The 72,089-nt window shown below is 33.9% G+C and overlaps 1 protein-coding gene across 1 annotated transcript; it reads left to right on the top strand.

Moving 5' to 3' along the window:
- Positions 1-22,396: 22,396 nt before the first annotated feature.
- PCDH10 (protocadherin 10) lies at positions 22,397-61,771 on the top strand. Its single transcript, XM_045552279.1, has 5 exons — positions 22,397-25,211; positions 26,777-26,835; positions 27,390-27,496; positions 35,117-35,422; positions 61,151-61,771. The coding sequence occupies exons 1-5, from the start codon at positions 22,584-22,586 to the stop codon at positions 61,168-61,170; spliced, it is 3,120 nt and encodes a 1,039-aa protein (XP_045408235.1). The 5' UTR covers positions 22,397-22,583; the 3' UTR covers positions 61,171-61,771.
- The last annotated feature ends 10,318 nt before the right edge of the window (positions 61,772-72,089 follow it).

Raw genomic sequence — 72,089 nt, 5'->3', positions numbered from 1 at the left:
CTAGATGCTTCATCTCTCATTTGTAATATAAAATAGCCAAAAATATTAACACCACATACATTTTGAATTCATTTCCTCCTTGAGTTTTAGCACCGTTGCAATAGTATGTTCTTATCTGTACTTCAATTATAGCAATTTAATGGGACATAACAATATGCTTACTGAATTTTATACATCTGAGTAGGACATTTTATGATACTGGTCAATTATATAAATATTTTGATAGACAATAGCGATGTCTAAAATTCATGGACAATAACAGTGGCAATTATTCTAGCAGCAGGCTAAACATAGATTGCAATACTACTGATAGGCTATCTCATCCATGAACATTTTTTAATATTTGGAATTGAGTACTACAGAAAATCAATTAAATGCTCTGATATGTTTAGTCATATTTCTTTACTGACTAAGAAATTCAATCAGTATATAAATATATTCATTTTCAATCAATTTTATCCCAGTGGCAGAAAGACCAGATTTGAATTACAGAGCTAGCCAGTAATCATTTCCTCACAAGAACATTTTGCTATCTCTGCTAATGCAAAGTGTCACTAATGTGATGTCACTAAAATAAAATAATAAAATTTTTGAATTACAGAATAGTTTTACAAAATGGAAGCTGCATTATTTGAATTCTGGTTGAACATAGTTTTTCTCTGCTCCCTCTCCAAACCGCATTCAAGTGACAAGTGAATGAGGGCAAAACACACACACACACGCACACCCACAAATACAAGAGAAGAAGAAAAAAATACAGTAGATAAGATATGTCAGGAAACTTTTTGGTAAAAGGAAAAGTAGATGGATACATGGTAACTGACACAGTATAATGAAGAAAGCCAATGCCAAAGTGCCCTCAAGGTAAAAACAGTAGAAAGCAAGCCAAGACCCTCCTTGCAGATCGCTGAATTACTCAGAAATCGGAGGTACTGAGAAATTGTAAAGAACTACCAAAGCATGTTGAATAAGACTGAAAATTGGGAGATTTGTGGAAAGACAGAATAGATGATTTCTTTGATCTTTTTTAACTTTCCTACCAATCCTAAAAGTGCCTCTCTCTCACCACATTGACTTTATGGAGATGTTAAACAAAAGAGGCTTTTAAACTTGGGTCACCAGCCACAGCTGATAGGAGTGGAGGGAAATAAAGGAGGCAAATAAAAACAAGGGGATTCACATGAAAGTCTGCATAGTCAAAAATGGAATTCCCCAACCCATTTTCTATGCACACCTGCAGGGGGAATCAGAAGATTCTGCTCTGTGAAAATTAGATGAGGATAAATTATTGCTAGACAGTGATATTTAAGAGCTCTCAACTGAGTGACTCCCCCTACTGTGAGTTACACCCACCATTTGCAAGCTTATCCATGCACACTGAGCATCCAATCCACTCTTTTACTCTGAGCAGTAAATCAACATTTTAGTTCAGCATTTAAAAATGAATGGATGGTGAATGAGCACCACATATAAAGCAATCCTCTAAATGAAAAACAGTGGAAAAAATCTATAAACGGAAAATAGGATCTTGGAAGAAAGAGGAGAAATATAAAAGGGTAATAACTCAAAACAAAATATTATTTTTTTCAGAGACACGAAAGAAGATAATGCATCCATAAAGTCACAATGAGATTATTAAAAAAGTAAATCCAGAGTAAAAGAAAGAACTCTTAGGAATTAAATACTGTGTATGATAACAGACATAAAAATATCCAATAAAAGGGTTAGAAGATCAAATTGAGAATAAATTTTAGAAACCACAAAAATCACTAAGAGATGGAAAATAGACAAGAAAAGGTAATAAAATTAGCGCACTGATTTAATTTTAAATTTTTTCAAGGAAAAAATCAAAGTAAATTTAAAAAAGTAAATTATCAAAGAATATCAAAATATTTCCAAAGACTGAAAGATCTTTATTTTTCAGAATGCAAAAAGGCCTGCTGAGTACTCAGCCTAGTGAAATGCCTTTTTCATTTTCTGTTTTCTGGGGGAGTGCCACACAGATTGTATCATCTTGAAATTTTAGAAGACCAAAGATAAAGAGATGATCCTAAAATCTTTCGGAGAGATAAACAAGCACCACAGTTCACATTATACAGATCTGAATTTAGAATCAGAATACCATAAGATTTTTTAAGAGAAACACTGGAATCCTGAAGAAATGGGATAACTGCAATATTTGGAAGAATATTAATTTCTAAACTAGAATTCTATTTTCAGCCAAATAGATTGATCAATAATATTTTTCAGAATTGTAGAATTTCACAAGGGTAATTCACATGATCCCTTTCTCATACATTTCTGGAGGACATGTTTATTTATAATTAAGGAATAATCTAAAAGGAGGATAAGTGAAAGACTGAACACACGAGAAAGGCAAAAGGAATGTCTGGGAGGATGGTGCAAAGAAGTTCAGGATTGGCAGCTGTGTAGCTGACCTAGAAATCAGCTGTTGCAGAATGGGATAAGAAGTTGGCAGGGAAAAAGCAAAAAAAAAGAACCCAGAGGATTACCTGATGTATTTGTATTGAGAGGATTTTATAGTGTTTCTGGAGTGTTGGAGTGACAGATATATACAAATTAAACATATGATAAAACAAGTTATTAACTCCAGATAAAAACAATTGCACAATTTTATTAATCCACTCATGTTTGATGGGCACTTGGGCTGTTTCCACATCTTTGCAATTGTGAATTGTGCTGCCATAAACATTCAAGTGCAGATGTCTTTATTATAGAATGTCTTTTTTTTCCTTTGGGTAGATGCCTAGTAGTGGGATTGCTGGATCAAATGGTATTTCTATTTTTAGCTCTTTGCGATATCTCTAAATTACTTTCTACAGGGGTTGTACTAATTTGCAGTCCCACCGCCAGCATTTGTTGTTTTGGGACTTTTTGAAAAAGGCCATTCTCACTGGAGTGAGGTGATATCTCCTTGTGGTTTTGATTTGCATTTCCCTAATGATGGGAAATGTTGAGCACTTTTTTATATGCTTGCTGGCCATTATTCCGTCTTCTTTTGAAAAGTTTCTGTTCATGTATACCACAAACTGAAAAAGACATTCTATAAAAAAGACATCTGCACTAGAATGTTTATAGCAGCACAATTCACAATTGCAAAGATGTGGAAACAACCCAAGTGCCCATCAATACATGAGTGGATTAATAAAATGTGGTATATGTATACTATGGAGTTCTACTCAGCCACAAAAAACAATGGTGAACTAGCACTTCTTATATTATCCTGGAGAGAGCTTGAGCCCATCCTTCAAAGTGAGGTATCACAAGAATGAAAAACAAGCACCCCATGTACTCACCATCAAATTGGTACTAATTGATCAACACCAAGGTGCTCACATGGTATTAATATTCACTGGGTGCTGGTCAGGTCAGGGGGTGGGGGGGTGGGGGAGGAGTAAACTCACAACTAATGGATGTGGAGTGTACTGTATGGGGGAAGGGCGTACCTATAGCTCTGGCTTGGGAGAGGCAAAGGCATTATATGTAACCAAAATGTTTGTACCCCCATAATATTCTGAAATTAAAAAAAAGAGAAAAAAACAGCTGCACAAGAAAGCAACTATATTCAACATATACTATATAACTCAGATAAAAGTAAATTTACATACTCATAATCATGTAAACACTGAATAATATTTTAACCAAAAATCACAATAAAACTCTATTAGGATAATGCAGGTTAAAGTAGCATGTTTTTATATGTATGAATAGATAGTTAAAAGAGCTCCCACTCTGGGATATTAACAGATTCATTCTAAAATGGTAAAATCAAGAAATAGAAATATCAATATATACTATTTAGATATGTAGATACAAATACCAGAAGAAACAGCTTACACAGTTGAAAGTACTTGCCTCTAGAGACTGGGCATCTTAGATAGGGAGAGTGGGAGAAATAGATCTCTGTTTTTGTACATTGTGCTATTCGATTAAAAATGTAAATTTAAAAGCATTTTTAAAAAACTGTAATAATCTGAAATATGTTAAGATCTAAAACAACCAAATATTTCTTAGGAGGATAAATGATATAATTAGTAAGTTGTAACTGTCAAAGTGACTGAAAAATAATGTTCTGAATATTCTCAGCCGTTTTTAAAACTTTGAAACCTGTTGATCTTCAAGTGTGTATACTTTTCCTACTTAATTTTCACGCTATTTATTTGTTTAGCATATCCTCTTTTTCACTGTCAAAAAAAGTTCAATACTAGACTCAAATTTTCAGAAATTCTAAATTAATTAAGTGTGAATTAATGTATGATACATGCTAGACAGCAAAACAGCAAACACTGGCATACATTCTGCCTTTGAATCAACCTCAGCTGAAATGTATTAAAACAGATAATAATCTCTGCAAAAGTCCAATATTTTACAACTCAACAAATTCAATAGTAAGATGAAAAGAAGTCTCCATTATCTATCTGAAGTTGATGAAACATAAACAAAAATGTTCTCTATTCTATTGCTTCTGCATTATCAGACTTCAATTCTGCAATTTATATTCCCACTGTCGTGTTAATTTTAAGAAGAGGTACTCTTTGCTTTTTTACTAAAGTGAGAGGGAAATGAAAACATTATGGAATTGGACTGGTATAATGCATTTGTAAAGGGGAAACCTTAAAGTGAAATCAAATGGGACATAGGAAATCAAATGAGCTAAAGGATTTAACTATAACCATGGAATAAAAGGTTATTCAGTTGTGCAAATTCAAAGCAGTCTCTGACGAGTTTAATTAATGAATAAAATTCTTGTTTCTTTTACAATAGACCTTTAAAGTATTTCTACTCAGCAGTCTCAAAATGATTTCACTAGGAGGTACTGGAGTTATTGAGCTGAAATGGCAGCTGCTGTTTTTCTTAGTTTTCTTCCTTTTATCAAAGGATTGGTAACTTACCTTTGACTTCAACACATTTCTCCATTGGCAACTCCCCTCTGCTTTGTTTTTCCCCAGAAAGTTTAATCTAATTTAAAGTATTCAAAGGGGAAAGATTAGGTTCTTTTAAAAAGTAATTAAAAGTATGATGCCTTTTATTCACTGGCTTCTAAATTAGGACATGTCTTTCAAAGAAATATTAAGCTGAAATAGGTAAAGTTCATCTTAATAAATACAATTATCTGGGGGAAGGAAGCATCCATATGTAAACCAATCTCTCCAGAGTGTGGTTTAGCAATATTCACAGGAAAGAAGGATTAAGCAGTTCTCAACCTGAATTTTGAACTGTTCACTGGATGTCAACATATTAAATCCCTTACTCTAAAAGATCAGTGGGATATATTTTTATATTTGAATACTTCTTTATAGTAAAAATATATTCAGTGCCTTTCTGGTAACAAAATTGGGTTGATATTGACCCTAGATTTGACCACAGATTTATAGTTTTCAATAAAATATTACTTAGAAAAAAGTTTATAGTCTGGAATTTTTTGGTGAGTCACTTTTAAGTGAATACAACTAAACCAAATAAGTAGGAAGAAATGTAAATGAGTAAAAAAATCCTCTGATTCAATTAACTAAGGGGCGAGCTCCCTCACACTTTTCACAACTAAGGATTCTTCTGAGGATACAAATAGGCTAATTAAATAGGTAACTCTGTGCTTCTTAATTACTCTCATTTCTCCCAGAAAGGTATTATATGAAATTTAACAATATTTCCACAGAAATTAAGACACACAATTCCAACTTTATGTGATGAAATTTGGTTAAAAATATAACATTTACATGTAAGTGTGTATAAGATAATCCCATATATCTTCTGCTAAAGTAGAACTTGTATAAAGAGAGAAGAATGATTTAAATGTGATTTGGAAGGATTGTAATATAATTATAAATACATTCATTCATTGCATTTTAAATCTATAAATAGGAGCTTTTTTATTAAAAACAAGATTTGTAGCAAATCAGGCATGGCAAATCAGTAAGTAAAATATATATGGAGCAATTTAAAAAAAACAGATTAAACATAATCTGTAATGGTGCAATTTGCCCATCTAAGTCTAAAAATAAAATAATACATACAAAATAATTTTCTTTACAAAAGAACTTTAAAAATAATCAAAGACTTCACATACTATTGAAATCATTATCATTAATATAATTTGTTACTAACTTTCTATAAATGTGGACCATTGTGTTGAAATTATTCTGAAATGAATTTAAAATGTCTTTGCCTTATTAAAAGATATATAAGCAATAGTATTCAACTTTTTCTCATTGACTGCCATTATTACAAACATCACTTATGTAGAACTCAACTGAATCCACCCAGATTTCTGTTTCCCTGATGTCACACTTAGTGATACTTGTACCTTTATCCTGACTGTCATCCATTTCTCCTTTTTTAATCTATATACAGCTGTAACCTAGAAAGAACTAAACGGTGCTTCAGAGACTGGGTATTCAGATTATCCTTGTCACCTTACCACTTTTACTATGAGAATGTTTTTACCCAGGAAAGTATTTGTATGCACCCAGCACAATGCCTAACATATAGGTGTTTATTTCATGTTTTTTTTTTCAATAAATGAGTAAGTTAGTTCATGAAGACAGTAAGTAAATAAATAAGCTTGGAGGATGGGCATGATGGTAGAAAAAAACTATGAAATTTAAGGAGGACAAAGTCTTCCAGAGCACTACAACAAGAAGTGAGCGTTTTGAAATTACAGGTTTTGTATGCACAGAGAACATGATTTGTTGTATGCCTACTGCTCATATAACTATATAACTGAATGAGTTGAGAGAAACCTTATAAAGTGTATCTGGAAGCACACCTGTACACATAGCACTATTCCAGAAGCACCCATCTTATTGACATTCAACATCTTTAAGCATTTTTATTACCACCTGACCACAAATCAGATTTCTGCAAAGGCCAATCAAGGGAGGAATGTTCTTAGAGAAGTCAAGTTTGACATAGTTCACTGTCATCAGTTTCTATGTGAAATTTACTTGTTCAAGTAACAGTAACTAGAATTTTCTTTGCTTTTACTTTCTTTAGTTTTATTTTATTATTTAGCTACTCCTCCGTGGATGACAGTGTTTTGTTAAGGTAAACAAGAAATTCCTCAAAAATCTCCTGCTGAGGACTCACTTGACATCCTGAACCAATGTTTTGCCTCCACTGACACTTTCTTAAATACTTCCTTATATTTTTATTAAAAAAAAGGCAACTATCAAAAATGGAAACCTATTCTACATCCAGACATCCCTTTACTTTAAAAGCTTTCTTGCCTTTAGAATGGCAGTGTTCTTTCAGTGGTTTTCCCACTAATTTAGCGTTTGGGGCAAATTGCCTAGTGGGAAAACATTCAATTTAGTGGTTAATGAGAAATCAGCTTTAAAGTGACTCCTGAAGGAAAGCTTAAAAGGAATTAGCCAAATTTGGGGGTTTTTTCCCTCCCCATGTCCTAACAACCATATTTCAATTATTAATATCCCATTCAATGTCATATCTGTGTACCATAGCCCCCACAAATTTCAGAGGGAAAAATTACTCAATTTTAAATTAAGAGATCCCCTTAACTGGCAGTTCTACTTTTTCTATTCTCCATAGTACTTTTCACTGCCTAATATACTAAATAATTCAGTTAATACACTTATTTGATATTGTCTGTCTACACACACACACACACACACACACATAAATGAACATTGTTCACTAAAGTATCTAAATAGCTTGCCATGTTGTAGGTGCTCAATATGTACCTATTTAATGAATAAATTAATCAAACTATCAAAATTTCTTGCCATTTTTCAAATCAAACTGAAATTACATGGGGAATTACAAGTTATTAGTTTCTAGAAGGCCCTATATCATTTAAATGTGAATTCATAAAAGTAAAGGGTCTGATATCTAGTTTATCAGATAGGTTCATGCAGGCACATAAATGGTTTTTTTTTCCCCTAGGCTCTAGCCAAATACACTGGAGCCCATTCTACTAAGTGAAGTATCACAAGAATGAAAAAACAAGCACCACGTGTACTCACCATCAAATTGGTATTAACTGATCAACACTTATGTCCACATATAGGAGTAACATTCTTTGGCTGTCGGGCAGATGGGAGGTGGGAGGAAGGGATGGGTAAATTCACACCTAATGGGTGTGGTGCGCACTGTCTGGGGAACAGTGGACACACTTGAAGCTCTGACTTGGGCAGGGCAAAGGCAATATATGTAACCTAAACATCTGTACCCCTGTAATATGCTGAAATAAAAAAAAGAAAAGAAAAATCAGTCAGCTGTACTTACATAGAAATATCCACATCTCAAAGATTTTATTTTATTTTTTTTATTAAACCTAGGTAACAGTACTGGGAAGGATTGAAATCTCGACTGGTATATTTAAAAATACTTTTTAGGGAAATATATCCTATGGGAATGTAGTAGCTTTAGGTATAATATTTGTTTCAGATGAAAAGATGCTAATTCTCCACATACCATTATTTGACTCAGGAGCTATCCAGGAGAGTAAATTATTCAAAAAGTGAGGATGAAACCTGGGGCCCATTGCATACCTACAGCCCAAAGACACTCTGGGTTGATCTCCTATTTTAACAGATTTTCATGGCTTCACTTTATTTTTAAAATAAACTCAATACATTTAACTAAAATCTCCTTGGGTTTCTATAGGTCCATGCCTATTTTAAAGTCCAAATGCCAAAGGCTGTTTAGACTTCCAAATGCTGAAGAACTCTATCTTATCAGAAAACAATAAAATTCATTGAAAAGTACTTACCAAACATACAAGTTTTGAGAGTCTATCTTTAATAACCTTGAAAAAGAGCAGGAAAAAATCGGAGAAATAGTTTCAATCTGGATATCTCTCAAGTCTGTTTATTTCACTTTAGAATCAACAAATTTTACATACTTGCTTGTGTTAACCGAATGATACAAAACAACTGGCCAGCCTGAATGTGAGCATGTGCAAACAAGAATGTCTATTTCAACCTTATAAGCTGCATGTGAGCTAAGAATCACAAATTAATTGAGTATATTGAAATGAATAAACAAATTATGGTGGGGGAACGAACAAACAAAGCTAATAACAACAACAACAAAAGCCACACTCAAGAAAACACAAATAAAAACAAAGTATTGCTTACTTTATCAGGGGTAGTATCTACACGGACAATATCTAGTTCTCAATTTCCTGCTTCATACATGAAGAATTTCAATTAGATAAAAGGATGTCAGTTTAAAAGGAAAAGGGGGTGTGGCACTTCACAAGATTCAGTAAATAGAACATAACAAAGTGATCAGGGCACAAGAGTTTCACCTGTTTGCCTCTTTGGTTCTCACTTCCACCACCCCAAACGTCTCTGAATAACTGTCATGAAACATTTGGATGCACTTTGTGAATGTCTCTGGAAGGACTGCTGTAAAGCCTAACATTCTTATTCTCCATGAGATGCCACAGTATAGCTATCGATCATCAATTTGAGGTTTATTCTCTTTCTTTACACCATATGTAATTTTCTTATCATTTCCATAAATATAATGCTTTCAGGGTGTATACTAGGCATAAAGAATAGCGATTTTATACTTAACTTTCTCAAAGATAGATACCGTACTTCAGGGTAATAAATCAGAAAAATACTGCATTTTATAACTTAGTAATCAAAGCACATTTGCTTGTAACTTTTAAAATAGAAAGCGAAAGAGACAGAATAAAAAATTATCTGTCACTGCCTTGATGAGTAATTCTGAGTCCCTTTAGCTTTAAATTCTCATTTTAATATGAAATCAACTGGTCAACAAATATTATACTCTTTCTAATGTATCTTTATTTAGTAAAATTTTGAAAAATGCTTCCTAACTGTCAGAATAAACTTGTGATTTAAAATCACTCAGAATCACTCTCAAAATCACTCTCTTATCCGAGGAAGGTTATTTGGTGTTCTTATATTAATAACAAAAAAAGGGGAGGTAGTTAAGAAAGCGAGAATCACAGTAAGCTTAAATACATGATTGTTAGCCAATTGAAAAACCTTCCATCTACCTGCAGTAACACCAGGAATTTAGCTGTGTATACTGCCACCTATAATTCACTGAAATATAACACATTCTTCTTAGATAAAGGGAAGAAACTCACAAATGTTCCTGAACACAATAAAATTCTGCAGGCACAGTGTGAACATCAGCACTTTAAGACAACAGCACCATATTAAACAGATAGCTTTAAATATCATGGCATTTATTTTTTGTGTGTCCATTTTATTCACAATCATTAAAATTGAAATAAAACTCTAAGATTCATTACATTTCTGCTTTTACATGTAAAATTCTTCTGTGTATACGTAGATCTGATTTAAAAACAAAGAAATAAATAGAGGTATTCTTGATACAGTCCTCAATCTAAGAATCAGATCTCTTGCTCCCTAGCATGCCCTTAGAATCTTTTTTTAAGAGAAGCATTTGTTTTAAAATTATAAATGAATATTCCCATTCAACATAATTTAATTCTGAATTCTATTAAAAAGAATAATAAAGATCAATAGATTTTAAAATAAACAAGTCATGCTCAGAATTGAATATCTACTCATTCTTTGCCTTTATGAAACATCTTATATACTTTAATTCTAGAAAAAAATAGGTAATCAGATAAAGAACATTAATATAATACTAAAACAAATGAATAAAACTTTAGAAAAATTCCATTGTGAATTTCAGTAAGAAATAAATAACCATTAAAAAATCACAATTTAGTTTTCCAATCAGAAGAGAATTTGTCAAAGCTATCTGTGCATGTCAGAAGTAACAGATCTCAGAATTCAGAAAAAAATTCTTTACTTAGAATGTGAAAACTAGCATACTATTTAATATCTCTCCATCTGAAATGAGCCTCTTTCTAGAGTTTCTCAGGTCTCAAAAACAAAAATTGGGATTTTTAAAAATATTTTTAATGAGGAATGTATTGAAAGGCTAATAATCTTAATTCTCCCTCTTCCCACACCAGTCAGAAGGAACTTACATTTGATAACAGACATGTCCACAACATTCGATTCTCAGTTTCTTCTTCCAGAATCTCCATCAGTGGTTTCAGGTGACAAGGGAAACCTAGGTGTATCTCCCAAGAAGAGCTTACTTTCCATTTGGTGTCTCTCATCATGGGAAGAGCTTCCCATTTCTGCTGTCCATCAGATTTGTTTTGTTATGGTTTTTTTCCTACCTTTAGGAGTAGACCTGAAAGGTGCAATGTTAAGCCCTGTTTCAAGAAAACACATCTGGACTGATAAAAATATTCAATACTGTATAGATTTAGTTATCTCAGGGTTTTAATTTTTAATTAATGCTCAAATCCATCTGAAATTCATATTTGTATATTTGTATTAATATAAGATAAAAACTAAACCTTCCTTTTTTCAACAATGTGCAAGTTATCTATCAGAAACAAAGTAAACTTCACATATAGTATCATCTGACTGTGTGTGATCTATTCTGCTTTGCAGAGCTGTTTATATATTTTCTTATGCCAAAAACATAGTTTTAACTACAGTGCCTTTTTTTCGTGTGTGTATATGCGTGTGTGCATATGCGTGTGTGCATGTGTTTTACATTTCCACTTAAAACCTCTTCATTTTAGCCACTTGACCTAGGCTTTATTAGCCTATGAAAAGCTTCACAGGATTACTCTTAATGCTGCATGTATTAAACGATCGCTTGCTGAATTACAGAGTCTAGTATTTCCAAACTCCGAAATATCTAAACCACAAACAATATTGTTTTGTCAGTTACGGAATAAAGAAGCTGGGGTTATCCATCAATGCAAAAGAAGAAAAAAGAAAATACAATAGTGAGCAATAGCCCCTATTTGAACTGAAATACGTCCATTTCAGGAGGTTGAAAAACAGAGAAACTAGAAGCTAGACAGCATCCCCTCTGGCTTGAAATTCAAGATATTGCTTTGAATCTACCAAGTCAATCAATCTTTCTTTTTAACTTATCCCTACAACATGCTTCAAAATTATAATACCTCCTGATTCCACCTAAGGCAGCAAATGTCTTTTTATCTCAGCCATATTTACTCTCAACATCTAATATTCTAATCTTAGGGGACTCCTTCTTAGCATGTCATCATGACCTTATAAAAGGAATAAAACAATTCAGAATATTGGCCGTTGTACCTCTGTATATATGTTTATACATTCAATGTAGTATATATGAAATGAGAAAAAATTAGGAAACAAAAAATTATAAGAAGATATATCACTTTTTAGTAGTAGTAGTTTGGAGAAATGCATTTAATTAGTTGTGAGAGATAAGTGTTTTTAACACACTTGTTATTATGCATGGTGAATTTTCCATCTTTAGGTAAGGTTTCTTTGAAATAACTAACTTAAAAAAGAACTTTACCAAATACAAATTATTATTATTATTTTTTTTTTTTGAGACAGAGTCTCGCTTTGTTGCCCGGGCTAGAGTGAGTGCCGTGGCGTCAGCCTAGCTCACAGCAACCTCAAACTCCTGGGCTTAAGCGATCCTACTGCCTCAGCCTCCCAAGTAGCTGGGACTACAGGCATGCGCCACCATGCCCGGCTAATTTTTTCTATATAGATTTTTAGTTGGCCAGATAATTTCTTTCTATTTTTAGTAGAGACAGGGTCTCACTCTTGCTCAGGCTGGTCTCGAACTCCTGACCTCAAGCGATCCACCCGCCTCGGCCTCCCAGAGTGCTAGGATTACAGGCGTGAGCCACCGAACCCGGCCTCCAAATACAAATTATTAAAAAAACATAGATTGTGAAATTTAGTACAGTATCTTAGAAATATTTTTTAAGATTAGCAATAGTAGAAAGTTAAAAAGTCAAGTATTCCTCATTTAGTCAGCACAACTTTATTAAGTACTAGTCATGCAGCCAATAAATCCATAAAAAAATGTGACCATTCAACTGTATGCTTATTAAGTTCCTTGAGTTAAACAATACTTCTACCTCTTGTCCTGTCCAGCAGAATGTAAATATCTTCTTTATTTATTATTAAATTAGATACTTGGTTAGATAGTCTGACTAGATAAGGTTAAAAAATGTTTTGAGAAAATCAGCAATAAGCACTTTACCATTAAATTAACAGCAGCAGCCAAGGTTCTCAAATATATATGCTAATGAATATGCAATAATATTAGGTTTTGTCATAATTCTAAGACTGAACATTGGCTATTAGCCCAAGACATACAAAAAGCATTACTCAGGTGTGAATGCTGAATAAGGATCTCACCATCTCCACTGACCTTCAATTTGGCCATGTTTCAGTGGGGATAGTAGGGAGGAAATAAATCAAACGAAAGAAAATTGAGGCCTACTAGAATTACAGATTTAAGGAAGTAGGTCCAAAGTCAGGATATCGGCCCATAATTGAAAAGATTCATTTGCTGTTTTTATGACCTCTACAGAAAAGCCTTTCCCTGTCCCTGCCTTCACTTCTTTACTGTGCAAGTCGCTCTAACCTGCTTCAGATATTTCTCTCTACTAATCTGTCACTGTTGCCTTTAGCATCATAACAAAAGCTGCTTTCCCTAGAAATCTTTGCTTAATTTATTTAATTTATGAATTTTATTCCCCATGCATTCAGCATTCATGGTCAGTATATGTTTTTACATGTTTTTTTCAAACTGCTAATGGAGTTATTTAAACCTTTGTATGTATATTCTTTATCAAATTATGAAATCCTTGAGAACTATATCCATGATTTACATTTACTTTCCACTCTCTCAGTATTCCTACAGCTGGGCTCCTGTCATACCAGCAGCCATGCAAGTTTCTGAGAGTCTTTGCTTCTCAAGTTGTAATAAGTTGCTAAAGAGAATGCTAATCACAGCAATACCAGGCAAGGTAGGAAAATGCTGAAGAGAAAGTCAAATACAATTGAGGCTTGAGGCTCAGAATTGGACATTCTAATGAATTCATTCTATTTTAGGTGACTGATTCTTCACCAATTTGTTATTAATTTTGAGAATTTTAGTGCTCATTGGTGTGAATAGAGTATTACATATTAAGATGTTACATCAAAGAATTGGAAGAAAAATAAATCACTCTATCAAGTAAGAGTCCCTTAATCCCAAAATTTTGACAAATATAGAAATAAGAAAATATTATTTTAAAATGAAAAAGCCATCTTCTTATCAAAATGATTTTTAAAATCTATCTGCCTATCAGTTTTATCATATAAATTTAAAGTTACAAAAAATGGAAATTTATCTGATAGAAAGCAAATAAAAGTGCTAAAATGAACATGATTATGGAAAAATATCATAATTGATTTGTATGCTTTTAAAGCTTAACTAAATTCAGTTTAATCTTCTTCATTATTTGCATCTAGTCTTCAAAGTCATATTAAAATTTCCTGCAAAATAGGGAAAATGAAAAATTGTTTATGTACCTGCTGGGCAAATAGTTTTTATTTGAGAAAGGAAATAAAATCCTCAGGAATATTAAGTCCAATTATTCTCAATAAATATCTATTTAAGGACTACCCCATTCAAAACATCTTACTATCTTAATAGTTAACATTTATTGAGAATCCACTATGGGCTAAGAATTTTACATGAATCATTTCAGTTTCAGACTCAAAATTACTCAACAAGGTCAATATATCATCACAGTTTCATAGATGTTTAGAACATCTGACACACTTTAAAAGGATTTCAAAGTAATTTGGTCAAGTTCGAATATTTGGAGAAACAAGGATTTTAGCCCAATTTGGTTTAATTCTCAAGTTTATGTTCTTTTTAAATTTACCATATTATCTCCTGCCACAGTTGCGTTCCTTCAGAAAAAGTAAGAAAGCTGTATAAACTATCCTAAAGAGCCCACATTATATATATTCTAAATTACTGAGTAAACTTCTAAAAGAAATAGGATATTTTTTTTGTCAGTTCCTACTACCAAAATATTAATACAAAATTTACTTACAGTGAATAAATATGATGCTACAATTATCTTCTTTTGATTATTTTTGAAATTTAAAATTATTTTATGTGTTTCCTTCCATTTTTCTCCTGTCACAAATGCAAAATCTTCTAATTAAAACCATTTGTTCTAAACAACACTGAAGAAGAAATTAGTACAAAGTGATACTTGACATTCACTTAACAAAATACATTTCCCCTTTTAAAGACCAGTTCAGAAAGGTATGCAAAATAAACACTAATATTTACATTGTGTAAAGTGGATGTATTTCTTGTTTTTCCTTTGCTTTGGAACTCCGATGAACTAAGAGAACAAGGTAATACTTCTGGGACCATTGATCAATGTGGTGTTTTTAGGAATGGATGAAGCAGAGGTGCTTTCCTTTTTGGATATGTTCCTCTTACCACTTTCCATGTTCCTTCATTAAAGTCAGGTACTTCTGCAGGAGAAAGAAATGACTCTTTATAATCTCACTCTCTTGTAAGAAAACATATTCAAGCTTTGTTTTCTTGATAAAGTACCTAAAAAAAAAAAAGAAAAGAAAATCCTCAAATTTATGAATTTCTCCATGACTCACTAGCTAGTTTTGACTACAATAAAATCAGCATTCCTTTCAGTCCAAAATCTGGATGAACCACATTTCTAAACTGATTCTTTTTTTTTTTTACTCCTAATTAAATCCAACTCAGATAGACTGAAGAAACCCCATGGTGTAATAAAATGAGCATGGACATAAGCAGCCAAAGATCTAGATTTGAATTCTGTCTTAATCTGGTGAGTTACTTAAATTCTGAACATCAGTAGTAGCCTTATTTATAACGTTGGGATAATAATACTGATAGAGATGGGGAAGATTAGGTAATATAATTTATGTAAGAATTCTTGATACACCATAGTTGTTTAAAAACCACTAGTCACTTTCACCTAAAAAAAGTACAAGAAATTGCAATAAAATAAAGCATTTTGGAATATAGCATTGCTAAGCCCATTTAAATAAGATATTATGGAAATCAAGTTTCTTATACAAATACTTATATTAACCAGGCAGTGAAACTTAGAGAAATATTTTTTTAAATAAAAATAACTGTTTTACTGTTTGTTCTGATTTACTATTATAATCCTAATATAATTCTGATTACTAATGAAATTCTCAAGATATATCTGATATTCTTTCCATAATGTTTGTCTCCAATGTTTTAAAACTCCTCTGAATATAGCTCTATGACTTGTAACTTTAATCACAATTTGGTTAATCTCATTCTGCAAGGGGGTATCCCCTTAAGAAAACAATTTATACTTCTCAAACACTAAGACTGTGCTGGCTTGTACCATTGTCAAATAAGAAGTACAACCACTGGGGAAGAAAAAAAAAAAAGCTCTTCGTAGACAACTTCTCTCTTACTCACATAAACTTAATCAGGACTCTCAATTAATTTTTGAAATTGTTCAATATCGACCTCAATGTTTGAAGCTTCATTTTCTGCCTCTGGGCCACATCAGTAAAACCTACACATCTCCCTGTTAGCAAAGCAGCTGGCTTTTTAAATGTGATGCCTTGTAGTTCTTATTTACAATCCTAATCACATCATTGATTTCAGTAATCTTTCAGTAAAAGTGGTTATTAATGCTGTCAAAAGCAGAAACTGGGATTTAATTTTTTTTCTTTTTCTTTTTTTATAAACCTGGATAATTAAGATTAAGCCTAATAATATGACCCTAGAGGGCTCTGGGTGATTAGCAGTTTCCTGTGGCTGAGGATGCAACACAGCAAAGATATTAACTCCACTTAAAATTCTACACACCTCCCTCAAAATATCCGCTTATTTAAGCCACAAATGGTTAAATAAAAATGCTAGGATTAGTCACTCATCATAATACAGAGGTAACTAGATTTTTGTATTTTTAAGACTCCAAATACTAGCATCACATGAAATTTATTTGACTGATTTTTTTTCTGTAATTTAAGATAGCCCACAGGTTCTACTTTGTCTACTAAAGCCAAAAAAACTAAAACACATAACCTATTTACTAACCTAGGTGTGTCTCTAATACTCTAAAGATTAAAACAGTATTCTGAAAAAGATAGGAAAAAACAAATATGAACAGGTTAAGAGACATTTTGAAGAAATAAGATTTTTTAAATATCCAAACCAAGGGAAGGAAAGGTAAGATGAGGTAATGCATTTTGATTTTCAGAAAAAGTGGTCATGAGGCAATAAAGATTGTCATCCTAAATAGAGTCTATGTATTTACATGACAAAAGATGGTATGGAACAAACATAAGTTTGCAAGGGACTATTTGCTACCACAAAACACAATATGAGAAACATCTCACAAGAATGTATATCCAATGTTCATCATCAACCCACCTCCCTCAATACACAGAGAATATATACACACACATATATATTTGGAATCAGTATTAAAAACCGGCACCTAATTTAAAAATATTCCTGGACTTCTTATTGATCAATTTCTCTTATAGAAAGGAAGAGAGTATAGTATCTGAACTGAAACAGTATTATTAGAAAATGATATTGTAAGCATTAGGATGTATAATTCATGTTGCTTTCTTTCATTTGCTCAGGCCATTGTAAAAATCCATAAATCATTTTCTTGTTCATGTACTGCTTAAGTGCAGTTTGTCATTTTGCATTAAAGGACTGCTTCAGCTCATTCGGTGCTTTTAATTCACTGTTTAGAGTTTAACAAAATGCTGGCTCTGTTTGATAACTGAAAACAAACTCAAATGTGAACCCATACCAATATTGGCTAGGTTGAACAAAATGGAAAAGCATATTTCATCTTTGAATTTCAAGATAATGGTGCTTAATGGAATATCTAGTGTTCTCAGTCCCAAGAACAAGGATGGGTTTGTTCTCTGTTGGGTTCAAAGCATTAGAATACAGTAATTAAAGAGTTACCTGAATACTTAAGATAGCATATGGTATAAATCTTTTCCAGAAATTCTAGTCAACATTCACTCTTTAGCACAGATGAACAATAACTAACAGCGTCTGGGGCATTAGTTTTAAAGCTTTGCCCTCCCACCTCTTAAGTTAGGTTACACTACCACAAACAAACCTATTTCATGGTTACCTATAAAAGATACAAGGCACTCTGGGTCTTTTGCATTTGCTCTCTGTGCAGTGCTTGCTGGGAATGACAAGTGCCGGGGACTATCTAGCCAAACCCTGGTCGAGCCTGGTGTTTTTTGAAACACTCCTTATTGATAAATTAAATTTTTTTCTTCCAATTCTTGCAAAAAAAAAAAAAAAAAACTTCTCTCAAAGCTCTGGGCACACTGCAATAATAAGAGGATTTAGAAACAAATTGCTTTCGAGTCATGTTAAATCACTGCAAACATTCATTTATCCAAACGCTGGTTAACAAACGTGTTTCCCTCCCGCTCTTTCCGGCATAAAGGTAGGCAAGAAAGCAACCCATTTACTTAGTTTCAAAGTTTGTAAAACACACTTGTGGGTTCCTTAGCGCCCTTCTTTTTGCTGCACTTAGAGCCCAATGAAATAAAAGAATATGCATTACCACTCTCATATATAAACCAGGACTTTTATGAAAATTGATTTTGATACCCCCACCAATGATTAAAAACTGCTTTATCCCCTCTGTCTTAGAGTGCAGTTTGTTTGGGCCCAGAGAGTTGGCCCTCCTGGGGGTGTAAGGGAGAGGGTGAAGAACGAAGGCTTATGTATGCTAGATATCCTTTTCCCTTCCCACTCCAGGAATGGGAGGTCAAGGAACACACAACATGCATGATACTGTATACTTCAAAGAGTTAAGTCAATCTCACCACCGACGCTGTCGTATATGTAATCATGACCTTACTAAACTCTGGTGCACAAGAGGGAGAATGAAAATGAAAAAGCAAAGACAGGTCTGCTTGATTGCCACAGCAAGGGAGAAGGTAAACCTGTTACATTTAAGATGCATTTTAAAAGGCAAACTTAAAGTGCTGTCTGCTGTGGGTGATGGGGTGGGGTTGTTTTAATGGCTTTAGGGTAAGGAGGTGGAGAAGGCTATTAATGCCATATCTGATCTTGGCTCCAAACAAAATGCTCTTGCAATTGTCCTTGGCTGGAGCTAGCCAGCAGGACCAGGCTCGGGTCTGTTCTTCCAGGAAGAAGACCCCGTCTTTACCCTGCTGGTCCCAGGCTGGCGCCGCCTAGACTGGAAGTCCCAGAGAAGAGACCTAGAGGACCTGGGCCCGGCGTCGCTGGCGCGGACACAGCTCAGCCCTTTGTGACCCAAGAAATCCCGTAAAGCCCCCAAAAGGCGAGGTCTGCTTAACAGGGCTCCAAAGCAAAATTCTCTGGCTTGCCCTGTGCTGCTTTCGCCGCTAGGAGACGCCTGTGACCCACGTTTGCAGAGAGAGTTCCCATTCAAACACATCTGCTACCAAAAAAAAAAAAAAAAAAAAATTGCAGCTCAAGTGTTCCAGTGGATGTAGTGATTATTTACAGGCAAATCTGGCCATCTCTCCGCGTTCTCATCTCCACCTCTGGAAGCTCCCTGGCTTTCAGCATACGCCCCAAGTCTCCTCAAACTTCATCTACATTTCGGGAACAGCGACCCTTTTCCCCCAAACAATTTCTGGATCTGCATTGTCATTCAACCGCATGTCACGCGCAAACACGCGCGCACACGCGCACACACACACAAGTGTTTCCATACGTACAAATGAACACATTAGAAAATTACCGTCATTTTTTAAAGGCTCCAGGATTCTGATGAGTCAGCTTGAAGAGCTCAAGACATTTGGTTTCAATTCCGCGGATCTGAAGGAAAAAGGGGGGAGGGGTGGGAAGTACATATGCAATTCCGTATTAATATTCAGATACACTATACTCCTTCTCATTGATCCACAGGTCCTTTTATACACTGCCGCTCCATTCTCAGCCGCAGACGTGATACTAAAATCATTTCAACTGCAGCGGTTTTCGCTTGGCTTTGGCCAGTCTTCAATTTACTGCAGCTGGAAAAGGATTAGCCATTTTTGTTGGCATCCTTTCCTTCTAACCGCTCAAAGGCAGGACCCACCTCCATGAAAGAGCCCAGTGCGGGAGCACGGAGCGGTGCAGGGCAGCAGACACGCGCTCGCGGTGCTCCCCGGGGCATGCCTCAGTTTGCAATCACGCCCTGGACGCTCGCCCTCCTTCACTGCCTACCAGAAGGGAATGGCAACGTACCTCGGCATCGGGGAAACGACTCTCCTTTTCCAGTACGTTGCGGTGGTGTTATTCTCGGGACATTCATTAACAGAAAGCAGCAAGGGACTTTTCTATTTTGTGGCATGAGGAGACTGAACAGGGGCTGCTTCAGTTAATAAACAACCTATTCCTTGCTAACAGCCCATTAGTTTATATATATATGAAATCTTTCTTATATACAAAAATAATCTTTCCCTGGAGAATTGCCCTTCAAGCCACTCTCCAGCATTAAAGAGCTCGCGCTGCATTGTAACTTCACAAGAACCGGCTGTGCGGACGCGCCGCGTCGCCCCTGCGCCTCAGGAGTGGGCACTCAGCCGATCAAGCGCGTCCTTCAAACTCAGGGCGGCTCCGTTGGGGCTTACCCAAGCTCAGCACCGGGACGGGGAGGATGCATGCGAGCGCCGTGCGTGTGCAAATGTGTTCACAAACACCCGCAGCGGCACCCACTCGGGCCCCGCGTGTGCACGGCGCCTCACCATCACCCAGCCCGCGTTCGCATCCGCCCCACAGTGTTCATCGAGCGGGCTGACACCAGGCCGGGCAGAAACCGGTGCCCCAGTCTACTATGCGGGAGTGGGGGTGGGGGTGTCTGTTTCCAGTACTCAAAAAAAAAAAAAAAAAAAAAAAAAAAATCAGAAAATAGCCAGAGCTCCCAGCTGCTGTGAGGCTCTCGGCCGCAGGAGGCGCAGGGATATCAGAGGCGCTTTGCGGCACCTGCTGGTGCTCAGCGCCGAGCGCCCGGGCCGGCCGCGAGGATGGCGGGCTCCACTGAAGCAGCTCCAGGGAAACTCCTCAGTCATTGATCCGCGCAGTCACAGCTAAAACCCAGGTCCCCAAGCGAGTTAATCTACTTGGAGAATTCTGTAGATAAATATTTAGAGAGGGAAGATGATCTGACGGTCTAACGCGTTTCCACGTCTACAGAAGACGCCAGCCCACATCCTTTAGCATGAATCCCTCCGCTTTTTAGGACCCACCTCCACCCCCCACGCCGGCCAGCCGCTGCGCTCCTTTCCACATTGCCCCTCCAGACCCTCACGCGTAGCGTGACACATGCCCTATCACATAGACTTTTTAAATGTCCTACCGATCTCTGCTAGGGTCCCTTAATTAGATAACGTCTGCCAATTAGTGGCCCCTGTACAACTTTTTCCCCTTCTCCGTGGTTTATTTCCATGATCCGTAGCAGGGAAAATACCTTAAAGGAAAAAGAATGTTAGCATCACTGGAAACCCCGCTCCTAGGAGAGGATACCGCAGCTGTTGCTATTATGTTTTCGCATCTGCTGATGCAAACAGGGGAACCTCTCTATTCCCTGCTCATTACCTGCGGCTGGGGACTGGGAACTTTCCGCGGCAGAGTCCCCAGCCAGCGCCTCGGGACCTGCAGGGCTGTTCTCGCTCTCACACTCACACTCACCCCAGCAGCCCGGGCGAGGGTTCTGTTCCACCTCGCCCGGCTGCCTCGTGACGTCTCTGTTTGACAGCCAGCTTGGCCAATCAGCGGCAGGTAGGTGGGTGGTGCTCCTGGGTGATTGGTTGGCAGAATGAGGGCGCTGCGCAAAAACAGAGAAGCCGAGCGCTCGGAGCTCAGAAACTGCCAGCCGAGATCACAGGCTTTGAGGCTGAAGCAGAAGGAAGGAAAGACTGGAAGGAAAAAAGACAGGCTAGAGGGAAAGAGGCTTGGGAAGGAAACAGCAGAAAAGAAACTGCTCATTAAACTTACAGAGTGACAACTGACGGCGGAGATGAGGACAGAGGGAGACAAGACGGTGAAAGACAAAAAATACAAATAGAGGGGAAAAAAAATGTCAAGAAGAACATCCATCTGGAGAAATGAAGAGAATGAAAGTTTTATGCTGCAGAGCCGTCCTGTGCTTTTCCGGCACAAAATTCTCTCGCTGTTTTTAAGCCCTTTTGCATTTGCCAGCGGTTGATATTAAGAGGCATGTTTAGCGGTGCCAGGAGCATCTTCTCTTCCTTCTCCTCTTCCTCTTCATCTTCCTCCTCCTCCTCCTCCTTTTCCTCCTCCTCATTCTCCTCCCATCAGCAAGAAGACAAACCGAGGACAGTCTTGAAATATCGAAATTTCCTCTTTGGGATTTGCCAGCGCCGCGTTGCGCCAAGACTGTCGGAATAAAGGACGCTGACTATTGTATTATCATTATTTTATTAATTGGTCAGTGGGAAGATTACAGATGAGGAGAGGGGACGCCTGTCACCCTTCTTGCGCTAAGATTAAAAAATGAGGCTGGATTGGGGGAAGCTCTAACATGAAGCAGAAGGAATAAGATTTTTAAAGACAAAAAGCCACAGGAGCCCCCCGCGTAGCGCACTTTTATTTGTATTTTTTGAGATTATTTTTTCGTGGTGGTGGGGGAGGTGATTGGGTGGCTGACTGGCTGCGGGAAGCTACTTCCTTTCCTTTTGGAGATGATTGTGCTATTATTCTTTGCCTTGCTCTGGATGGTGGAAGGAGTCTTTTCCCAGCTTCACTACACAGTACAGGAGGAGCAGGAACATGGCACTTTCGTGGGGAATATCGCTGAAGATCTGGGCTTGGACATTACAAAACTTTCGGCTCGCAGATTCCAAACGGCGTCCAACTCAAGGACCCCTTACTTAGACCTCAACCTGGAGACCGGGGTGCTGTACGTGAACGAGAAGATCGACCGCGAGCAAATCTGCAAACAGAGCCCCTCCTGTGTCCTGCACCTGGAGGTCTTCCTGGACAACCCCCTGGAGCTGTTCCGGGTGGAGATCGAGGTGCTGGACATTAATGACAACCCCCCTTCTTTCCCGGAGCCGGACCTGACCGTGGAAATCTCTGAGAGCGCCACGCCAGGCACCCGCTTCCCCTTGGAGAGCGCATTCGACCCAGACGTGGGCACCAACTCCTTGCGCGACTATGAGATCACCCCCAACAGCTACTTCTCCCTGGACGTGCAGACCCAGGGGGATGGCAACCGATTTGCCGAGCTGGTGCTGGAGAAACCACTGGACCGAGAGCAGCAAGCGGTGCACCGCTACGTGCTGACCGCGGTGGACGGGGGAGGAGGGGGAGGAGGAGACGGAGGGGGAGGTGGCGGGGGAGCGGGCCTGCCCCCCCAGCAGCAGCGCACCGGCACGGCTCTACTCACCATCCGAGTGCTGGACTCCAACGACAACGTGCCCGCTTTCGACCAACCCGTCTACACTGTGTCCCTACCAGAGAACTCGCCCCCAGGCACGCTCGTAATCCAGCTTAACGCTACCGACCCAGACGAGGGCCAGAACGGTGAGGTCGTATACTCCTTCAGCAGCCACATTTCGCCCCGGGCGCGGGAGCTCTTCGGACTCTCACCGCGCACTGGCCGGCTGGAGGTGAGCGGCGAACTGGACTATGAAGAGAGCCCAGTGTACCAAGTATATGTGCAAGCCAAGGACCTGGGCCCCAACGCCGTGCCTGCGCACTGCAAGGTGCTGGTGCGAGTGCTGGATGCTAACGACAACGCGCCAGAAATCAGCTTCAGCACTGTGAAGGAGGCGGTGAGCGAGGGCGCGGCGCCCGGCACAGTGGTGGCCCTGTTCAGCGTGACCGATCGCGACTCAGAGGAGAATGGGCAGGTGCAGTGCGAGCTGCTGGGGGACGTGCCGTTCCGCCTCAAGTCTTCCTTTAAGAATTATTACACCATCGTGACCGAAGCCCCCCTGGACCGAGAGGCGGGGGACTCCTACACCCTGACTGTGGTGGCCCGGGACCGGGGCGAGCCGGCGCTCTCCACCAGTAAGTCGATCCAGGTACAGGTGTCTGATGTGAACGACAACGCGCCGCGCTTCAGCCAGCCGGTCTACGACGTGTATGTGACCGAAAACAACGTGCCGGGCGCCTACATCTACGCGGTGAGCGCCACCGACCGCGATGAGGGCGCCAACGCCCAGCTTGCCTACTCTATCCTCGAGTGCCAGATCCAGGGTATGAGCGTCTTCACCTACGTGTCCATCAACTCTGAGAACGGCTACTTGTACGCCCTGCGCTCCTTCGACTACGAGCAGCTTAAGGACTTCAGCTTTCAGGTGGAAGCCCGGGACGCCGGCAGCCCCCAGGCGCTGGCGGGCAACGCCACTGTCAACATCCTTATAGTGGATCAAAACGACAACGCCCCTGCCATCGTGGCGCCCCTGCCAGGGCGCAACGGGACTCCGGCGCGCGAGGTGCTGCCCCGCTCGGCAGAGCCGGGCTACCTGCTCACCCGTGTGGCCGCGGTGGACGCGGACGACGGCGAGAACGCCCGGCTCACCTATAGCATCGTGCGGGGCAACGAAATGAACCTCTTCCGCATGGACTGGCGCACCGGGGAGCTCCGCACAGCGCGCCGCGTTCCGGCCAAGCGCGACCCCCAGCGGCCTTATGAGCTGGTGATCGAAGTGCGCGACCACGGGCAGCCGCCCCTGTCCTCCACCGCCACCCTGGTGGTTCAGCTAGTGGATGGGGCAGTGGAGCCCCAGGGCGGGGGCGGGGGCGGAGGCGGAGGGTCGGGGGAGCATCAGCGACCCAGCCGCTCCGGCGGCGGGGAAACCTCGCTAGACCTCACCCTCATCCTTATCATCGCCCTGGGCTCAGTGTCCTTCATCTTCCTGCTGGCCATGATCGTGCTGGCCGTCCGCTGCCAAAAAGAGAAGAAGCTCAACATCTATACGTGTCTGACCAGCGATTGCTGCCTCTGTTGCTGCTGCTGCGGCGGTGGAGGTTCGACCTGCTGTGGCCGCCAAGCCCGGGCGCGCAAGAAGAAACTCAGCAAGTCGGACATTATGCTGGTGCAGAGCTCCAACGTACCCAGTAACCCGGCCCAGGTGCCCGTGGAGGAGTCCGGGGGCTTTGGCTCCCACCACCACAACCAGAATTACTGCTACCAGGTCTGCCTGACCCCAGAGTCCGCCAAGACCGATCTGATGTTCCTTAAGCCCTGCAGCCCTTCCCGGAGTACGGACACTGAGCACAACCCCTGCGGGGCCATCGTCACCGGTTACACCGACCAGCAGCCCGACATCATCTCCAACGGAAGCATTTTGTCCAACGAGGTAAGGCTGAAGCGAAAGGACCACCATCTCTCATCTCCTCCATCAGAAAGCCTCCTCTAGCACGGCCCTTGTACCTCTGGTGCACTGTGTATTTATTTTTAGGATATTAGCCTATTTGTATCGTTGTGTGGGCGGGGATGGGGGGGTCACCCTCTCCCACCTCTTCGTGTGTAACCTAACTTTCGCGTTGTTCCTAATTCTCTGCGTTCCAACCTTCTACATTTATTTTCATTCCCTCCTCTTGGTACTTTGCCACCTTGGAGCTCTCTCCTTCGCTCTCCCATCTTCCCTTTAAAATCGTAACCCCGGGTCAGTCCTTTCCCTTCTCAGAAACCTGGGGGTAAAGAAAAAAGTGCGCGAAGGGAGAGGGGAATGTGGGGGAGGGATTTTCTAGCACTGGCAAAGGTCTTTTCCTCTTTGCGTCTGTCCCAGGCGTTAATAAAGTTGATTTTATTTTGTTTTGTTTATCGATGCTTTCAGTCGCGTGTACAAGTAAGCTATAGATTGTTTAACTTTACACAGTTGTCTAAACTCAAATGCATGTTTTAGTGAACAAGTTATCAGATCCTTGTCCTCTGAACTCGGGTTGCAAAAAAAGCGTTCAGTTCTGCTCTGGACAGCATTGCAGACGCTCTTGAAGCCAAGCGCCCACACAGTGTGAATTTGAATGAAGTTGCTTTGGCACAAACCCCTGTAAGAGTAAACTAATGAAAGGCTTAAACAATTGTTGTCTTAAATATATCTTTTAGCTAATAATCACTTTCTTGCCACTGTTTTGGATAAATCACTGCTGTTGGCTTTCTTTCATAAAAGAATTTGGCTTGTCAATTCCAATTTCTTTTTACAAGATGGAGAAGTGGCAAAGGTGGAGGGTGGGGGTGGGGCTGGGGGCGAGAACGGAGTTGGTTTCTGTGAAAGAAAGTTTGGACCGGAAAAGGTGTGTGGGTGGCGGAGGTGGGGAGGAGTATGCAGAGGGCCTTTGGAGTGGGGAAAAATTGGGGAGGAGGGGAGAATTATAAACTCCTTTCTTGGCAGGTTATTTTATTTGAGTCTTAGATATTATTTGACTTTCATGAATATTTGTACAGTTCATTTGTATCTTAAGCACATTTTGAAAATAAACGACAACATAATTCCATAAAATATCCAAACTTTTTGCTTATTGAGCGTGCTGTTTTTCTTGTGTCAACCAGTATGCACCTAAACACTTTTTTAGGCAACTGAAAGATTGCAGAGTATAACTAGGTTGACTCTGTTAGAGACAATATATTGTTTATTAGCCCTTACTACGAGGTCATTTGCATTCTCTCTTTAAAAAAAACAACACACATTTAAAGTTGTCCTTTTTTTTTTTTTTACCTTTACAAGTGACTGAAATATGGATTCAAGTGTCTCTGCATATCTACCCCACCCTTACCCAGCAATCACTACAATGAAGTCTTAGGAAAGCTTGGAAATTCATAACAGTGTATACAATTAAGCTAAATATAGTCCCTAACCTCAAAAACAGACTAGTAAGCCCTTAGCATTCAAATGCTCTTGATTTATTTATTTTTTTTTCCTAGACTAAACACCAGCGAGCAGAGCTCAGCTATCTAGTTGACAGACCTCGCCGAGTTAACAGGTATGGACTCTTTTTCCCTAGCTTAGTGTATGGACAATTTACAACCTAGTAAAAATGAGAAGTAGGTATATTATCCAATATTAAAATATAAAATGTATAAAGTATTTTCAATTAGGGCAGGACATAAATACTGACTATAATTGCATTTCCTAGACAATACATTAAAAAGGGTGTATTTCATTTATATACAGCTTACAAAATATATTTGAATATTTTGTCAATTTATACTCCTACATGGCTTCTAATAGTCTTCCTAAATGTGGCAGATGTATATTTATATCTGCTTTATGAAACTGATGTGCATATATACTTAGCTCCAATCATAGAATAATGCCTAAACTTTACATGACTTAAGTATTCAAACTGACTGTTAATTCTCCATTTTTAAAGAGTTAGATAGGCTTAGGTTATAAAATTTAGCTTGATGCAGAAATAAAGCCAACTAACCAGGTCTATGAGTCTGCAGCACCATCTGTGACCATGTGGTGGCAGAAGAATATTTTCTGTGTTTCTTCACCTTTTTTATTCTAATATTCACATTTTTGTACTTCTAGTTCTGCGTTCCAGGAAGCTGACATAGTAAGCTCTAAGGACAGTGGTCATGGAGACAGTGAACAGGGAGACAGTGATCATGATGCCACTAACCGTGCCCAGTCAGCTGGTAAGTGTGATTTAAATGCTGACTTTTATAGTTTTATTTTTCTTTAAATAACTCTAGGAAAGGTGATGTGCTCGGTAATTTTCTGTAAGTTTAATTATAGTGTCACCCTATTTTGATGCTGGTATCAAAGAGAATTGTAAAAATGTACTGTTCCTTTGGAGGGTTAAAGTTAGAAACTCACTAAGGAGTTATGTTAGAATATGAAATACATCTTTTATATAATGTTCTTTAATGTAATTATATTCCATACAAAAAAACCATAGATCTCTCATTTGGTCCAATCCCCAGTCTTCAGCCAATTAAGGTATGACTAGCCTTGTTTATGGATAAAGTGACTAAAAATGAATGAAATTCATTGACCTGCATGAGGTCATAAGAGGATAAATGAATTACTGGGGACTAGAATCCAAATCTCTTGGCTTTCAGAGCGATGCATTTTGCACACCACCAAGTATTGAAAGAGAGAAGAAATAGTGATTAATAGTCATTGATAAGTTGAAAGCAGGGTTTCCAATCTTGGGTCCTTGGGCTTCAGGGCATTAGGAAATGTGATAAGGTGTATTTACTGAAGTGTCCTAGGGGTCCTCATATTTTTGCAGTCTATGGACCCATCAAAGTTGAAGTCTGAGCTTCAGTGAGCTTAATGGTAGTCATTGATGGGGGTTGTAATGTGATTTATATTTTTTACTTTATTTTACTTCACCTTTTCTATATACATTTAACCTTTACATTTCCTAAGATCCTGATAACTTGTAACTAATATTAAAAGGAAACCCTTACCTGAAATAAAATATGTATGTTAAAATGAAAATGATTTCATAAACTTCTAGTTGTCTTTCTACTTCATTTGGATTTTGTGTATGAAGGGTATTTGTTGAATTTTTTACTTTTTCTATCTAGTTTTATATTTACTTGACACATGAGGAAATGGAAAGGCTAGTCAACTTTCTATAACTTCTTTCCATCTTTGCACTGTCTCTGGCTTCAACTCAGCTCACTTGAGATTAGATCTTTATTTTGGTTAGCAATATAAAAATCGACTGATAAGAGTTCTTATTTTCAAGGTAATAGTGGTCCTCGAGAGGGCCTTTTCCTTAACACACTTGATGGACCTCTGAACGGTGCCGAGGCATTGTGTCAAAGGGCAGTGTACACCCCATGGTGGCCTGGCACCAGTGGTTGCTACAAGCCTCTCAATTGGCTAATGTGTGCTGTGCCTGTGGCTGCCTTAGCCTTGGGAAACCCAAGCAGGAGGAAGGGAAAAAAGGCTGCTCAAGGGTTTCTTTATATTGCTGCGAGTCATTAATATGCAGACCTAATGAGACTTGAGAACTGCCAAGAATCCCCGGAGGTCCCTGCCCCTTGCGGGCCTTCACGCTAAGTGAACAGAGCATCTATTTAGTGTCTGGGAACCTGACAACAAACCAGATCTTGCCAGAAGTTTATATGTGAGTACAAAGTCTCTTTCATTTTTGCCCTATATATGGCATATGATTTATTGTTATCTTTAAAAAACTATACATTTAGAATTGCTCATGCTTCTTCTTTTTCCAGACTTTTTAATTTAATCTTCAGCCTTTTAAAGCTTTTAAAACAAAATATTTAATGTAAAAAAGAGAGACTATCTGCTGCATGCTTCTTTGGATACATTTTATTCCTTTCCCACCCACCCCCCTTTGTTTTTTCTGTGGTACTCCAATCTCAATGAACGTTTCAATTAGTTTAGTCCCTCAGACATAATGATCCATAATAACCTAACTGAAGAAAGAGAAACGAATAAACATCTGCAAAAAGGCCTAAATTTGGGAGATAGATGGGAATATTTTCTTATCAGTGGGTTTTCCCAGTAGCTGTTTTATTTCACAGGCACTCTGTTGCCATTTAGTAATGTTTCTTTCAAACTATTTGAGAGGTCAAAGCATTTAAAAGAAAATTAAAATGCTAAAATGTGTTCTGAAAAACAAAAGTGAGGTGATTTTTATTTTTCTCTATCAAAATGGTTATTTTTTTTTCATATCTTTAAGTTCGGAAACATGTAAAAGTATTACAGAATTACCAATCCATTTATGCATTTCATTAGTATTTACAGGGCAGCCACGACATACTGAGCACAATAATAGCTATTTTAGGATTGTACTAAAGCACTTACATTAAGAAGTAATTGCACCTTTGTAGGCTGAATTGCAGTGAGATTTAATGTGTCTAATTTTGTTGTAAGAATGATTTTGAAATGTTTTCTTTTTTCAAGTGTAAAACTCTAAATGCGGACAATTAAAATGCATTTACTTAATGGATTGTTTTTCAGTCCATACTGATGTTGTGTACTATAAACCTCACACCATGCGGCTAGAATATGTCGAAAAATTTAAGCCCATTTCAGATAAATCTGTTTTATTTCTTTGTAAAGCCAGGTGTTGGTGATCTTCCAATTTTACAAAATTAGGTAATATTATTCATAGCACATCTATTTCTAGGTTTTGGATATGAAAAAATTCATACAATAAGCAAATTCAGCTTAATTAAGTTTTAGGGGGAAAAGTTAGATTATCAAGGAAAAACAATATTGGAAAGGTAGAAATTCTGAATTCTCTCTTTCAGTTTGTACCTCATTCCATATTATATTATGTACACTATTTAGCATAGTGCTTCACCTGTTTAAACTTCCTTTTTCTTTATTTCATTTCTTTTTCTATGTTAACATTACTTTGTATTTATTTATTTAGATATGTCTTCTATTTATTTTTTTATGAACAGTTTTCTTTTTTGTTCTTTCTTTCCCCCTCCCTTCTTGCTTTTATCCTTTATAAGCCATTTGCAGTCACCAATCTTGTTCACTGAAGGGCTTTACACACGGAGGCAGCTGCACAGAGAATCACATAAGCTTTTTCAGTTTTCCACTGCACCTGGCTCTATGTGTGAAATTCTTCGCCTTGACCACTGCTCTGTGGCACTTTCTTTCTATAGCCTTGTCAAGGTGCTTTCCGTTTTTTTCAGTGCTCTATTGATGTATTGGTTAGATATGGCAGAAGTCCAAGAAGATGTGGTAAATGCATACATAAACCATCACAAGAGGAAAAACTGATTGATCACTGCTTAAATAGCAGAAAAAGCAGACTTTAAAGAAACGTGTTTTCAATTATATTTACCATGTCATTTGACTAAAAGATAAAATTTTTTTGTATTTTAGAAGAGGATACATTTACAAATTTTTAATATTAGTTGAGGTACGTCTAATGAAATCTGTTTAGTAGTAAGATGTTATTTTTTTCCAATTATGGAATACCTACACAGTGAATAATACTAAGATTAATTATGAATTTATTTTAATACCTTTTGCCTGTTTTAAAAATATGTTAGAGAGAACCCTAATAAGTGATTAAGTTACTTATTACTTTACCTGAAATTGTCAAATTTCTCTTCTTATAAATTTTTCTTTCACTTATAAGGGAATTTATCTTCTAAATGTGTTTAGTTATTAACTAATTATTATGAGATTTATGCATCCTACATGGTCAAAATTTGGCTATAAATTTTAAAAATAAAGTGATTTGACTGGCAGTATTTTCAAATTAGTAGATAAGTATATCATGAAATACATTAAACCATTGTTCCACTATAATAGCAGCGAGAAAAAAAATACATATGTTTTTCACAACTTCAGTAAAAATTTAGATATTGGCAAATTATCTTTTGGCTTTATAAATCAAGTGAATTTACACCAGTGTTTACAAAAGCTTGTTCAGTTTTCTGGTGAATCTCTGTGCTACAACGTGAAAATGTGGAGAGATTTGTAATTCTAAACAATATATAATCAAATATTGAGAGACATGGAGAAAATACAAACATTTTGAATGATGATAGGTAGAAAAAATTTTGATGTCCATATTTTGATTTCTTCATTAGTGAATTATATTGATAAATATCTGCTCCTAAACCATATTTTCTTAAAACCTGTCACAGTTTTTGTGGTTACAATTAATATCTCTTAGTTTTTCATTGTTAAGTAGTTAAAGGAAGACTGGAAATTTTCTAAAAAATTAAGAGTGTTGATTTTCTTGAAAATTAATTTATCGTGTTTGGAAAAAATAAAGTTTTTTTATGAAGGCTTGTTGCATGAGAAAGAAATGTGGACATAATTTTATATTATTGCATTCATCAAAAACAGCACAAATTGAATACACTTGTAATAATTTTAAAATCATGATTGTTCTCAATGGAAATATCCATTACCTCTGACTATAAGGGACAAGTTACTTGCCAGTTGAAAACTATATATTTTAAAATTTGTCTAAATATATCTTTGCATAATAAGCAGTCTATCACATCAGCTGTCATGCCTTGCAGAATAGATTATTTCCGAGTAGTAGAAAAATAAATAACTAGAAAAAGAGATTGCAAGTAAAAAATATACATTGAAACATTTCTTAGAAATTAGCAAAATTTTAAAAATGAGGTATGGCCTGTAATTTTCTGTTGTGCAAATCCCATAGATTCTATAGTAAGGACATTTGAACAAGAAAAAAAAATTAAGTTAAACTTACTAACTCTTGAAAGAGCTTTGAATTTAAGCTATTCAAAAATTGTAAGAGCAATGGGAAAGGTATGCATTTTAATATGTCCCAAGTAGTGTAAGGTGTGGCATCCCTGTGCATCATGTAGTCACTTATCATAAAAAAAATTAAATATGCTATGCTTATTTGGTAATTAAGGCGATATATTTAATGGAACTAGTGATAAATGATAGAAAGTAAAATCATGTTAGTTATACAATGGGTCCCTAAGGTGAGAACTGGTAATGGAATGAATTTATGTGGCTCACAAACTATATCTGAAGGACAAATGAAAATCCATTTTCAATTAATTTTTGTGTTACTTATTTAAAGTTTATTGATTTAGTATTTATGTTATGTTTTTAGTTTTTTTATATGTCTGATTTTTCCTCCTAAGAAATAGGTACACTTACCTTTTTGATAAAACTGGTGAAACATTCCTTCTCAATTTGAACCTTACCTTTCATTTTAGTTTTATGAAGCTATATATTATTACTAAGGGATTTCTACTTTAAAAAGATTATTCTATAAATTTATTAAGAACATTATTTACAAGTTTCTGCCCTCCTGTCAAGTGATACTGCTCTTTCAACAAAACACTTCTTTATATTATTCACTTTTTTTGTTATATACATGCTATATTTTTTAAATACACATTCCCAATTCATGCACACTTTATTATATCATCGAAGGGAATTTTAACCAGACTTAAATAATTAAAAGAGTCAGAAAGAAAGACCACAAACTTTCAAGAGAAGAAAATGGTCACAATTGGGTATAAACTACCCATAAAAATAACTCTTACCAAAATTAACTTCTAAGATAATCAAGCAGTATCTTAACATTAATATTGACATAGCAGTTCACTAAAATTTTCCGTGTGAAATTGTCATCTGCAGAATTAGAAGAGTACTTGGACATATGTGCAGAGAAAGATGTGAAAGATTGTATATGGCTTCATTTGGTATATTTGACGTTTTTCAGTCATGTGAAGAAAAATTGTATTAATTACGAATTTTGCATTAGTATCCATCTTTATCAGGACGCAGTAAAACAATTCTATCTTAATATCTGAGTATAATTCCATCAACTCTGTAAATTTAATATAACTTAAATTTATTTTAAAAATAAATAATTGCTCATAATAATTTTACTCTTAAAGATAGTTTCTACTATCAAAAAAACCTTTTTTCCCTCATCAGTCTGTTAAATAGGCAGCCTTTATAGTCGTGTGCTGAAATATAAATCTCCTCTCTGGTTCTGTAGCCCTGGCCTATTTAGTATGTAAATGTGGACATTACAGGTACATTCTCCTTCCCTTTCTCTTTGCTTACTACATACCTTCTTACAGAAATAGGATAAAGGACTGAGCTTCTCTACTGTCTAGTGAAACATTTACATGTTTTCCATGCTGTTCTCAGTCAGATTCCTGAATCCCAGCTTCAGCTCACGTTTCTGTTCCTCAACAGTTCACTGATCAGTAATTTATTTCCAGACTTACACAGTACAATTATCAATGGAATGTTATAATCAAAGTCAGAGTTAGCTTTTACGTGGTTTAATTTATAATAAAAAAGTCATTATGTAGTGAGATTAATATATGATAAGAAGCTTGGTGTTATTTCTTTAAATAGAATGTATGTAATTAGCCGTTCTTAACTCCAGAATACTTGTAGATAATGTAGAGGTTCATAATTTTGAAAAATTATTTTATTTATTTAATATATATCAATATACACACAAACATGCATAAATTAATATATGATAGAATACCATCAGGAATTTAAAAACTAAAACTTGCTCAAGAGCACAAATCACTTGTGATATTTGTAAAAGTAACTGATTAATCAAGTATGTTCTTTAAGTAAATATTACTCTCTTGGTTAAAAAAAGAAAAAAACCCTAGCTTTTCCAGACTAGGCATGCATTCGTGAATTTCTTCTCTACAGACTAATATCTCATATTTTGGTTTTTCAAACTGATCTTATTTTAAAACATTTAATAAATATGTAATTATGTTTAGAAAAACATTAAAATGCTATTTTTGTTTACGTGTTTGTGTAGTGATATATATCAGCATAATATCAAATAGTATTCTGAAGTGCTAAAAATTTCTTATGCCTTGCTTAAGAAATCAAATGACTTTTCTTGATCATCATCAGATGATACTTGTTAATCTTGAAATTTGAAGCTGTCATTTGAAATCTTGGTATTAAAGGATTTGTAGGCAAACAGTTCTGTGTTGACTAGGATAAGTGTGCTCCAGTATAGAACAAGTAATAAGGTGTTTGTCAATAGTATCTGCAGTTGATTTACGCTGCATTTGGTTACCTTGGTTTCACTAATTACAGTCATTTGTTCTGCGGTTGTCTAGGGTGGTAAATGATAAGTGGCTTATAGTAATATGGACTACCAGAGTGTCATTGAGAAACACCTTTAGGAAGTCATTCCCTAGGAATCTAAGAAAGCATGCTTTTGGCTGCTCATGAAATGCTGTTTCATTCTTGTTATTTACTGGTTTTCTGTGTGTATGTCATATTTCTGTTGAAATTTCACTTTCTGTTTCATGTCCAGATTTTATAATCCAAATATCATTGTTATTGCTTGGCATATTTCTTCCATTTTTGTCTCTAAGAAAAAAAAGTCAGGTGACTTATTTATTACTGTTAGGGAATGTGGATTTTGAAGCCTTTACACCTGCATTCTTTCTCCATTACAGACTTCACGAGAGATTTTTTTAAAGGTTCCTTCTTTTTCTACTCATCATTTCCTAGTTATTTAAGTCGTCTGGAGCCAACATTTTTTCCCCAATACCCTAAGTAGGTTAGAAATATCTAACTCAAGAGGGTCTTTGCCAGAAGAGGCTTACCCTTCACATTTGCAGATCGTTTTCTCCTAAGTGATGAACAAAACGAGGCAAGGAGATTTTTGAATCCTGTCAGGTTAAAACAAGAAAAATGTGTGAAGATACCTTCACCCATCACACAGTATGCCACTGTAATCTTTCACCGCTAAGTTGCCAGTCGTGTTGGTGAAGACTACGTCCGTAGTTTCTTTTTTCTGCTTACAGGTATGGATCTCTTCTCCAACTGCACCGAGGAATGTAAAGCACTGGGCCACTCAGATCGGTGCTGGATGCCTTCTTTTGTCCCTTCTGATGGACGCCAGGCTGCTGATTATCGCAGCAATCTGCACGTTCCCGGCATGGACTCTGTTCCAGACACTGAGGTGTTTGAAACTCCGGAAGCTCAGCCTGGGGCAGAGCGGTCCTTCTCCACCTTTGGCAAGGAGAAGGCCCTTCACAGCACCCTGGAGAGGAAGGAGCTGGACGGACTGCTGTCTAATACGCGAGCGCCTTACAAACCACCATATTTGAGTAAGTATTACACACAGGGCTGTGTCCAAGTATTCCCTTTGAGGAGGTAAAGTTCAGCATTCCATTCTTTACGGTAAAAATAGAGTTCGGGTTGTTTTAGAAACAAGGACAGAAGTGACTTTGGATGCAGGCAGCACTGTAGTATGGAAAAATGAATATACTTAGCAGGAAAAGGGTCCTGTGTTAGGATGTTGTTGACAATAAAATACAACTTTTTGTTGGAAAAAAAACATTTTACAAATGTTCTTCAGACTTCCATTGCATATTTCACTCTTGCTTACTTGATTTCTATGTGTTTTGAAGGATTAAATTAAGGTGGAAGAACTCTCTTGACACTTGAGTCACGGAAAGATCTCATTTTCTTATTGAAAACAGCATTATTGCCTATCACCCTTTTACCATTGGATAGTAAACAATGGCAACCATTTCCAGAAAGAGGTGTAAGCATCACTTTGAGCACTGAACACTATTTAGTAAGATGTTGGTATAGATTCAAGTTTTTGATCAGAATCACAGAAATCTTTATGGAAACATATCAATACAGCAATATTCTTCATTTATTTAAAATAATGAGTTCTTCTAACATTAAGACATTGATAATTGTACTCAACTCTTTCAAAATTGAGACCATATTCTCTGAGTAAATTATTTTATACGATCATTGTGAACAATAAAAATGCTTTGAGATTCTGTAATATATTTCATTTGAAGATTTTAGGAATGAAATTATCTCATTTATTCTCTGCTACGCAAGGATCTTTTCCTTTTAGTTAATGGATAAATACTACTGACAATTCAATGTCTTGGTCAGACCATATAAATAGTATTTGACAAAGAGGAAACTCATAATAACTCAATCAAAAGATGACTTATCTTGCATAGCAAATCCATCCTACATAATGTTTTCTTTCATCTAGTAGAACCATAAGCTAGAAACAAACGATGAGTCAGACTGTAGATGTATCATATATTTTATGACTTATGAAATGGGAAGGAAAAAATGCTTTTAAAAACTTAAAGGAAGAAAAAAACAGAAGAACATTTATTTTAGCCTCTATGGTATATAATGTGAAAGGCATGGATTGAATGCATTGAGGCCATGGCTTGTCGGGACATTGATAATGAGCATTAAGAAGAGTCATATGATTAAAGGAGTGAGTCTTTCCTCAGATGCATACATTGTGATGACAACGGTGATCAAATAGTGTTTTATGAAGTATCGTGTTTAGCTTTTTAAATTATTTAGAAACTCTATTACCTCAGCATGATATAGTACCTTAGTACATCAGATGCAAAGAATTATACCTCCCTATAAAGCATTGATATTTTGGTTTATTTTTTAAAGTTATAATATACAAGGAGAGTACAAATAAAGAAAGGAAAGCATTGATATATCTAAGGTATAATTTGGATGCTAAAATCCTAAAGTTTAATTTACAAATCCACACATGCTAGTGAATTAAAATAGCCTAAAATCAAATTTTAATAAGTTAGGACTATGATGTGGTCTTTGTCCCTCAAATTGAATTCTGGATTTAAAATTTTATTATAGAAAATAAAACTTTTCAAAGTTTTAAACAGTATATTTCACTATTGTTTCACTTAAACTAAGAATAGACATTATAGAAATACATTACCATATAGAAATATGTTATTAATAATTTCAAGGCAAAAAGTGAAAAGGTGTATGATTAATTACAATTTTTGTTTTTAAATAAATACAAATATTTGCTTTTATCATCTCAAAACAGGTAAAGCTTCTTCAAATATAGCTGAAAAATCATCTCACCTTTTATTCTTAATGAGTGCTAATCTTGGTGAAATTATGCTTACATATAAGAACTAGAATTTTAGCCATCTACAAATGTCTTTTCTCCACTTAATGTGTCTTTTTTTTAATTTTACGAATCTTGGCAACAATTTTATTAATAAAATATTAATGCTGCATACATTTTAATGTAAATTTTTGCACTTCTTAAGAATCTGGTATTTTCATTTGCAAATCTCTTTTCTAGGATTATGAAATTTCTTAGCTGTTATATGTGTTGCTAGAAATAAAAAGAATGCATCTATTTATTATTTTACCAGGAAAATTTAGATTTGTTTGCATATTGTCTAGCTATATATGTGAAATGAAATAATTTTTAATGACAATTTCATTTTTCTTTATATGTTTTAACCAGCTTACACTGCTCAAAATTTAGGGTTTAGATTGAAGTATGACCTGGATGGAAAATTAGCAGAAAAATTGCTATTTTGTTGTTTTTGCTTATACTCTCCTTAGTTCTTCATACAGCTTTAATCATGTCTAAATTTGTTTTTTATTAACTTTTAGTGTTTAACATCATCTTAGACTCACACAATTATCTTTAAAATTACATCATGGCTGTAACATAATAGGGATAGTAAATTTTATGTTAAGTCTAATACAAAGTATAAACCCAAACTATTCCTGACCATTTTGCCCCCTAAATTCATATGATGATAGTTTTTAGTACTTGTGTCATTTAGTATTACAAATGGAAATATTTTCATTTTCTAAATAAAAAAGCAAGTCCTTTACATTATTAAAAAAGCTAAAAATTGACACTAATTACTTACTTTTAATCAGAATGTTTAAATAATTATTGAGGTTGCAGTTTTTTTTTTTTGGTAAACATGCATTTAATTTTATAATGAACATAATGTACACTTTGATGTTCAGAAAAGTAACTGCATTTAGTTATTTTTTGTAAAGCTCTAAAAAAGCCCACTGGGACTGCCACTGTCATTTGATGACAGGAAAATGGTGATATGCTTAAAAATACAAATGAGATCATTGTCTATACCAAGAACTTTTGATTTTCATACCTCTGATTGCTAAGGTTAAAATTAAAAACTGGAAGAAACCAATTTTTACTTGAAACTAGGTGTATGGAAACATTTAGATTTTTTTAAAAATGCCTAAATACAATAACAGTTCTTTTTATGTATGAGAAAAATCCATGAAGAATATACATACGCATTTAATAAGAAGAAACTTATTTTTTTAAATCAGGAGTAATTTTGAACACATCTATAAATACTTGCCAAGTTAGTCATGAGCACTTTATGAGCTTGATTTCTGTTATATTTGTTATAACGTTATCGTTTGCTAATACTTGATAGGGAAGGAGAAAAGGGATACACTGAAAAATTGAGGAAATAAATTTAAACATGTAGGATATGGTCATATATTCAAAATACCATATTTAGAGTTACTTAAAATGTTAATAAATTTCAGCTTAACTTTACCTTTAAATTTATTAGAGTAATTAAAAAGTACTAAAATGCCACTTTAACTTTTAAGTGAAATTAATAATTCCTTTCAACACCGTAAATAATAATATTAAAAGGAAATAAAGTATTTTCTGGAGTTTTAAAAAATATTGTGTTTTTATCATGAAGATTTTTAAGGGTTTATTTAGAATTGTACATCTTATTTAAAATAATTTATTCTTTCAAATGACAAAATAAGTTACATGTAAACAATCTCTATAATCTCAGCAAATAAAAAACATAAAATTAATTTATGTTCAGTAATGTAACTGATAAAAGCTATATTATCAATATAATTTAGGAAAACTCCAGTAGTTAAAATGATACTCTTTAATATTTTTATAGTCATTCTTGCTTATGACTATAGCAAGAACATCATCTCTTAGGATTAGAACATCATCTCTTAGGATTTTTGTTGGTGAATGAGCATGTCATTCAGTTCCGATCAGCCTAAACAATGCGGTAATAAAGGCATAGGATTTGTTATTTGGAAATTTGTTGATTTCTTGCCTGAAAACGTAATCAATCCCTAAAAACTGAAGACAGTCGTAAGAAAAATAACCAATGAAATTACATCTAAAATATACTTGTGAAACTCTTTCTTTCATTTGTTTAAAGTGTCATAAAACAATAAATTATATTGAATAAAGTGAAAAAACTATATTTACATAATGACTTTTTAAATTTCTAAAGCCATGGAATTTCTAGAATCATAGGACTAAAGGGAACCATTTATTGAAAAGTGTCACAGCCCATGCTGCCTTCTTAGTCTACAACATTTAAACTAGTCCATGGATGCCAAAAAATCACTCTGTCTTCTGACCTAACTTTTATTTTTGCTAACTTGTGATCCCTTTTGAAATTTCAACTCAGCTCACCCATATCATAACAAAAGTAAAATTTCAGTTTTTTGAAACATTGCATTTAAAATATTGCTGATACTTTTTACCTAGACCAGTTTTCAGTAAGCCTCATTTTGGGAGAATTCTTCTTGGCATCTATAATATGTCTGTGAACACTTCAAGTTTTTAGTTGATTGGAATTATAGAACATGTTTTGTTTAGTAACATTTCTTCCAATCCCTTCATTATCTCAGTCTGCCTTCTGTGAGTTTTCATAATTTGTTGAGCTCAATAGTGTGGTAAGAGCATATATATAATTCAAAATAAAATTAGTTTTCTTATTGGTATATATTACCCTCATATTTACATACCCCTGGGTAGTGTTTTCTCAGGGATTTGTGTATTCCTCTAATGTCATAAATGTAGCATCACTATCCAATGTTAAAGTCAATAAACAAGTATTTTTATATAAGACCATTTTAACATATCTGTCATATAGGCCCATACATCACTAAATGAATGGATATCTTTTTTAGGATTTTTTCTTTTCTACTAGACATAATATCTGTTCACTTTTCCTCCAAGTTCTGCTACTTATAATCTATTGTGAGGTTTTTTTTGTGTATGTTCTTTCAGTCTTTTTATATACACCTAGATTTGTGAATATTTTTTTCACCTTTTTAGTTTCTCTTTGTGACAAATTTCTGGTCTTAGAATCATACTAGTCATTCTATTTTTCCACTAAATTCCTTTATTCAGGAATTATGAATAAATCTCCCATAATCAAAATAGTTTACTCACTTCAATTCTATGAGCAAGAAATGATAACTTATAATCAGAAAAAAACCCTTTTCATAGTCTCTATATATCTGAATTTTATATTATTTATTTTATATTGTTTATTTTATTATATTATTTTATTACATTCACTGAATTTTATTATTGTCTACTTCCTTGAAAAATGGTGGTCTATTCATAGTTCATAGAATTATTCCAGTTAACTAACTGATGAAACAGTGGACTGGAACCTCCCTATGACTCTAGATAAATAAGATATTATATTTTTTCTTCTTTACTTTTTGGGCAGTAAAATTTAAAAAATTTAAATTTAAAATGAAAGCTATAAAAACTCCTTCTGAGGTGCAGATAATGAAACAGAGCCTCCCATTTTATAGCCATACATCTGGCCATTTCTGTAGGTAGTTTGCTTTTTACTTATTCAGACATCAGTGCTTCTCTGTGACTTATCTAATGTCATTTAAAATTTGTGCCTTTAGTGTCCTTCAATAGCTCAGTTGGTAGAGCGGAGGACTGTAAAATTTGTGCCTTTGGGTGATTTGGAACTACTTACTTAGTGTTCACAAAATTTCTGTTCCCTTTGCTAAAGAATATTTTCATCGTTTCTTTTATCAATGTTTATCAATGTATTATCTTTATAATTCTTTGCAATATTTAACATACTATTTTAATATGATATCAAATTGAATTGACTTTATTTTGATGATTTGACTTGTGGTTAACTCAAACTTTCATATTCTAAAAACAAAATTCACATGACCATTAGTAAGTACTGTGTTTTGCAGATACTTTCTCACCATTTATTAACTTCACTAAAATTTGCTTCTGCTCTACTATGTTTTTTCCTCAATACAATTATTCTTTTGGAAGATTTAGATTTCGTACCCAACTATGCATGTTATAAATGCTATGTGATTAAAAATGAATAAGTGGATGAATTGAGCATTTTAAGAATACTCAAATTTTCTTTAATGCTGTAATCATTCATTCATTCATTTATACACAAGTCTGCACACACAGAAAGTTTTTGATATCTCCAAGCAAACTCTCTTCTTTTCTTCCAATTTTTAAAATATTTTAGATTACTTGTTTTCCCTCTATGGCTAGAACCAACAGGCTTTTATGAGAAGTAGAATGTAAACTAATTCAAGATATTGAAATACACCTAACTAGGGTGTTTTATAAAATATGATGGAGTTTTTTGATACTTTGAGGTTTTAAACTTCTTTTAATTTGTTCTAAGAACTTATTTCAGATACTAAATAGGAGTTAAATTGTTTTCTATTTCTTAACTGTCTTAGAATTTTAATTACTTCCCTTTCTTCCTGGTCTTTGAGACCATCTTTCTTTTACATATTTTATTTACTGGCAGCTTCATATATTAGCTCTTATCTTTTACCTTTTTATAAAGTTAATAGATACATATTCCCTCTGGTTTAGTCACTTTTTTTCATATTTAATTCCCAAGTAGGAGTTATCTGTTTGCATGTTCTTATTTATATTCTTGAGTTCACAGATTTATTGGTAAATAAAATATTGTCATTTAAAGATACACAGAGAACACTTAATTGATAAAGTTATTTATATTTTTATTCAATATTTTACAATTCTTTAGTATGAGTCTTGCTCTGTTATTTAAAGCTGTTTATCTCATGCAAACATTGAATTTTATTGAGTTAACATTTAACACATTAATATTATTTATATACCTCATTTTATATTACAGATCATTTCCATGCTCTTTCTTATTTTGTACATTCAAAGTAAACCCATGTAAGCATTTGTCCATCAGTTGAGACTAACAAAAGAAGATTATCAATTAATATATAAATAGAATTATTCCATGAAAAGGAATATCTACTTGGGAATTTTTTTCCAGCTTCATCATACTGAAGATTTATGAGTCAAAATTTAAATGAACTAAGTTTTAAAGATATTGTAAATAAGTCTGGAATTCACACATTCAATTGCCTATAAAAAATCATTAAACATTATTCAATACTCAGTGTGCCAGACTTTTTTTGGGTGAATCTAGCTGCGTCTTCTGAAATCCTTTCAATAGGAATTAGCTAGTGTCATTTAGATTATATAGCTTGGAAACTGTTTCAGACTGTGAGACTCATTGTTCAAGATTAAATAATATTACAGAATGAAGACTAAAATCAGTATAATGTGAATCATTTTAAGGTTTTTCTAGGGTATAACAAAATCTTCGAAGTTTTATACTGAAGCCCTATAAGACTTTCTAGTTACCACAAAGCTTGATCTACTTCAGTTTAGGGGGAAAGAAGACTTTAAAACATTGAATTTCAAAATGTAATTATGTATCAAAAGACATGGATAGAAACAAATTGTAAGCTAGAAATTTTTCAGATAAAAGTCAGGGTTTTAATTCTGATTCTATAATTCATACATTACATGACATATATATATACATTACGTATGTTAAATAGCAAGGCACTGGGCTATATTTGTTCTCTTAGAGATATATTTCTTTTAGTTGTACAGATTAAAGAGATAATATTTAAACTTAATTTTGGTAAAGCTTCTATATATGTACAATAGAGTGTTAATGTAAATTATCAATAACTTTTAGTCACAAGTTCAACAAGTGATTATAAATGTATTTTTAATGTTCCAGTTTCATGATTCAGTTGTATGCATACACTTGAAATATACACATCTCATACAGAAGCATTATATTTTTAATCAATTAAATTTTATTTTTAATAATAGCCATCACTTACCAGAGAAAGAACGGACCGTGATTATGTTTAACACAAGAGTGAATTTGTTTAACTAATGGCTACTTCATTATCAGAAGCTATTAACATGACAGTGTGGTGCTTATTGACAAATAGATATGTGATACAATCCATTTTAGTCTATTCCTTTATTTTGTAGGGTACTGGTTGTACTTTTTGAGGACCATTTTACAGTGCTTAAATGTAGCAAAATTAACCATGACACTGTAGAGTTACAGGTTTCTGGTTCTAGTGTTTATGTGTTATGAAGAAGACATTATTTTTAACTGATAGTAAAAATGTTGTAGTCGGTAGGACTTTTTCCCCATTTTAAGAGTGGCATTATTGGCTGGGGCACGGTGGCTCACGCCTGTAATCCTAGCACTCTGGGAGGCCGAGGCGGGTGTATCGCTCAAGGTCAGGAGTTCGAGATCAGCATGAGCAAGAGCGAGACCCCGTCTCTACTAAAAATAGAAAGAAATTGTATGGACAACTAAAAATATATATAGAAAAAATTAGCCGGACATGGTGGTGCATGCCTATAGTCCCAGCTACTTGGGAGACTGAGGCAGGAGGATGGCTTAAGCCCAGGAGTTTGAGGTTGCTGTGAGCTAGGCTGACGCCACGGCACTCTAGCCTGGGCAACAGAGTGAGACTCTGTCTCAAAAAAAAAAAAAAAGAGTGCTGTTAGCCAAAATACTACACTGAATTCCAGTATTATCTGTGTTGAAAATTATATTTTATACAGAATAAAAAATTGGCTTTAGTTTATCACCAAGTGTTATAAGGCTCATATATATGCCAATAACTATGTTTGCATTGAAAATTAGATAGTTACTACTATATTTCTTAAAGGTGTATTTGTAAGTGTTTTTGTCATAATTTACAAGTAAATGTCTTTTAAAAAGACCTCAGAATAGGTAGAAGTAGTACATAAGTAAAATCAATGTCAAATATGTATTCTCTGGATTAAATTTTTAATCACCCAGGATAAAGAAATAGTCAAGATAAAGGAGTCCTTTTATGTGTAACTAAGTAAACATGTCATTGGGTTTGTTTCTTAAAGTGCAGCACATAGTAGAAAGTTCTGAGACAGCAATGGTGACCATAGACAAAATAGGCATGATAAAGTAATCGATGATACACACTTGATGGTGTAGGTAAGCTTAAATGTTCACCTGTAGGTTTAATCTAAATGATGGTAGGAAGACATCCATAGATATGAGAGTTAATGTGATAGTTTGACAGTTGCCATACATTGTATGCTTAGAAAATTTAAAGAAAACCTAGAGGCTGATCTGAAAAATTGTATAAAATTCTTGTACGTTATTTTCACCATTAATAAGCTTGGTTCCAGAACCAATCCCCTTGTTAATCACTAATAGTACAGTTTTGAGGTTTCTTTTCTTTAAAACTGCACATCATATGATTATGCTGAGGTCATGAAACCTAGGTATGTTTTGGTAGTTATATCCTGATGCTTTACTTCAATCTTTTTAATAAGAACAATGGTAGTGGAGGGCACCATCATATAGAATCTATAGAGTTCTAGAAGTTAAGTTTTTAAACATGTTTAAAATGGCAAATTACTTAAAGCATATACAAAAGTAGAGAAAATAGTGTACCAGATCTTCCAGATTTTCCATCACTCAGCTTAAACAATCATCAGCTCTTGGCCAAATTTGTTTCATCCAAACACTAACACAACTACCTCTTCATTCAGATGTTTTAAAGCAAATCCAGAGATCCTATTTTTTAATCCATTAAGATTTCAGCATGTGTTTATTAATGATAAAGTTTATTTTTAACATAATCGCAAGAACAATATTCCTTCTTAAAACTGAATTTTCTTACTATCATTAGTTGTATATTGTTTAAATTTTCTCATAAATGCTATTTATATTTACAATTACTTTGATTTATGATTGAAATAAGCTTCCCAGATAGCAACATTTTTTTTTATTTGGGATTTTTAATTTTAAAATGTTTTATCAAGGTATAATATGCATATAGAAAAGTACAAAAATGATAAGTGTATGTAATGCAAGAAATTGTCACAAAATGAGCACACTCGAGAAAGCCTTGGTTTTGTCTGTTTCCCTCCCTTTCTGTTTCTTTGTGACAACTCCTCATCTTTCTTTCTTTGGAATTGTGAAGAGGAAAAATTTGGTTTCTTAAAGGCTATTTTTCTCACCTCATACATTGAGTTGAAATGGAGAATAAAATGCCCAGGAATAAAAATTAAGAAATTACGGTTTTAGAAAGATTTGAGGAGATACATAAAGTGCAAAAAATAAGTATGAACATGTCAAACATATTATATACTTAAGCAATAAATAACAAATTATGTTTATTAAAAGTATGCTTTATAACTTGAAGTTTTAAAGCCTCATGTTATGTAAAATAATAGTTTATAGAATGGACACAGATGAATATAGATTTAAAATATCCTACTTTTTCAAATATTGAGTCTTCTCTTTACTGAGTTGACTTATTTCTCTTATAATGAGAATTTTCCACTTTGGGTATCATATTATCCTCAGCTGAATTTTAAGGATAATGCATGGTGGCAGCTAGTGTGAAATGGCTCTCAATTAAATAAAAATGAAATAGCTATTATTAATGATTGAAAGGCAAGTAGCATGCTATCCTTAAACCTAGTAAAAATACATGCTTTCTTTATTATATTGGAAGATATAGCAATTGGGCCATATATGCCATATATGACCATTATATTTTGGGTTGAAATTTTGGAGATTAAATTAAAATGTAGCCTTAGTTTGGTAACGTGGAAGCATGAACTGATTACACACTCAAGAAAAATAAAATGAAAGAGAAAATAATCAAATGGAGAGTTGTGTTAGCTGAACATTAATGCTAAATTTAATAATAACAGTAGTGGCTGAGTGCATATTTTATAGGCATGAGTAGATGAAATAAGACATAAAAAAGACACCAATTTTATAAATTATAACATGGTGACAGTTTTTATCAGTCAAGCATCATGGAATAAGCCTTGCGAAACTCAGGCAATAGTAAATAATTTTGGAATCAGATATATGAATCTTTTATATAATTATATGAATATACATAATTTTCTATATGCAAAAGGATTGTTTGGTATTAGACAATGTATAATTGACTTCTTTTGATAGAGTGAATCCTAACTCTTTAGGGGTTGAATTAAACTAAGAATTTGTAAAATCTATACTTCTAAATTATAGAATTTAAATTATGGAATGTTGTAAAGATAATTATTTCTCAAGTTATAACAACAAAGTATTGACTAACATTGAAATTATTGTACATGGTAATTTTTTATTAAATTCAGGCTTATGTTAGAAATTTTTTTAGGAAACACTTGACACCGAATAATTTAATTTTCATCTCTCATCGTTAAAATTGAGCTTGAGATCTATTAATATAATCTTTGTTAAATTTCTCCTTTTGTAATAATTTTCATAGAAATTGCTTTCATAACGCTTATATAAAATGTGCTAATACGCCTTCTCTTTAAATGGAACATTTAAAGTAGTTACAAAGGGCATATCATGTTGTTTTGAAGTTAATTTTAAGTCTATGTCCTTTTTCCTATGCTTTTAAAGTTCTTCACATTTAACTTATTTTCTTCTCTAATTTCTGAAGCCTATCAATAAGTCCTATTATTTTTGGTATTATTATTTATTGTAATAATACAGCACCACAGCAATTTAAAACTGTAAAAACATTTTAATCAGCACTTTAGGCAGGTCTTCCCAAGCTACGGACAAGAACAGTGTGACCCACATTCAAGAACACTTATTGTTGAGAACCACTGTATTCCAGGCACAGTGGTCTTCGGTTTTGTCTGGCTTAGAACTGGATTATGTAAATGTTCTTAAGCCCTGGAGTGTAGGAAAGTGCTTATGGCACTCATCACAAACTGATGTGTTAATAAGATCAATATATTAATTTAAAATACCAATATCGTAACTAAATAAACAGAAATACTCCTGAGAAATCTCCAGGGGAAAAATAAAAATACTATCAGAACTTTGGTTGAGAATGTAAAGGAAATTAGACCAACTTAATTGCTCGTGATAATACATAGCCTAGTGCATCCTCATTCGGTGTAAGTGGTGTGTACCTACCTACTGCACAGATCAAAGTACTCAGATCAGGTCATCTCAGTGTTACCTGCTCTGGGTCATCCTAGAGACATGGAAAAACATTTTTAATTACTGTATCCTTCTCCTCTCTCCCAAACCTCATGCAAACCAGTAGCCTTTCTTGGAGATAGTGTTTTAGAAATGAACAAACCAACCTCGGGCACATACCACAGTACAAACGAGAAGTTTTCAACTTCCTTTAAAATGTACCTGCAGCACGACCTGCTCACCTGGTGAATTGTGGTATTCTTAGTAAATAAATACCTGAAAAGAACTCTAGTCTTACTGCTTTTAGAATAGGTTTTCTTAAATATCACTAATTTTATCCATTTTGACTTTATTTTAGAAGATAATCATTTTTTTTTTTTTCTCAAAGTACGCTTTTACTTCCTCTGGATTCATAGCTATGGATTTACAAGAGTGGTCTTTGTACAAGCTCTCGTATCAGAGAAGTGATTTGGTGAGGTTAGGAGCATTGGTTATGGGGCCAGTCAGTCAGGTTTCAAATGCTGAGCCAACCAGTTACTAGTTGTGCACCCCTGTAATTTCTTTAACCTTCCTGTAACTCATTTTTTCTCATCTGTAAAATAGATCCTCAAAAGCCTCATTGTGGAGATTAAATTATTTAACATATGTAAAGCAGTGAGTGCCTGGCCCAAAGGAAGCACTCATTAAGTGTTCAAGGCAACCATATATTCAGTTAAAATTGGAACAATGACATCAGCCTGACTCTGGTCAAAATTACAATTCTGGGCTTAAATAGAACTAATTATGCTCTCTTTTACTCCCAGAGAAAAGTCAGACTCCAAATGTTCTTTTCACAATATATTACTATTTTACATCTGCAGTATACATATTCTTTCACCTAATACCCGTTTTAACAGTAGAATATCCCTAATTTTTTTTTCCATCCATGAAACCAATGTAACAGATATTACAGAACCAAATGTAACTCACAGCAAAGATTAAGCGTTATTTGTTTTATGATGACAGTAGTCACAAAGCATGATTATAAACTTTAATACGTCATATTTTCATTATTTCACTTAACTTGTATATTTACAATGAGTGAAGATACTTGATTATGCACAACAGTGAAAATAATCTGGCAATGAATACTCATTTTTTAAGCTAAAGATTTTTATTCCAGTATAGGAGGTAGCATATTAAATTTGATGATTGTGGGGGAAAAAATGATGTCTATTTCTTTGGGCCATAAAACTTAAAAAGTGAAACAAATCAATGTCCATATACAATTTGATCTATATTTAAACAATTGTACTTGCCCATTAGTGTAAATTCTGGACTTAGGATATTATTACTCAAACAGTTCTGATATTCTTGTGTGAGAGACACAGATGCTCTAAAATTGTTGAAGTAATTGAAAACAGTCTGTTAGCTTGGAAAACCATGTCTTTCTGTAAGACACACCAATGATATCTATGTCTGTCATAGATTAGTATTTGAACACATAAAAGCCCAAAGATTTTTTTGCTTCCTTTGTTCTTCCCTAAAATCTTATCTGATAAACCTGATTCTCTCAGCCAGCTTTATATTTATATTTTTGTACTTTGTCTTTCAAAGTGAGGCAGAAATAACAAATATCACAAACCCATTTGAGAAACACCTAAGAAACTGCCCAAACTGTAGTTTCTGCTTTTGGTTTATTCATTGGGTTCTCTGTGTAGTTCTCACGATTTTATGATTCTATGTGTTTTCTGTTTTCCCCCTTCTACATCAACTGAATCTATATCACTATTTTCCCTGAATAACAAGAGATCTAACACTAAGTTCCACTGCTGAATTTCATTTCAAAATCATAATATTCTCATTTCTTCTTATGTTCATTTTTCATATGAAAACAAAAATTTCTCATTTTGCATAAAATGATAATACTCCTGCATTTCATAATGCTCATTCCAGGTGTGGAAGAAGTGAAATTTTAAAACATTTAATTTTTTTTATTTAATATGCTTGTGAATGAAATTACTATAGTCGACTGCAATTAAGCCTTTCCCCTTTTCTTGAAATGTACTGGTTTTCAATGATTCTGTGTTTTAAGTTTCACATCTCATTAAAAGAGGAACGTGATATTTACTTTATTAGAATAAAATGTCTTTGGTTATCTTTGGGAAAGATCCCTTACGGTATAATCAAGGAAGGGTTTATAGAACTCACTTTGGGGCCACTATTTGAGCACTATCTGTACTATTTTAATCATCAAATATAATAAGCTACTTCCTATACTGTATAGAGACAAAGGACGTTCTAGGAGTAGGGAATTGCATGAACAAAAGTGCTGAATTGGAGAGCAAATAATAAATGTGGAGAAGTGAATATTTTAAGTTACTAAACCTATCAAATAAAATCAGAGGTATAGTGAAGGTTACGGTTTGAAAGATAAGTTTTAGATAGATTAAGGCATGTTTTGCATAATAATACCAATAGTAATAGTTGCTAGCAATTATTGAGTATTTATTATGTGCCTGTACCTATTCTATAAACTTCTCAGATATAAATCCTTTCAAATGATATTCTTACTGTCTCTAATTTATAGATTATAAAGCTAAGAAAAAAAGATGTCCAGTAACTTGCTCCATGATTTTAAGGCTAGTAAAGGAGAGCCATGCTTTTTATTTGAGACCATCCAATTCTATACTGGGCATTTGTAACCAATTCACTACTTGGAATCCCAAGCTTAAGAAATTCAACACTATTCAGAAGGAAGTTAGCAAGGATTTGTTGTTTAGGGTTGTGTTTTTGTTTTACTAATAGAGTGTTATTGTAATTGTCAAGCATTGTGGCAATAAGGCCTGACCAGGAATGTTCCTGGTGGAGAATGAAAATGAAGAGATTACTATTAGAGAAATTTTGGGGAAAAAATAGGATTAGAAAGATAACTGTAGTAATAAAAAGTAAAGAAGGTAGTCATCAAGTGTGGTTCTCTACTCCTGAGACTGGGTGATTGACAGAAGATTGCATCGACAATAATAATGATGATGATGATAAAGTTCATGTGTCAGAGAGTTGATTTTGATTGGAAAGCTGATAGGTAATCCATTAGGAAAACCTTTGGGAGTACATTTTAGTAGAATGGAAAATGTAAGATGTTAAATTGTGTCTGATCATTTATTATTGTTGTTTTTATTATTATTATTGTGAGTCAGTGTTAAAAGCCAGTGTACTTTCTTTTTTTCAATTAAGATTTGTGGAAGCAAAAAGTAGACGTGAGGAAAGTTTATAACTGAAAATACTGGTGGATTGAAATATAGCAGGGGTTATTTTAGCATAGGAAAGATTTGATTAAATGTATGTGACTTTTAATCACTTGAATTTTATTATTTGAAATGCTATAATTAAAATTGTCCCTGTGTCTTCACTCATTCTGTGCATTGCAGACCAGATTTTCCTAGGGTAAGATTACTTGTGAAGCAATCTTTTATTGAAAAAAAAATTCAGCCTCACAGTTATAAAGTGAATTTAATATTAGTCTATGATCATTATCTGACTGATTTTTTTCTTTGCTAAATGTTTTGGAAAAAATTTCCAGTGCTCTTCTGTAGGTTCCTGGCTTTCATTACTATCTGAGGGTTCAGACAGTGGTCTAGAATCCCTTCTTTGACCAGCTCATTTCACCACTTTTATCCTTTCACAATTATCCTTAGAATTGAGTCAGCCACAAAACACCTAGGCAGTCTTTTTGAATGCAGAAGGTTTTGTTAACATTTTGAAGACTTAGTGTGATCAAATGCAGACTACTTCCAGGTATGTAAAGTATGAACCCTGGGTTTTCTGCTGGGCTCTGAGAAAAGGCACACATACACTTTCTTTCGTTTTCCTCAGATTCAGTGTTTTCTGCCTAATTTACCAAAATCAATGAGGACCCCTCAACCTTTCCGACTTCTACTATTAACTAATTATAACATTTCTCTAAGATATGTGACTCTAATATTCTCCTTAAAAATTTTTAGAGGTTCTCTGAAGCAGCCACAATAATGTTCATAATTATACTAGTACTTAAAGTCTTTTATATTTAAGCCCTGCCTACATTTTCTGCTTCATGTCATTTAATGAATAGTCAGCTTCTTGATAGGCCATTTTTCTCAAGCCCGTGTATGGTTATACATTCAATTCTCCTGGAATGCTCTCTCATCTACAAAACCATTCTGTTCTCCCTCTGCATGGCCATCTTCTACTAATCAATCAAGATTCAACTCATTTTACCCTTAATGAGAAGCCTTCCCAGACAGAGGTATATATATTTTTCCTGTAACTTATTATAGATTCTTATACATAATTGCTGTCTTTAAAATATTTTGTGTAACAACTATTAGTCCATCAGACTGTAAAATCTTTTAGAGCAGAATCTATGTGCATTCATTTTAAAGTCCTGTGTTGCAGAACTGTCTGGAGCACAGTGGACACCATAGATGCTTATTAGACTAGATCAATGAAATAAATAAGCTATATTTCTTTTTTTTTTTTTTCAAAGAAAGTGGTCTAGGCATCTACTTTGACTTAGATAAATAATAAGATTACAGTAGTCTCTGAACGTGAAAAAAATGTCAAACAAAAACTACAAAACATCTAACTATTTCCAGTCCTAAATTATCTCACTTGGAGTTTATCTTTTTTCAAATATCCATGATTTTCATGTTTTTATTATGGCCTTAACTATACTAGTTCTTTTATTCTTTTTTCTGATACATCCCTTTCTCTTTCACAACTCCTTAAACCTCATGTTTCACTATCGCAAATTGCTAATTTCACTAATCTATAAATCTTTTCAATTGTTGGTTAAATATGATTTACAAACATACATGTGAACATTAAGTAAATAGAAGGTAACTGTAAATATGAACATAATGGGGATAATTGTGGATACGTGCTTATGGAGAGGAGGTGGTTGCTAGTACTAGATCACTATGGCTGCACACGATTTATCTGACTTTTCCTTTAGGTTTCTGAGGTTTTCATGTAACAGTTTTTAAGTATATGATATTCTTACTCATATCATTATTGCATAAGTTATATTCAAATTTTTTCTTAGATGTTTTGTTTTGTGACATTGTAGCAACTAATGGGTACCTTAGATGCTTTTTAAAAAAAATAATGTTGCAAAATTTTGATTTTTTTGCAAAAACTTTATTATGATATATGCATGTAGGTTTGTTTGTACAGTTGTCATACTTAAATAATGACAACAGGTATTTTATATATAAATATACATTATCAATACTGTTTAACCAGAATCCTTTACTCAACAAAGTTTGATTGTTTACAATTTGAACTTTTATATAGATTTATTATGATATCTTGCATAGATAGTAAATATATAATTTTTTTACTTTGCTATGTAGTTAAATATTTTTAATAATAGATATGAACCCTAATTGAACACAAAGTTTAAAGCTATGGAAAATAATGTAACTATTTAAGGATCTAAATCTTAGCATCTAATTAGAATGTAATTAAAATGAATTTTATCCTTTAATAAGTATGATGTAATCTTATTTCAAAAATTTAGCATTTCTGTGATTTTTTTTAAAGCTAATTGAATTCACTGTCCATCAGTTTTCAAATCTCTAATTACCTGATAACAGATTAAATTGAAAGGGGTAAAGGAGGTGCTTTAATGAGTTTTTGGGATATAACTAAAAGTAAAGTATGTACCTAGGGTTGGATTTTACAACAGGTAATTAAAAATTATGTTTATTATGCAAAGAAGAGAGAATATTACATTTAATATCTATCTCACAAAAACATATTTCACTCAAAAACCAGGTATAAAATTTAATCATAATACAAAGAAATAATTTAAATAACAGAATTTTTTCATGTATGATAATCAGGCAATTAGTCATTAAATGTAAAGTTTTATTTCAGATGATTGAATTTTGATTCTTTATCTCCTTTTGAATCGATACCTTAATTTTAAATAGTTTTTGATGGAAATATGTAGAAAACTTACTACACAAACTAGTCTTACAAAACAATTAAAAAACAGTGCAACATTTTTCTGCTTTAGTGGTAAGTAGCGTCATCTCTGCTTTCATGAAGCAGAGGCCTTGAGGACAGTGTTGCCAGGTCTAACAAATAAAAGTACATGACACCCAAATATTACATGGGGTCATATTTATGCTAACAAATTATTCGTTGTTCTAACATTCATATGTTACTGGTCATCCTGTATTTTATCTAGTAACCCAACTCGAAAGGTTATCAAAACCTATAGTCCTAGGGTTCCTAACCTGCTTTAGTGTAAGGGTGTTTTTTCTACATACTCCCTCTGTGGTCAGCTTTCAGTGTATCAGCATTTTCAACCCTCCTCTGAGTCTGCCCTTCCTACTTTTAATCTGCTATTTGCCTTAATATAGAAGTAACTGAATTATGTTAAGGAAAATCAAATCACCAAGTATATTAAATAAATAGCCAGACATTACATGTCTTTTTGAATATGTGCTTGAACAGACTTTATAAATGTTTTATTTACCAATCCAGAAGATTTTCCACTTATTTTCATTACTTAATTCTCTAAGGTTATGGTTAGTTTGAAACCTTACCCCTGTTTAAGAATGCTATTAGTGGTTAATAAATTAGACACATGGCTATATATTTTTTAAATGATATCTTTTTTAAAATTTTATTTATTTACTTATTTATATTTCAAAATATTAAGGGGGTACAGATGTTTTTGATACATGGCTTGAGTCAGGGCTGTAAATATGCCCATCACCCCAATAGCGTTCATTGTACCCATTAGGGGGTTTTGCTCCTCCCCTCCTTCCCTCTCCCTCCTGATGGATTTCCAATGACTTTTACTTCCCTCTGTGCACTTGTGTGCCCATCTGTTAGTTCTAGTTTATTAGAGAGTACATGTGGTGTTTGTTTTTTCATTCTTGAGGTCTTATGTATTTATTTGTATGGTTTTTCAATCTTACATTTCTGGAATTTATACTTGGTTTTCATATAAAAGATGAAGTTGTGTACATCACTACTAGAGGTAAATACTGTGATACAACAATGTTTGGTGCAAATAGGTCTACACAAGTGCAACATTCCTATAACTATAGGAATGACCAATCTCATTCAGGCATTTTTCATGCCTTTTTTTTGAAAATTAATGCTAATTTCAACCTTACAGGGATATTACTAATTTAATCTTCTTACTCTGTTGTTTGGAAGGAAACCACTTGAAAAATAAGTGTCTAAATGTCAGTAAATATTATCAACTCCATACTTCTCACAAGAAAAAGAGAACCATTTACTTTTTAAAGGAATATATTGATATTCTGTTGGAATTTCAGATACAAAAAAGACTGGCATTTTCTAACTTAAATGAAAATATCTTTTATTAAAGTAAGATATAACTGAGTGAATTATTTCAAAGGAAATGTCGTTATTTCTTTATTGCTAATGTAAAGGATGCTATTTTCAAATATTTATGGAACAAATCACAATTTCCACATTTAGTGGGGATTCCAGAAAAAATTTTCAATGATATTATAAACATGGAAAAAAATATATGTTGGATTTACATTTCCTAAATATATGCCAATGTAGGGCAAGAGCGTGTAAAAAATAATTCAGTCTCCAAACTTTGTTTTAAGACACTGGTTAAGCAAAAGGGTTTTGTTTACCAAAGAGTGCCTGGTAGAGTGACCAAAGTGCACTGAGTAGGGCCATATCCTATTGTTTTTTCTCCTCAGGGAAAATTTATTAAGCTTTCAAGAGCTTTTGACAATTTTAGAGAAATTTGAACTAGGTCTCTTCATTCCTCAAAATTCATGCAAGCACATTGTCTTAGCTTTTTTTAAACAAATATTTTAATTTCTAAGTTTAATGTTTTTAGAGTTTAAAAAACAAATCTTTAGAATATTGATAATTCTTATTTCCAGATGGAAAAGTTATAAGCATTTTTATAACATTTTGTGTTTTTAGGTATCTTGCTCAAATCAACTCAGATAATAATATTCAAAGTGTATTGTCTAAAGAAGTTCATACACTATCACTAGTTTTTTTCATAGTTCAAAGCACTCTTCATTAATATCATTAATTAGAGATAAATATTTTTTAACTAAACAAAATTGAGTGACTATATTAGATGTAGCTAACATGGGTGCAGTAACCCACAGAGTAGTTAGATATTTCCTGGTGAAACAGTTATAGATGTATTATTACTTTGTGAGAAGGTAGTTTTGATTTACACACACACACATGCAAAGAAGCACATACATATATAGAAATTTCTAAGCACCTAACTAATCCTCTATCTACAAGGAATCTGTGATGTTTCAGGGGACTCACTTTTTCATACAAAGCTATGTTAGAGTAATGGTATACCATTTTACTTGTGGGTGACATTTGTGGACAAATAGAATCCCCTATATTTAAGGCTAATTCTTTTTCATAGCAATGAAATTTTGTTTAAAAATAAACACCAAGCAATACTAAATTATGAAATTTTCACTGGTAGTAAATATAGGGCTTTGAAGTGTATCACCTCTACTTGATCTGTAAGGTATCTTACAGATTATCAAATAAATTCCTTCATTGCACATGCCCTACTAGGTGAGAAAATGAGGCCCACTCCATTTTTAATTCATAGCCTGAAATTGATAATATAGTCTCTATCATAGCGAGATATTAACATTAACAATCTTAAGGGTGACCGCTGACTATTCAAGGGTACCGGAGTTGGCTAGAGCTACAATGTCTATAAAGAGAACATTGTGTTCAGCATGCTTCTCTCTTCTCTTAGAAATGATCCATTTAACTCATTCATCGATGTACATTTCTACTTCATAAAACTACCTTACCAATTTTCTTATCTTTTAAAATATCTGTGGATTCAAATTTTAATTTAATAAATATTAATTGCAAAATATGTTTTAAGCACCGGATACACATATAGACTAAACTAAAAATAAAGACAGCTTTACTACATATTTTTTAGATTCACAGTCTAAAAGATTGTTTGAGTCATTTATTTCACAAAGTTTCCTTTCTGAAAGACTAATCAAGTTTATACATATTACTACCTTCTCCTAACAAACTCCTGTTTTTCACATTTCTCCTATAATCTGGTAACTTTGTCAAGCTAGAATAAAAAGGCATACTGCTTAATGAAAGGAAAAAAGTAAATTTAGTATGAATCTTATGAATTAAATAACTCAATTTTATACTGCACTAAAGCATTATTATTGAACACAAAGAAAATACCTTATCCTAACAGGAGACTTTTCAGTCTTTTTATAATCCATAAGTAACCACAATATGCAATCAGGTTTTTTTTCCATTAAATATATTTCTAAATATATTAATTTAAAATCTATTTGTAATTGTTTTTTGTGAAATAAAAGCAAATTCAATGTTCAAATGGAAAACAAATCACCAAGTAGTTACCTTTTTTTTTTTTTTTTTTTTTTTTAGAGAGAGAGGTCTCACTCTGACAGTCAGGCCAGAGTGCAGTAGCATGATCATAGCTCATTGTAAACTTGACTTCTGGGCTCAAGAGATCCTTTGGCTTCAACCTCCCTCTCGAGTAGCTAGGACTACAGGCATGAACCACTAGGCCCAACTAGATTTTTAAAAATATTTTTGTGGAGATGAGGTCTTTCTAAGCTGTAATCATTGCTCAGGCTGATCTCAAACTCCTGGTACCCTCTTTTAATAGTTACCACTACTGTGCTGATTACCGGATATAGGGTTAAACAAAAAAAAAAAAAATTCTTTAAAAAGATGTTAAAGGGAATCCTCAAAAGTAGTTCAAGAATAAGACAGAGGAAAGTTGAAAGAACAAATTATTCAGCTGGACAAATTTCTAATGTAAGATTACTTTTAAACTAGGTTTATGATGTGCTTTTACACAGAGAACAGAGATCAAGTGTTTCTGACTTCCACAGGGGGTAAGGGGTTCAAATTCTTGCATGCTAGATTCACTTTATACATAAAGAAGTATCCTGACAGTGAAGCTCATTAAACATTTGAATGAGCTCCGGAGTAGGTTACTGATCTCAGCTTCTGGAAATTTTTCACTGTAGTTGAGAGTCTCAATCATCTAAGATTTTCGAAGGCTGTCTCTTTCAGTTGCAGAAATAGATTATTAGATTATTTCACAAGCTTAATTTATTGCTTCTGAGATTTATAGTGTCATAAAGTATAAAGGATATTTTGTTTCCTGCTATGCAAGTATGGCAATGGGAATATTCAAGTTATTAAATTGTCATTCTAATGTAGTATATATAAAATTATTTTTTACCAGGCAACTGATAATTTTACATTTATTTTTGCAACATACATGTCACAGTCATTTTTCTAAAGTCATTAATCAGTTTAATATCTTAAATTTTTAATCTGTTTAAATGTTTAATTTTTCCAACAGTTTGATATTATACTTTGCAAATTATAAAAAAGCAACAAGATTCCACAATATAAAGAAAAATATACACCATGGAACTTTCATTAAATATTATATGTGTTAAATTATAAGAAGGTGGATATCTGAGAATTTCTCTTACATTAAGAGTACTTTTTCATCTATAGTTGAGACATAATGTGTCTTAAATCTAACATTGTGTGACTCATTATGAAGAATAAATGCAGTAAATGAATAGAATTAAGAAGGAACACACAGTCCCTTTCCTATTACTTTTGATTTGATTGAAAAGAAAAACTTCATCCCTATCAAGTGACCAATTCCCTACATAAGCTGATGCATAACTAGAAAAAAAAGCATGTGCAAAATGAAAAGAAAAAAACAAAATTCTCCAACTATGCTTTGATAATTCCAAAACATATGTCAAATACATCAGAAAGCATAGAATCTATGTATTTGACCTATTCTCTCTAGCCTGAAATGTATCAGCAAATGAATGGCCATACTACTTGACACTGTGGAATAATTCTGGCAATGACTCAAAAATGTAATTACATTGATTATTTTGGGGGGAAAGGGATGGATAGTATTTGTTTGCTACTTGTACAACATTAACCCATGCAACCCTAAAAGAATAAAGATTGTTCAATATTTAAACTTACCTCCTAAAAGTTTTGAAATAAATTGGATATGACTATAAATTTAGTAATAGTATTTCCAGTTCTGCAGTACAGTTGGCCCTGCATATCCTTAGATTCAACCAAATAGTCAGAAAAAAAAAAAAAATTCCACAAAGTTCCATGAAACATAACTTGAATTTGCCACATGCCAAGCCCCATGTTGAATTCACAGCAATAATGTGATGTGTACGCTTTTTGTTAAATATTATAAATAATCTAGAGATGACTCAAAGTACACAGAACTATGTGCATAGGTTATATACAAATACTATGGACCATTTAATATAAGGGACATGATCATCCTCAGATTTGGATGTCTGCGGGGTAGTCCTGGAACCAATTCACCCTTTCAGATACTGAGGGACGACTGTGAGATTAGCTTCTGAAATGGAGGAAATCTTCACTCCCAATCTAATTTGTTCTGACCTTCAACCTCAGTTCTTATATTTGTCCTATTCAGATTTGCATGCCTGAATTAAGATAGGTAGGAGGAAGTACATTTTTAAAATGGTGATTATATTATTCAGACAACTACTAGGATAGGTGGACTTTAAATAAAAACAATTCACATGTAACTCTAAGCAACAATTAGAATATGTCTTAAGTTTATGTTTATATTTTAGATAGGACAATGTGTGCTAAATTTCTGTGTTCTTATAATTGTGAACCATTTTAATAATATAATTTCTTTTTGTATCCTAACTAAATCAAACAAACATAAGATCCATGCTAACAGCCTTTATTTAAGTAATTTTTAACTTAAATGGAAATGATTTAGACATGCTAAATTGACTAATTTCTGAATTTATACTAAGATATGGCCTTTTAATATATTTGGTTTTTTTTCACATTTATAATAAATTAGTTTATAGGTTGAGTATAGGTCACACCTGAGTTTCTTTTGTCCTTGAACTAAAAAAAGAATGTTTCCTATAAATCAGCATTTTCTGATTTATTCTATTAAAATAAAAAGCTTCAACCTGTAAGTAGTATCTCCAATTTATTTTGAAAAAAGTAGTAGTATTTGTAGATAATCATATTTCCTGTGTTTTCCAGGAAAGCACAAGATACTGTGTAATTAATAATAGTGCTCCCTTTCACTCACCAAAGTGTCCAGTTTGGGTGAGAAGTTATTTGGTGACTGTAACTATTTGTTCTGATTTATTTTACATATTTGAATGTTTATAGTTGCACTATTCTAATTTACTGAATAATTTTCGATTCAGATTAATATAAACAAAACATATTTGAATTATTTATACTAAAGTTTATCATGAAACAGGAAATTTGAATTCAAGGACATAGAAAAACAGGATTTAACTCTATTAAAAAAGCAAAGTTTCTATCTGCTTATAGAACATCCCCTGTAGCATATGACCAGGTAAGTTGTGATAGCTACCATGTGGTCCTATATTGTAATTGTAAAGGAAATAAAAATATGATTTATATTTTTCTTTTTCTTTTCTTTTTTTTTTTTTTTTGCCCTCTCAACCCAGCTTTTCCCAACTCCAGGAAGAACCGGGAAGAGAAGGCCAAATTTATAATTATTGATATCATATGACATTATACAACAAAATATGTTTTGATTACTTTCAATATTGGTTACTACACAATACATGTAAATATTCAGTTACACTTTAGTTTCTCTCAGTGATGGTACCTGACTGTTACAGTTTTAACTGATGTGCCTGCTAAGTAGTGAACCAGTGAAGAAATGTTTCATTGGTCAGAAATTGAGTTTTTGAGGAAAAATAAATGAGAGAAGTAGGGAAACAAATTAGGAAAAAATAGATAACTAGATTATCTACTTGAAATGAATGGAAATACCAGAAGAGAAGGATTGAAATGATCAACATATTCTTACATTTGTTTAAAAAAAGAAAACAGCAACTATTCACCAGATTAAAACAATTCAGTTATTCTATTTAATGTAGTTCTTAATATTTAATGAGATATACATATATGTGATTTTTTATCTAAATTGAACTACTTATTATGTGCCAGGTACTGATCTAGATGATATAATTTCTGTTCTCATTGTGCTCATGGTCAGATATTACAAAGATTATGGACAGAGTGGAAGAAATAGTCTTTATCACTATAAATAAACAAAATACTTAATATGAAATCTGAACAATTGAATCTGGTCATTCTGCTTCATAATTCAATGTTTTATAAGACTGGACCGAATTTGATAGTACCTTTCCCCCTTTGCCTTTATTAACTTCTTTATGAAAAAATAGATTCCTTTTAGGGGATAAATTTACTTTTTAAAAATTATAGGCCATAAAAGACTTGGTTTTATATAATTTTACAAATGAAATAAAATAAACCTACAAAATAGAAGTCATCTTTAAATTGTTTAACTACATAAACACTTTCTGGTACAGTTTTCTCTAATATATATTGATTTAATATATATAAGTTAGAGTTGATTAAATTAAATGTATAACAAGTTATTCATAGATTTTCTGAAGACTTGTTCTAGAAATGTAGGAGTGACACTTTTTTTCTATATTCTGATAGTGCATAAATAGTGAAGTAGGGATTGTTTTGTAGATAATTTTAAAGAGCTATCTCCACATCTTTGGTAGCTGGTATATAAAATAAACATTTCTCATTCAAAACTAATTTTATAAGAATGTAAAAATTGCCATTTTCAGAAAACCAAACAACAGAATGACTGTGACTACTAATGCTAAAATATTTTCACACTATATAGGTCTGGTATGAGGGCACAACTAGTTTTCACTTGCATTTATTTCTTTTACAATAATGTGCAATTCTAAACTCCAAAAGTAAACCTCCTTTTCTTAGAGTATTTTTTTTTCTTTTTCACAGCACGGAAAAGGATATGCTAGTCAATTCTACAGGACTTACCTGAAGCAGCATGATTTGCACAAAGTCGACCAACAAAAGCATCAACTTTTCAACTTCATTATCTTGGCCATTCAGTTAGTTGTATGTAACTGAGTGTTAGATTTCCGGCGGAGTCATCGTGGCCAATTATAGGACCTAATTGCTCTCAGCAGGCCTGAGAAATGAGTTGAAATGTGCAGAACTGTAGAAACTTTAGAGGCAACTGACTTTGCCTCTCCGATCAGTGTGTGCCTGTTTACAGCACTATATATCTTTCTCTCTCCAAATGTCACTGAGCCCTTTAGATGTTTATATTCACCACAAGAAGCCAGTCATAAAGATAAAGGAAATTTGTGCATTATAAATGCAATATCACTGTTTTAAACTTGACTGTTTTATATTATTTTTGTGTGATCAAGTGTTCCCCAAGCTATTCCAACTTTACAAGAGAAATTGTGATTATGTTCTTTTCACCTGTGGGTTATAAAAATGTTGTATTCTGAAGACCCACAAAATATCAAAGACATTCTGTAGTTTATACAACGTGTTGCAAAGTGTTTACTGTACTATTTCAAAGCTTCTAAATAAATATAAAATATATATTATATTATATAATTTTCCTAAAATGTAGTACAACTCAGTTGGTTTTTAAATGGATTCATACAGTCCACATCATACAATAAAGTAACAGGTAATTCAGGGTCCCAAAGATAAACTTACTAAGAAAAAAAAATCATCAATAGTTTCCTCCCAGTTTTCATATCTTATTTAACCCTGTTTTTCCTTGTTTAAAAGAAAATAATGCTCTAAGCTACAAAATTTTGTCAAGAACTCATACTGAATTTTCAATGCCAAAGATGTAGCTGTCGATGTTATCAGATGGAGCACTTAATATGTACTATCAAAATATCTAATAATCGACATGATTCTGATTCTATTTCTATGGCTTTGAATTTAGAATCACTAAAAGCTTTTATACAGAATCTATAAATTCACCTGTATTTGTTGTTAGAAAAAAAAACTGGGTGTCTGTACATTTTGTGGTGTAAAATATGTAATTGAAGATTACTATTTTAAGAAGTCCTTAGTCATATAACTCACACAGAATTTTATTTTACGTAGTTTTACATAGTTTTGTGACTCTTAATTATACATGATTACAAAATCTATTTATAACTCTATATGAATATATAGAGATATATAAACCATCTGAACTGGTAAAAAGTAACTATAAAATATACAGGATCTCTAAATTTAAAACAAATAAATTTGGAGGTAGAAACATGGTACATTATTGTTTCAGTATTATCTTATGCGTGAAAATTTTATAGCTTACATGTAGTCAGTGTTTTAATAATGAGAAAATTCTTCATGAATCAGCCTTGAAAAGTTAAGCTTGCCTTTTACTTTTATGTCAACAAACAAGGTTAATTATTAAATTTAGTAACATGCATTTTTCTTTCTTTTACATATTTTTTTGTACTGGTGTTTATTGCTTGTTGAAACCCAATTAAGAGAGGAAAAAATCAGAGAAAGTGAGATGATCTTCCAAGCAAAACCAGAATTTTCACACTTCCCCTTTAAAAAGTATCCAATGTTATACTGAAATGTCCAAATTACAGACCTATTTTGAAATACTTCCTTTAGTTTTTAACTGATCTTACATTCAATGATAGTTTGAGCTGTGCTATGGTATTAAAGAATACACTAAAACTTAACACAACAAATCTTCTTCCTCTAATTTTATGTAATTTAAATGGAATATTTTTCCTTATATTTAGCATTAAAATACATACATAAATTCATAGGTCCTTGATGTGTATGTTTAGAGTGATATCTTGGTATCACTCATTTGACTGTTATCAAAGTAGATATTAATATGTCACATCCCAATCAGCGTATGTATCAAAATAATGTGTGTAATATTCCAATCTTTTGGGGACCCTTTAAAAATATATTAAGCTGATCAATCATATGTAATGCAAAAAGCACATACATTCACTAAGTGCAGCAGTAACATTTTCTCAAACTTTTGGCATTAGTACATTAATATTTTGAATGATAGACTATTTTAGTAAGGAAATGTTTATAATTTAACTGGAAAAAAGTCTGTTTGTTCTAATTGCTTTTTAAACAAGAAAATGATTTTCTTGTTGAATCACTCTGCTTTAATTAAAACCTTTCATGCATCATTTTATAATTATGGAGGACAATCACATCCATCTTCCTTGTTGCATGCATTAAAATTAAGGTTATACTCACTTCATATATAATACTTATATTAATTCATTTGATTTACAGAAATTTTCTTTAATTATTTAACCCTTTATACCATTGTATATACTATCCTTTCAACCAACTTTTTACATCATATATTTGTGTATTAGTTATTTTTTATATATCATAATAACTAATACTAACGTGCATTTTAGTTCTTATATCAATCTACAAAAACAAAAACAAATTGTCACTTAATTTGTGGGACAAATAAAATTACTTAAACATAAAATACTAAATTATTACATCATTAATCAAATTTATTATATTGAATTCAGACTAAATTAGAAGTTACAACAGAGTAAGGATATAATTTTAGTAAATTGGTTAAAATGTTGTCTACCAATGAGAGGGACTAAAAAATGGAAAGCGCAACCAACCAATAATGAAGGTTTCCATATAAGCACTTATTAGATTAGTAGGTCAAGGAATTTTAGAATAGGTTTCTATTTAATCTGGTGATTTTAATATCTAATCTTCCATAATTTTTATACACAATAAAGAAAAATAATATCCACCTTATTAGACAGTATTTCACCAATAAATTATTTCAGAAAAGGATAATCATGTCATTTACTCCTTGTTAACATGGTTAGTTTTAGAGCAGTAAAAGTCAAAATATTTTCCTGTGGAAACAGTGTCTTAATGTTTCAAAAGTATGTCAAACGACAATTTTTAGAAATATTTCATCCACATGTAGAATTCTAATTTTTAGCTTGTGAACATAATTTTGTGAAATCATTTTAAATCAAATATTTAAATATTACATCAGAATTACTTTACAGATATAATGTCAATAATATGTGTCTCATCTTTTCTTGGGAAATATTAAGGAAATATGTATATTTTATTTTATGAAGATATTAAATGCAATGCCTTTATCAAACATTGCAAATTAAGAACGATAGTGGAAGATTTAAGTATTTCAGTTATTCATTCCATTTCATTTCTTAATTGTGTTGTAATTTACTGTCAGATGTTCTGTAATGTAGAAGCTCTCCTGCTTCTCCAATAAGAAGAGGAAAAAAAAATCCTCAAAATTTTCAACATAAACTTTAATAACTGTGAATTAATTATAACATTTTACCTTCCCAAAATTATTTACTGGAGTTCAGTTAATCTTTAATACTATTATTCAGTCAGAACAAGGCAAAAGTTAAGCAGGATAAAGAAAGGTATTTATGTTATTGACTGATAATAGCACTGTTATTTGTCATTGCATGTTTTTCCCCCTTATATTTCTATGTGTGCTATTAATACCCAAGGAACTCAAAAATACTGAAAACATTGGTATACTTGATGATTTTTCTGAAAATCTTATATTTTTCATATTACAATTTCTTGGGTTCTTTATCTTTTTCAAGTCTAATTTTGTAGTGGTAAAGGCTTTGCACTTAACATTCTTTTTATGTTCCTTTTTAACAAGGAAAAACAGAAAATGACAAAATTCCATATTTTTTACACCATGGAGTAGTAAAATTATTTTATATATTGTTAGTACTTCAAGTAATAGCCCTCTGCTAAGTCAAACAAAATCCTTATACAGTAATTTGTGCAACTGTTCAGTAGAGTATTTTTTTCCTTCAAAACTTGGCATAGGTTTTAGATTATAGCATTCTGTAAGAATGCTGGTAGATGGGTGCCGCCAGAGTATTGCAGGCAATAATATGACTAAAATTCTAATACCTTTAGTGTGCATGCATGTATTTCTAATCACTGTTATTTTTTAAGTATTTGTAAAATTAGAAAAATGGCTTTTATTTCTTGAAAATTTGTCACATGCTCAGTTTGAAGTTTTACTCTCCAGATATTTTTGAGTTGCATAAAAAATTGTATTCATTGTGCAAAAGATATTAAATTTTCACGAGACTCAAAAATTTCTGAATGATAGAACTCAGACTTCCAATACATCCATACATCCTTGAGCTGAAAATAAGCAGGGAATTTCAGCTCTAAACACATTTTTGAGACAGTTATCTGTGAGTGAAAACAGGGTATTATAACAAAAGATGAGTTTCAATCTTAACTATAGTGTTTGTTACTGTGAATGCTATAATAATACATAAGTAAAATGAGTGTAAATGTAATAAATTATTTTATACTGCTGTATACATACGAAATAAATAAAACTAGGATACATATTATGCCATTTTTCCATGCATGGATCTTCCACTGACGCCTGTGGGAGCTTTGAATAAAAATCAGTGGCAAAATATAGGCTCTAAGTTTAAAAACAACTAATGCTGATTTAGTAATTTTAGTCTTAATATAACAGGTCTAACGGGACATCTGTTCAAAACTGAGTCTCATTTGAAGCAACATATGCTAGGTTTTAAAGGATTTCACTATATTCATAGTTTTAAAAGTAAGCATTTAGTTTCATGAGATTCTCATGATACCCACAATGAATCATTTAGTATACATTTTTCCACCTGGTGCTGTGTTTTCTTTTTAACATTTTTTGATTTATAGTAATACCCACGGTCCACAAAGATTAATATAGGGGTTGTACATGAGATATGAGTGCCTTCAAGCAATAAAAGGAAAACATTTTATTTAGAATTTTAGAAGCACATAGTTTCATGTTTAAAGTTGATAGAAACATAAGAAACAATCCATGTGGGTATCATTTTCCAAGAAGAAAACAGAATTAAGGTATAGATATTTTTGTAATGTTAAAATAACCTAGATTAATCCTATAAAAATTTAGGTTCTAAAACAGCTACAAGGTATAAAAGAAATGTTGTGCTTCTTAATCTCATGTGTTGTGTGTGTAACTGATTTTCCTGAGTTTAAACTACACATATCTGGACAAGCATTCATTTTATAGGGCGACCAAGGAGAGGACTAGGTATCTCTCTTGCTTTGAACGTCTAATAAATAAACTCTATGGTGGAAAAAAAAAACTGAATAAAATGACACGGGAATGACAGTCCTCACTGAAATGTTATCAGCTATAATTACAAGTTGCCTTGGTTTCTCTTTAGATCTCTACTTCCTATCCTTTCACCCTTTCTGGGAATCATATCATGGACTCTTTATTTAACTGACATTATAAATTTTTAGAGGTAAAATTAAATTTTATTAGATTACAGACATACATTGATATCTGAAAATGAAAGGAAATACAAATGAATGGTACTATCAGCCTTGATGAAAATTCTAATTTCTAAAGAAATCATAGGAAAATATTATACAATCAAATGATCAAATAATTAAGTGACCAAAATTTGTGGTAAAAAAAATCCATCAGTGGGTGATGAGATCAATTTAATATGTAAAGATGGTAACATAAAAGCAAAAATAATAGAATAGAAAAAAAATGTAGCTTAGAAAAGTGTCAAAACACATCATTCATGTAAAAGCAAATAGTTCTTTGTGAAACTTTTTTCAGATACATGTGTGAAATAGGTCACAATGTGAAATATCTTTCCTACTGTGAATCACTTCCCAAACTGCTTGAAAAGCACTGCACCATACGATCTCTATTTCAAATTTAAATTTATTTAAAGCTGTGGAAAATCGGGGGAGATATTTTCAAAAAGTTACTTCACATCTGAATCTTAATCTTTACCCTTTGTAAAATATGAGTGAGTATGCTTAGTTGTAGGATTTTTGTGAGAATTAGGTGAACTGACAACATAGCACAATGCTAACACACAGTAAGTGTTATATGTTATTAATATTATTTTACTACTCTTCCTAGTTACTGAACAGTATAGAATACTGTCTAAAAAATGGAAAAAATCCTTTTCTCAAAATTCCAGACTGCTGTATAGTTGTACATAAACCATGCTAATTTCAAAACCTCAAGATCATCCTTGGTATCCACTCATTGTTTTAGTTCACTTTTGCCTCTCCATTTATCAGTGGTATGGAGTCCAGGAAATAAAATTCATATCTGGCTGAGTTCCAGTTATCTCCCTCAACTCCCTTTTACAACTCGCAAATAGCTCTCTATCCCTATTATTGAAAAATACACATGTATGTTTGCAATAGGGCATACTTACCTGATCTTGATGACCCTTCTAAATATGTATTTCCTTACAAATAAGTGCTTGTTGGAAATACTGCATATTTGAAAATATCTTTTTTTGCATATGACTTCTACAAAAATGAATTTGGGCATTATTCAGTGTCCACTCAATAGAATTGGATTTTTTTTTTTTTTTTTTTTTTTGAGACAGAGTCTCACTCTGTTGCCCGGGCTAGAGTGCTGTTGCGTCAGCCTAGCTCACAGCAACCTCAAACTCCTGGGCTTAAGCAATCCTTCTGCCTCAGCCTCCTGAGTAGCTGGGACTACAGGGATGCACCACCATGCCCGGCTAATTTTTCTATATATATATTTTTTAGCTGTCCATATAATTTCTTTCTATTTTTAGTAGAGACGGGGTCTCACTCTTCCTCAGGCTGGTCTCGAACTCCTGACCTCAAGCAATCCTCCCGCCTTGGCCTCCCAGAGTGCTAGGATTACAGGCGTGAGCCACCGCACTGGGCCGAGAATTGGATTTTTTAAATTGTTGTAATAGTAGATTATTGAAGTTGTCATTACTTAGGATGGCAGACCCTGTTCCCTAGAGCTGTCCTTCGGATGTTCAAAATATTTCTAAAATTCCCTCTTTTCTTTTGAATCAATTAAAAGTTTTATTTCCTTGTCATGAAAACTAGGTTTTAAATTTCCCAGTTCCAGTTCAGGTAAAGTAGTTCATATTAATCTGTAACTTAATTAATGTTTCTAAGGGACAATTTATATTTTAAAGGGAATTTATTAATCTGTGTAAAAACTTCTAATAAGAATAGTGTGTGGGTGAAGATATTTTTTATTTTGTTTTGCTTATTTTTCTTTGAAAGCAGTTGATAATCATTGGGCAACTCCTCAACCAATCTGTTTGGGAGTAAAAGCATTTAATTAACATTGCAACCATCAAATCTGGAACACAACCCCATCCCCTCTTTCCTCTTATCATTGTGAATAATGTTCCCTTGATCATGAAAAAGGGAAGAAAAGAAATGTTGGCATGACGAATTGCATAAGCCTAAAACTCTGAATTTCATTCCAAAAGTGTGAGAGTTCTCTTATTCTTAGTTGTGCTTCCTAATTAATAACAGAGTGAATGGCCAATTTAAAACTTGTCTGGTCTTGTCTCAAAGTTGTGTGTGTGTGTGTCTGTGTGCTTGTGTGTCTCTATAATTGGGAATGGTAATAGGCATTTAAAAAGGCTCATAGGAAGGAATGCATGAAGAGAAAAAATCATATTGTAGGTAAAGCACCTACATTCCATGCCCCTTTATTAATTAGTATTTAGAAGATCAACCCCCAGGGTTGGAAAGCAATGATATTTAATCATCAACAAGCTGGCTTCGGCTTTTCAACACCATGCAATCAATGAATGATTTCTTTTGACATCATGTGAAAACCACCCTTATTTATGACAGGGCTACGAAGACCAGAAAGAGACAACACAATGGTTATAATAAAATATACCAAGGAAAGTTGAATTAGAGACAAAGAGAGTGAATGATGTGTGTGTGTGTGAGAGAGAGAGAGAGAGAGAGAGAGAGATTTTAACATATATAAGTTAAAACAAGGAAAATAATGAAAATAAATGATAGGTAATTCGAGTTAAAACCTGATAAAGAATGAAATAAAGTGATACAGGATGTCCTAGGAAAGAGTAAATAAGTGAAGAGACATGTTAAATTTTATTTAAAAATAGAGTACTATCAAACTACCTCTCTGGATGCCTCCATAGATGCTCATTTTATGCCATTGTTTCTTTGACAGATGCATAGCCTCATATGGCAGTGTTTGCAAATATTATTCAGTTCAAAGATGTCTCATGGATCCTAGGATAATGTACTTGTAATTTTAGGAACCAGAACAGGGGAAAATTGGCAATACCACCTACATCATGCAGGAACATGTGACACTAGCATGAGCTTTTATAAAGGTCCATGACAAATTCCATGACAACATTGTGATTACTGGTTAAAGGCATTGCTGCTGAGGTGGGAAGCAAGTTTCCAACTACAAATCAGTTCTGTGGAGTGAAAAGGGTGTATTAGGTAATTTTTAAAGTTTAGATTTGTTAGCACAGAGTTTTAAAGTAAGATGTAGTATGTCCTTGTGAGAAACAATTTTTAATACTCTATGGAAGAGTCTATCCCAGTATTAGACATCATCATAATAATAAAATATGAAAATAAATGCTGCAAATAACTAAGCATTACCTGATTTATATTTAGCCAGGTAACTTACAACATTAAAAAGGAAATTGGGGTAAGAAAAGACTACTGTGAACCTCTAGAGAGACAGCAAATCAACACAATTGACTTAAAGACTGGACTAGTAAAAATGGAGCAGAAAGAACAGAATTGAGACATTTCAGCGGACAAATAGATGTACTTCCTCACTGATTAGATGGCTGATGAGGGAAAAAAAAATTATGATGATGGGGGTTTTTAGTTTGCTACAGTGGTTCATGTTACCTTTAAATAAGACAATGTAAAAGAAAAGGAAACATTTGTGCAGGAAGGTAATCTTATCTGTAGAGAGGCTTTCTAATTTTTTCTTCATCATTTAACTATGCTTGCTACCCAAATTAGGCCTAAACTGTATTATATTTAAACAATTCCAGAGAATTTTAGATTTTTTAATAATATCAAACGGTAGTATGTGTGCTGCATTCTGCTTTATTCTCTGTATAATAATTGATGGTTATCATTACTATTTAAATTATATCTAAATTAATTTTTTATTTTTGGAAATAATTCTGTATATATAATGTAAATTACAAATAGTTTTAAGGTTGTTTTTTTTTTTTTTCTGTGTAACTTTGCCTTTTTTTTTTTTCTGTGTAACTTTGCCTTGGGTATATGCTAAAAGCAAGCTTGCCCAACTTAAACAGTACACAGATTAAGTCAAACCTTTTGGCTTTATTTGTGACACACATATGACAATATATAACGAAGATGAAGAAATGTTAATACAAATAAATAAAAGACATAACTGTAAGCAACACTTCTTTATCTGTCCCTTCCATCAGAGTTTAACTAATGTTTTCAGCAAATATATTTGAAAAAGCCCTAACACCTTTGTGTTGGTGAACCTGTATTCACCAAGTATAATCTAACCTCTACTAGTGATTAACCTGATTTTCTAAGTTTTTTTTTAAGTATGTTCCACCAACAATACAATTTTAGCGAAGAACAGGGCTTTGAAAATATTCTGGTCCTAATCCCACCTATGAAGAAGATAAGACAAATATATGCCAACTCATGGAGGAACCTAACCATAGACCTAACATGTACCTTAACCCTTTCTCTTCACTCTGAATTCTCAACCTATGCCAAGCTACGTTTCCAATCTCTGTGTCTAACTTTAACTCTAAATCCTAGGAGTAACTATATTTAAAAATATACAAATAAGTTATAGTATCTGACCTCACTTTATATTTTAAAATTTCCATGCTTCTTAGACCACCTGTTCACCTGTAAGGATGATTCTCACATACAAGGCACTATTAAATGTAGCCTGAGAAACTAAAGACAGTTGTAAATGTCTTCCATGGATTTATATTAAAATGAAATGTTTTAATGTATTCATTTTTATCCCTCTTAACAACATGCTATACTGGTAATGAGTAAGCAAAACTAGAATCAAACAAATATGACTACATCTCCCAGAGAAATCTCCTTCACCAGGAATAAATCTGAGTAACCTGACTTTACACAATCCTCATCATCCCACCTAATAAATTCACCCACGTTATATCAACTTCAACTAATTTAGTCAAATACTGAAAGACAAATAGGGAGTTAGGTAAAGAGTAATTTTAATCACCCACTATTCATCCCATTGATGAGGGAGGGATCCCCACCCTTGGGTTATGGGGATCTAGAACACACACACCTAATACTGAACAGGCAGATGACAATGACAGTAATTTTTTAGTCACATCACAGAACACACAAAGCCACACTGAGGTTTCACTCAGGGACAGAGAGAGCAACATTCCACTAGAGGATGTGATTGACTTGTTTGAGTAACTCCGTGGGGCTGGGCTGGAACTGAAACCCCACTACTTGGAGATAAGAAGGAACTGTGCCTGATTCCCTTGATAAGGAGAACTGTTTGGCCAGGAGGATCTTATCTGAGCAATTAGTGATTTGGTCCTGCGCAGTCTTCCCCATACCATGAAACCATTTAGTTCTCCAAAAGCAGTGAATCAAAGCTAAACCAGGTGTGGTTGGTTAGTTTGGATCATCCTGTAAACAGCTATTTTACTTGCCTCCTATTCACCTTATTGGTGAGGGAGGGATTCCTATCAGGGTTATGAGGATGGAGAACATGGAACACTGGATGCTGGACAGATGGCTAGACAGCAATGTATTCATCACATCCTCTCACAGCCTGAGGGAGAAGGACACTGCACTCTGAACAGGGACACAAGGAGGTCGTACAAGAAACAGCAAAGAACCAGGGACTGTGGTAGGCAAGCTTTGTAGCATCAAGAGCAAGAGTTGCCCCCTTGTTCCAGCAGAATGATGTGACTGGCTTGTTTGAGTAAATCTGTCTGTTAGCAGGGAACTGAAACCCACTACTCAGGATAAGCAAAACCTGCACCTGGTCCCTTGATAAAGA

This window comes from Lemur catta, chromosome 5 (assembly GCF_020740605.2).
Source record: "Lemur catta isolate mLemCat1 chromosome 5, mLemCat1.pri, whole genome shotgun sequence".
Taxonomy (NCBI): Eukaryota; Metazoa; Chordata; class Mammalia; order Primates; family Lemuridae; genus Lemur; species Lemur catta.
This window is presented reverse-complemented; position numbering and strand designations above follow the sequence as displayed.

Excerpts from the sequence above, each read along its gene's own strand:
- PCDH10 (XM_045552279.1), top strand. The coding sequence starts at position 22,584 with ATGATTGTGCTATTATTCTTTGCCTTGCTCTGGATGGTGGAAGGAGTC. Across the intron at positions 25,212-26,776 it reads GAAGCATTTTGTCCAACGAG|ACTAAACACCAGCGAGCAGA; the intron begins GTAAGGCTGAAG and ends TTTTTTTCCTAG. Across the intron at positions 35,423-61,150 it reads TTACAAACCACCATATTTGA|CACGGAAAAGGATATGCTAG; the intron begins GTAAGTATTACA and ends TCTTTTTCACAG.